Consider the following 72,089-nt stretch of genomic DNA (forward strand, 5'->3'; position numbering starts at 1 on the left):
AATCTAACTGGCCTCCTGAATCCAATTGATCTGATGCTGTTCAGAGGAAATATCTATTGTATTTGACAGTGAGATATGGGAATATGAAGTGTAAATGTTGTATATCGGTTATTTCTGTCGTGGATGATGTTCGTTAATCGGAATGGGTTTTAGCGATAACATGGGATCTTAGTATACAGTATCTTGTGATTAAGTAGCGCAATGGAGAGCTGCCTGTGTACTCCAAGTTTTAAGTAAACTGAAGTTGTACGGAATAAGGTGTAATGTGTTCATCACGTCTAACATCCAAAATGTGACGAACACAGACACTGTGAACGCTTTGAAATTTTATATTCAATATATCAGGTAAATCATTGTACACAGCCGACCCATAGTCAATGATTGGAAATATTGGAGCTTCGATAAATGATTTACGCATATTTGGAGCAATACAGTGAATATTAAGCTTCATGGCATTCATAGACGAATTTGTCTCTTTTACCACAGCTGCTGTGCTCCGACCAAGACAAAGTTCTGTCAAAATCATTCCTATGTTGTTGATTGTATTACTGTAGAGGATATCAATGTCGAGCAATTTCACTGGCGGAATAGAAGTGAAATCCGCATAGTTCATTATTTTATTATAGTCAATAGATATGAACTGAGTCTTTGAAATATTTAACTAAAGATTATAATTTTTGGGTCCACTGAATAGGACTGACGATGTCTTCATTGAAATATTCTATATGCTCATATGCACTACTGCGACGAAAATGAATGAACGCCTGAAGATCATGGTAAGAGTTATTCTTAAAAACTATGGACGTATCATTGATATATGCATATGTATATATATCGAGAAGCAGAGTGGATCCAGCACTGAACCTTGGGGTACGCCGGTATTCACGACTTGCCAGCCTGAGGATATACCATCAATGGAAACAACATTCTATGAACGAGAGGACAATTATAATTCAAACCAAGACAAAGCATTTCGTGACATTTCAATTGACTTCAACTTCACTAGGAGTAATTTATGGTTTACACAGTTGAAAGCTTTGCTGAAATCGAACAGACACAAGAGAGTGAGTTGCCGTCTGTCAAAAAGGTGATTTTTTTAAGAGAGCCGTTCTTGTGGTATGATCTTTCTTGAAACCAGATAAGCTGGGATTTAGGATGTTGAAATCTTTCAAAAATCCACAAAGTTGTTCGTGCTAACTCTTTTCATGGCAGTACCTAAAGCACAGACTATTCTGAGTGGCCTAAAGTCACTGCAGGATGTGGGTACATGCTTCTTAGGCACTGAACGTATATTAACGCATTTCCAAAGGGTAGGAAGGAATCCATTTTGCAAGAAAAAAATAGACCAGTGTAAAATAGCTGGCATGAATATATTGATGCAATTCGAAATGAGTGAAAGTGAAATATTATCGGGGCCCTTGTCACTTGTGCGGATAAATGGTTTGCTTTGACTACTGGTGATGTATATACACACTTTGGAGGTGGAAGATATTTATAGTGTTTATCAGTCTCAGTACTTTGTCAGGAATCGTGTTATCTGCCATATTTGCGTAATAATTGTTCAACTCATCGGGGAAAACCGGCATCTGAATATCTATGGATTCCAAGAGATCTTGCAACTCGCCACGGTGCTGCTTTATTACAGGTATTGAACATATAATGTGTGTACTTGACTTGAGCGTCCTGATTACTTGTTTTACTGTATTAAGTTACATGAAATTCGAATATTATCATAATTACCGGGAAATTTTTTCTTCAGAAATACGTTCCGAATTTTGACGCGTTTCTTCATCAAATTCTGAATTGTTCTCCTAAGCCACGGGTTGATTGATACATAACGTACACTCCCTTCTGTGGAGGATGCTTATCGTATAGAGAATAGATATACCTACTGAACAAGCAGGCCTTTTCATCTATTTTGTTGGACTGAAAGAAATCTTCCCAGGTAAGACAATTTGCATCAGCTCTCTATTCACTTATATTAAATATACAGAAATCTCGACGCAAAACGGTTTTAAATCACGATGTTGGGGCAGATATATTAAATTTACTGAAATCCCGGAACAAAAGGATTTTATATCACGATGTTGGAGTAGATATGAAGAAAAAACATCGTACAATAGATCGTACCCTGTAAAGTCTGCAGCGGGTTCCTGTCCATATTCGACGACTAAGTCGTTGCAGTTGGAGGATATTATATCAAGGGTACTACTTCTAGTACCTATTTATAACTCAACAGATCTGTATGTACTTGTATGCCAATCAAGAAAGAATCTAAATGACCGGATGAGCGGCCTTTGGAGGACGATATATTCATGCAATTTATAATTTATATCTGGCAGGGGAATTAAATATTCCAGGTTTTTATTATATTGACCTAGTGATTGGCTAACAGCGTTACATTTTAGAGACTCCTTTACGTAAACTGCAACGCCTCCACCTCCTTTGTTAAATCTGTCGTTGCGAGAAACATTGTGCCCATTGAGATTAATTGCAACATCATTCACCGAAGGTTTCAGAAATGTTTCACTAACTGATATTGTATCAAATAAATATTTTCAAGAGTGTGAAACCTCGAAATATGAGCGAATTATACTTTCGACTGAGCATTTATATGGGATACCTTAAGATGTTTTATTGCAATACAAGTTATAACAAGTACGATATAACAGAATATACAGTTTCTGGACTCTTTATATTGAGAAATAAATTCAAAATATTTCCGAAAGTTAAATATAATATTATTAATAAATGCTTAATAATAAAATATTTAAAATATATCTACAAAGAAGTTAAATGAAAGAAGATTATGTGAGAAAAACTACAGAAGTACAATTATGTTTTTAACTTTATTACCGAGCTCGATAGCTGCAGTCGCTTAATTGCGGCCAGTATCCAGTATTCGGGAGATCGTGGGTTCGAACCCCACTGTCGGCAGCCCTGAAGATAGTTTTCCGTGGTTTCCCATTTTCACACCAGGAAAATGCTGGGGTTGTACATTAGGCCACGGCCGCTCCCTTCCCACTCCTAGCCCTTCCCTGTCGCATCGTCGCCATAAGACCTATCTGTGTCGGTGCGACGTAAAGCAAATAACAAAAAAAAACTTTATTTTATTATCATTGTAATGTTAAGCTATTAGTAAGCTCAACTATAGTATTGTAAACCGTAGTATTAAGCACTGGAAATAATTAAGTCGTGTATGAAATTTTATGTCATGTTGCTGGATTTAGAAAGTTAAAATAGTAGTATTTCTTTTCATATCTTCTTCCATGGAATTGCATGTTGTACTCTTTTTGTTTGTTTGTTTGTTTGTTTGTTTGTTGGGTAATTTTGTTAACTTTATTATTACACTATTGTAAATAAAAATTGCCTCCGGGATATTTCCCATTTGCTATGTATTTTTTAATAACTTTAATACTAATAATAATTATAACACCATCGATAGGCCAGCACCAATGTAGGCCAAACCGCAAACAACTTGTTTCAAAAGGTCCACACGAGCTATTGTCAGATCTTCCTGCACTGTAATGCCAGTATTTTTCAGAAATTTCTTCGATCTGAAGAAGGAATTTCGGTCGGCGTACGAAATGAATTTCAAAATTATCTTTTTTTGTCGCTATCACGGATATCAACACATTCGGACCTACCTATTTTATCCAGATCAAGGGCAACATTAATATTCCTGGCTACATCCAAAACTCATTTATCAGTGTCCTCGCAAACGATTTCTGGTATTCTCAATGTCATCAAACTGTTGTGACACTGATATTGCTCAATATCATCTGTCCGTTCATTAAATCATTCTTCCTTGAGGGCAGCTATTACTCTGTCTCGCTGGGTAAGATTGGCTCTTAGCTGCTGAATGATTTCAGTATTGAAATCAATGCTGTCCTTAAGGTTCTGAGTAACTTCGTTAGCTATTCTTTCGACTAGGTACGCCATTATAACTTAACACATTACAGTATCTAGAGATAGCGTCGCTTTGAACGGACCCCGGTTATGTCAAGCTTAGATGAAGAGAAAGTAACTCTACTGTCCCTTGGGGTGCGCTGCCCATCACAGGCACTACATTGCGATTTGCCGCTGCGGTCCCGCATCCTCATTTAACCTTCCTCTGCATGGTCTACATGGTTGCTGTTAGCACACGGTCGAGAAAAGCTCTCCCCAATGGTACATTCCCTCAACTAATTCTGGCTAAAATGGTACGTGCTGCTCACCTCGGGATGCGGACACGCACCTGCCTTTACTTGTAGTCAATGCCATAACGAAAACATTTGACAATTACAATCATGATATCAATAACATGAATAGGATAGTATCCTGATACTCAATGAGGTTAAATTGAAAGAGGAAATAAGATTCAATGGCACTTCTTTGAAAATTGATGGATATGTAGATTTTGACAGTATTACACCTGAAGAATGCCAAGGGAAATTTTCCAACCATGCCCGAATGCTCACTTTGTTTCAACTCCTGCAGTACTGGGTTCAACCTATCACAGTGTATGCAAGCAGATATTATACCCCTGGCGATATACACTCTAAAATAATTATACAAGTAATTATTCAGTTGGAAAGCGCTGGGCTTAAAACAGTTGCATTTGTGTGCAATGGATGTCAGTATAATAAAAATGCTTGGTTAAATCTTTTTATTAGTGATGAAACAAATAACATTGAAACTAGGAAGCTAGTAATTGTTACGTAACACTCTTGGTAGTAGCAAAGTTAAATAATCGGCAAGGCAAAATACAAAGGTAATCTTACAAGACATATCGTCATATTTTTTAATCCTGTACATTCTTCAAGAATACTATGGGCATTTTGTGATGTTGTACATTTACTCAACTGTATCAGAAATTATTTTCATGCCAAAGAAAAATGGCACATATGCACCATGTGCTTCAAGTGTTAAAGGCTTGTGGATGAAAATGATACACTTTTGGATTTTGCAAATTTGAGAATATGCCCAATTCTCACTTCCTTCCACGCCAACCAGGCCATTTTTCAGAACATCAGTGCAAGCTTAGTATTTCAGCTGCTAAGCAGAAGCATGACAAATGCCATAAATACATCTAACCATCTGACCCACCCTTCGGAAGAAATGTTCACACCACCTATTCATGTTGAGAAAACAGTAGTAATGAGTCTCATTGGACCAGAATATTTATGGGGAACGTGCGTAGTTAATCTTCCTAACATCACAGTTACCAGTGGACTAGATGTTCGTAAATAAGCTGGTAAAAACTGGTGCAACGTCGAAGTTATTCACCACTCAACACTCCTTAGTTTGTACCATACAACTAATTACATAATTTTGAAGTACATCTGCGTGCACATACGTCTTCTATATTATTATTCTTATTACGAAGGAGCTGCATGACCGGTGAAGCCGTGCTTGGTTCATCCGGAATGTCCTGGGTTCGATTTCTCCACAGGAAGGCGAAAATTTAAGAAACGAAATATCCACTTCTGGAGCTTCATTCAGCTTACACAGAAAATGAGTACCAGGTTAATTCCTAGGAGCAAAGACGGGTGGGTGTAAAACTAACGACCCAATCCTACCGAGGGCTGAGGTTGCGGTCAGTGGAAGTATTTAACTTCCATCCCTCCAAGAGCCTACATAGCCTATGCGGAGATGACGTTGCTTTTCTTTGCTTTATCATTACTATCAGAGGCGACTGTGCCTTTCGAAATCCGATCTACATGTCTCTGTAAATTAGATTGAAGACTCGATAAACTTTACTTTTAACCGTTATTAACCACTTAACCATCGTCACTGGTGTTCTTCCTGGTCGTCCTGTTTAAGACAAAGCCGCGTAACTTGATGTGAATATTTTCGACGTTATCCATATTAATAATTTAATGAGAACTCGTATACTGTATATGTGTGTCCAGTGTCATGCTATACATCGAATGTCACAGATAAACTTGATGAAATATGAAACTCTAAATCCGAAAAATATGAGCACCATTGGAGAGTGAAAGTAATTACAGGTGAAAATAAATTAATCAATTTCATCGGATTTACATCCCATTGAGTACTTTTACGGATTCCGGGGAACCCTACGTGCAGGAATTTTGTCCCGCATGAGTTCATTCACGTGGTGGGAAATCTTACTGACACAGCGCTGACGTACTTGATAACCTCCAAATACCACTGGACTGAGTCGGGATCGAAGCCATCAACTTGAGCTTAGAAGGAAGGCTCTCTACCAACTGAACTACACATCCCGCTGTTAAAAGTAAGTAGTGCCCGTTGTATTACACTGTAGAATGCAACCTTACTTTCACAGCGTCCGTATGAAACGATCCAATTACCATGTCACCTTAATACTAACACAACATTCAGTGACCTTTGCCAGTTATGTAATTCATTACACATGCAGTAGAATTATAGCCCAAAAAATTTATATAATCTAGTGATTACGCTCGCTACGTTTTTCAAGGCCATTCTGCGAGAAATTAGAGAACAGTAATTTGTAAAAATTCAATTTATCCCAGTTAAATTCCTCTGCTCTGATAGAATGAGTCAGAGATATGTGGCACGACTGAACAATATTCCTGTGATACTGACTACACCGAACTCTAGCTACAGTCTGTTACAACAATAATAGTTAAAACACAGACAAGAATGACGTAGTCATTTCTCTAATGTTCTGTTATAAGGCTGACATAATTCATAATGGATTAGTAGTGAAAATAGAATTTGTCTTTCGATACTGAACCCTTGAACTTACCATTCCATCGTTGGTCGGCCACGGCTGCTACAGTAGAACAATATAGAACTCTTAAATCATGGGTCGTTGCGGGAATAAATTCGGTCACGATCTTAACCAAACGATGGGGTTCAGAAGAGAGCCTAACTACTTGAAATGAGGAGCAAATATGTGCTTACTTACTTTTATTAAAATCGAAATGACACGACAACATTGTTATTTGAATAAAAATCCTTGAGAGAAAAGAAATTATAAATTATTTATTATTGAATGTTTCAAACGCAGTCACATTGCATAGTGTTGATTTATTTCTCACAATATCGAAGAGTTGCTTCGGTGAAGTTAGTACATTAGTGGACAGTGAAACTGAAAAACTGAAAAAGGAAAGACCTGAAAACCGGGCACCTATTACTCCAAACGAGAACTGAGAATTAATCCACACGATCCGTGGAAAATTTGACTTTCAACAAGCAGAACGCCTGATTTCCTCTCAATTAAGGTTATCCACCAGTCGAATACCCTTTACGGATACGGAACACCCGCCGAATGGACCCTTAATCGAACCAAATTGACTATCAGTTGCTTTGGATAGGTTGCGAAATATTATGGGAAAGCATGGTGTTCACTACAAGTTAACAGCATCATTCACAATTGAAATAAAATTCCACCATGTATTTGTCATTCATGACACCCTTAGGTGATAAGGTAATCCCGATGCTAAATGTGCATCACCCAAACAGCTATTCGGAAGGAACCAACAACAACATGATCCGCGAGGATCTTACGTTACGTCGTTCTAAAGGAACAAAACTGCGAAATGCAGGAAACACTTATTCATCACGCATTTAGAAGAAATGCCAAACACTGAAGTTAATTAAAAAGTGGTAAATCACTTGAAAAGTAATATTACCAAACCGATTTTCAGCTTAGAAATGGTTATGTTACGCTTAATGAAATTACCAGTCCACATTGAAAAAATATTACAACTTTAAGGAATTCTTTCCTTTAAAAAAAACAATGACTACCTGTACAGATCCGTCTACTTATTGTCTGTCCCAACACACTACCTATAAAATGATTACTTAATCGAATTCAAATACGAATAAAATGAAAGTACGACAAAGATTGAAAAATAAAATAATATTACTGGCTGACGAATCGAAACCGCATTCGCAACTCAAGTCTCACGCTAATACACTGAGTGTCAATATGCACACTATCAAAACGAAACGGACGTCAGAACGACAAAACAATTAAGTCCGTAAAAGAAAATAACATATCGAAGTCATTAAAACTCAACACGCATGGAGAATTACAGTAAAAATATTTAATCTCCATGAGGTCGATATCCAATATTTGGGCCACCCTCATTCACCGATAGCGGCCCCATTGTCTCAAGGAACACCCTTCAGCTGTTGGAGCTACGCACTAGTTGGCCTCATTATTGTCGTTCTAACCCTCTTCATATTTCATATTTTACTGTAGAGGCTACCTTCGCCCAAGTCACTTCGCGAAAACAAAAGAAACATCTAATCTGAGACTTGAGTATGTACAGCTGACATCCCAGACCTATCGTCGGGCTCACTTAAAATCTGTACATCCTAACACTAATCTCTATGTACACGATACCTTCCAAATTCTATCGTCGGGCGTGAACTAGGACATCTCATCATCAGTAACTCCAAGGATAACATGTGACGTCCTAAATCTATGGTCGAGCGTCAAAATGGATCGTACTACGTATCCCCTAGCATATCAGGCGAACTAACAATTTCAAACCAACTCTGACATTTCAATACACATGGGACCACGTCTCTTACTATTAAACGAATGCAAGTCGAAAAATGCAGTAAGTCTCCATCTCGTTACAATACGTGAACTCGAAAATAAATATACGTGACGAACAATTCTCCAACTCAAACACAATCTCAGCCTGTGCAATGAAGTTTTTAGGGAAGCAATGATAACTCCCAACACACGTCTACCATTTAGTGGATGTATTCAAAATAATAATCATCACTTCCGCATTAGAAACTCTCAAATCGCCTACCGTCAATTCCAAATATTTATATCAATGACATATCCAGTGAAACGAAATTCAATACAGCACTAACCATGTATTCGAAATGCTCTTTTATCCTTGAGGTCGCATTATCTTAATATTCATACGGGCTTTATGTAACTAGTCACTTGACTTTTACTACCAAGATTTTTAACCTTTTACTAGAGTCGTTTTCACTTGGGATCTTACTAGAAATCTACGATGCCTCACACAGTAGTCGTCTCAAATTTCGGATTGGTAGCGGAATACTCTACAGCCTGTCACAATACAGTCTGTTTCACAAATACTTCCTCGGCAAACATAGCCTGTCTCAAACTCATTCTCCTCGCCTTATCCCAGCGGTATCACTTAAAATCCAGGCATCATTTCATCTTCAATATTCCTATACCTCTCATCTCCACATATATAAATTCTTCGCTCTCAACCCATTTTTCTTATATTTCCAAGACCCCTTTCATTTTTCAGTCCTCTAGTGAAAACAACAACCATTATGAAATACACCTCTTTATTTTACTATTACTACGACTTTCGGACCTCGAGAATCCAAGAACACACCGCGACTTTCCGTATCACTGATATACACGATGTCCCAAAATTTTTACCTCCCATGAATAAATATAACTCTATCGAATTTCACTGAAATATTCTAAGTGCCTGTGATCCTTGTAAAATATACAGGTTAAATGCACTTTTAACATAGACAAATTTTTTTATCCCGCGGTAGACATTATTATTATTATTATTATTATTATTATTATTATTATTATTATTATTATTATTATTATTATTATTATTATTATTATTATTATCGACAAACATTTCTGAATTAAACTGATATTTGAAATTAAGATATTCGCTACGACTATTTTACAATTATAGCTTTCCTAAATTTTCTCGCTTTGGACAATATCTCATAGAACATTAACACCAGATTTAAACGTCGCATTTTTACAGTTTCTTGACGTGAAATTTACAAACTAAAATTTTCACACGCTGGCCAAAATTATAACACTTTTCGCCTGATAATTACAAATATCAACCCGACAATCATCTTGAAAAGTATGTTGGGTCAGAACAAAAAATCTAACTACAACATAATACAAATATAGACAGACCTGCACATGGCGCCATTCCTAGTATTCTGGCTACATCGTCGCCAGCTGACCTCGTGCCTTTAGCCGTACATTTGCACAAATAACATCATCATTTCCAACATATCACTCTTACAAACACTGCCTTTTTCACACGATATTAAATTACAACACAAATCACGCACTTTCCTCGTTATAATGTGTACCACGAACCTCCCTCGTTCTGCAGTCAACTGATACTGTCTGCTTTCGTCCCAGAGTTGTCTCTCTCTGTCACCCACAAACACACCAGGTGTTCAACAGATAACGAAATCAAAACTACTCTGACTAGCTTCCCAATTCTATTACCACTTTCAAACGCACATAAGGTGATACAGTAACATTTGCTGGGTACTTTAACAGACGCCTATACTTTCACAATTTGTCGGCAATAGTTCAGAAATTTTCTGTCACCTTCCGTTTCTAACCGACTGGGTGGACCTCAGCCACGAACATGTACTAAGTCGTTTGTAGATCAATCTGGTACAATTTTCTGCTGACGACGGGCGTAAGCTACCGCCGCTTCAAAAACCAGATCGACACTGAAAAATATGCAACGGGGGGTTCCTCTTATAGTCTACAGGAGGGACGCTACACGCACCACTAAGCTTGATTGCGTAATCTGCTAATTTCGCGTCCAATAGACCGATTTTATGAGACTTGTCCCAGACTTCCGGACAGACTTGTAATTATTTTAGATGTTAATCTCATAATTTTACCACACTCACAACAGGTGAAATAAATTATTTCTGCCCAGACGTTTCGCGCGTTTTCTTCATCCCTTGACCTTGGCACGTGGAGCTAGTTCACTGATCTGACGCTGACTTGTACTTAGGCTTAACTGCATTTATAATTTACCCTGGGGGCTCTGTCTTCACGTAGGGTTTAAGAATAATTTAGATTATTTATTTCTTTATTTACTGTATTGCCAAAATCCCCCGTTACGCAGAATTCCGTGAATTTAAAGAATTATCGGGCACTCGAAGTCCACCGAGGTGTCACGGTATTTCACGAGCCTACCGCGGGTGAGATCCTTCCCACGCGACATCGAGGCTCTTAGGAGCGCAACATGGCTGCCCTCAAAAATAAAAGTAGCTTGTTGATTTGAAATAAATATTGAGAAAAAAAATTCTCATCGTGGAATTATGGGTTCAATACTTTACTGTAAAAGTTTGATTGCTAGTGAACATTTGATATGATCTGTTTAGAAATATTACTCCAGAGCTAAACGTACCATGAGCAGAGGTTAGATATCTGCATATGGAATATTCATGAAACGTTTTATGAAATTTATTTTTATAAGTACATTAATTTACGCAGATATTATGACAAAATTCATTCGTTAAAAATCACCGTCTGTGTTTACGTATAACACTGCAATGCAGCCCACACACTTCACAGTTCTGAAAAATTCACTGTCAGTATTGCTGTGCCAAACCTCTAAGAATAGCATGCAATGTATTTTAAACCAACCCAAAAATTTTGCATTAAACTTTATTTAAAAACAGGAAAAGTACTGTGAACTTAGCAACCGTGAGGGAACTGGAGTTCTCAAACTACAAAATGTGGCTAAAATGGAATACTTGCAGACAGTAACTGAGAGACTCATAGCCGATAGAATGGCTGATTATGTTTTTGACAAATGTCATTTAATTTTACTTCTTATTTCTTATGTGCGTGTTGGATTGATACAACAATAAATGAAACACTCTAAAATAATAATTTGCCACATGTCATTTAAATACATTCTGAATATCAAGGTCGGTAAACATGGTGCACTCTGCATATTGCCAAATGTACTCGAACACGATACGTTCTCAACAAGGTATCAAACAATGAGAAGAAATACGTGATCAACGCTTATCCCTACACATCAGAAACAGTTGATAATGATCGTCCTTCTCTTGTAGTAAATCCTTGGATCAGCATCGCTCTAGTAAAATACCGAATTATGCTTCCATAGACGTGGCTGTGAATTTATGATATGCCTGCGATCGTCCGCACAAAATAAAGCCTTGACACTTCAAGTTCGTATATTACTTTATTTCAAATTTATTCCTCTGAATAGAATCGCAGCTTGATGACTCAAATGACTCGTACGCCATTCTTTACATATTTTGAAAACTTGTTCTCAGTAGGCACCATATATTTGGCCTTATACCATAGAGTCATTTGATTGTACATAAAATTGAATACATAAAGAAGATGAGACAAATATTTATGATCAAAAACTCAGTTGAGTTACAGTAAAAGGCGTACTAAAATGTAAACATGGTTTTGATATTTTTACCGAGGTTGGTGTGCAACTGGAACGGTATACAATAGTAGGAATAGGGGTACAAGATGAAATGAATGAATAAATATAAACGAAATTTCCATTCAGTATACAATACATTTATACATTCAATTAATTCATGAAATGAAGAAGATTACAGTGAAAACAAAAACATATATTTCGGGATATAGTAGATGGGTAAATTAATTCTTATGGGATTTACATTGAATTTTCCACTCGGATTATAATAACGCCTGATGTGGATTATTTCAATAATATGCAGGAATCACAGTTTAGTAACCACCTGTAATCATATTCTGAAAAAAGATCATATCTTCTAAACAATAAACCGTATTATTCTTATTCCTTTTCTGATTATTATTACTGTATTATTATTGTTATTAAATAGCGCACCGGGCGAGTTGGCCGTGCGCGTTGAGGCGCGCGGCTGTGAGCTTGCATCCGGGAGATAGTAGGTTCGAATCCCACTATCGGCAGCCCTGAAGATGGTTTTCCGTGGTTTCCCATTTTCACACCAGGCAAATGCTGGGGCTGTACCTTAATTAAGGCCACGGCCGCTTCCTTCCAACTCCTAGGCCTTTCCTATCCCATCGTCGCCATAAGACCTATCTGTGTCGGAGCGACGTAAAGCCCCTAGCAAAAAAAAAATTAAATAGCGCAGTGTTTTAAATGTCCCTTTAATCGCGAGGAATTGTATGGGATGCTTCTGAGCGGTAATTTATCTTGAAGAAGGGTCATTTTAAAGTGGAAGTAATACAGTAATAAAATAAACGCCCATTCTGCCACATTTTAAAGGTCCTAAGTATATTTTAAAATGTTTAGAGTAATTTGGGCTATGGTCTATAACTCACCGGTGAGTATTCACGTACTTCGTTATGAATTAAACTAATCCTGAATAGCTTAAGACGCGTACTACCAAACAGTATTTCCTTTTCAACCTTCTGTCTTCCCAACATGTATTAATAGCATGCAATACGTTACCGGATTTACCCAATTAATTTTCACCCGTAACAACAGGTTTAATACGCTTCTAGTCCCATCTCTGCCGCTATATCCACGGTCCCCGTTTCCATGCATGCAAACACTCCAATGCAAGGCAGTCTCTAGCTAATACCGGAATTTATTGTTGACCGTAGCAGATTTCCATTCCGTAGAACGGCTCTCAACAGTGCTGTGTTGCTTCTCACACTTTCCATGCCTTCAATAAAGTATAAATTTTTCATTAAGCAGGTAGAAACGTGTTTCATTACAGATTACTTCCAATTACCTTCATCACTTCGTTTACTTAATAATTTTCCATCAATGTTAGAAAGGCAATTCATGAAATAACAGGAATGCAGACAGTGTTTTTGCCGTACTTTTCGACATAGTCACCCTGCTCTGCAACGCCCTTGGTCCACCTGTCCACTGCTCGTGTATGCCCACGGGAAAAATTGTGATAGTGATTGTAACCAACTTCGCATAGCCTCCGCTACCTCGTCATCACATGCAAATTTCTTACACTGCACGTGTTCCTTCAAAGGTCAAAAGAAATTAAAATACGATGGCACTAATTATACACTCTATGGTTGCTTTATTGTGCATACATGTGCATGTAATTTAGAAAATACTAATTTATTTTATGATTTCCTCTCGTATTTGATACCTGTTAACCATGTAGTATAGAAATATTAAAAAGATTGTATTTGAATCAGCCTTGTCAATACATTTGTTAATGGAAGAAAATTATTTATTCAACCAAACATGTTTCAGGAATTCAACCATTCCCTTCATCAGTCCTTCATCAGGAATTCAACCATTCCCTTCGTCAGTGGGAATGGTTGAATTCCTGAAACATGTTTAGTTGAATAAATAATTTTCTTCCATTAAGAAGTGTATTGACAAGGCTGATTCAAATATAACTATTTTAAATATTTCTATACTAAATTCAAACTAGTCAATACGGATCATACAATCATTTAACCTATCATGGTTAAGATTTTCAACACCTGTTAACAATTTCTTATTAATTTATAAATATTCTGTATTAATCTCATATTAGTTGTTCCGGTGCCTCTTTCGCACCAGGCTGCCCCTCAGTACGCCAACACTACATTGTGGACTAATCACTACTGCTTGTCTTATTTTCTCTGTTGGTCGGTTGGTAGAATGCATCTATGGCATCCCCTGACAAAGTGGGGGAAACAACATCCTTCAACTTGTGAGCAAGGGTTCACGAGCATGAGTCCCATACCTGAGTCTGACGTTGCATGTGTATTACATCATTGCTGCCCGATCTCACTTAGTCAGCTTTTAATCTTGTCCTATTCTGACAGTAATAAGTTTGTGAAGCTTAAGGAGCCTTTCATTTTCAAACCCTTACTGATTCTACTCTTTCTTCAGCCAATACGTTCAGTCTTGGAAGTTTTGGACTTTCTTTCCGATTAGTGCTAACAGAGAATGGTTACGCCAAGTTGCATTCCTTCTGAAAGCAATAAACACTACTGTCACATCATTCTGGTACATCACGTTGAACATCGCATAGGACAGATATCATGTCGACCATCACGTTCGATGCGTTAGGGACGTTCAACCTGCTGTTCAACAGACGTTCCAATCTTGTTCAACGACCGCTCAAAGCACAATCAACGAGCATTCAGCCAGCATTCAATGAGTGTTCAATAGGTGTTCAACGGTGTCTAACAGGGGATTAACCGGTATTATTCGTGTTGATCCTATGTAACCTCTAAGTTTTAGTCACTCTCATGAGATTGAATTCATTTACGAGGCCCTTGTATTAATATATTATTGGGGAACAAACACATACCATCGTAGTAAGGAGATACGACTTATACCTCTCACTTCAGTAGAAGCCTTCCATGTCTGCTAGTTTACACTACATGAAATAAGTTGCCTATCACAAATGTATAATAAGTGTGAGGTTCATTGCTTTTTGGTTTTTCTACTAGAAGATAGCAAAGTACATTTTACGTGAACTAATTCTACTCCTTAGTGTGCTTGTTGAAAATCTTTGACTGTTGTAACCTGGTTCTCGGTGTGAGGTGCTACCAGTGATGGCAGTAGACGGATATGTAATAACGTTCAATATAATATTAATTTGCAAATGTGTTAATTAATATGAATCTTGGACCCCGTTGATAACAGCTAATATCCAATCACATTATGCGGAAATATCGTAATATTTGTACGATAGTAAATTATGGAAATACAAAGCGAGATGGCCGTTCGGTTAGGGTCGCACAGCTGTGAGCTTGCAATCGAAAGGCAGTTCGTTCGAACCCCACTGTCGGCAGCCCCGAAGATGGTTTTCCATGGTTTTCTATTTTACACTAGGCAAATGCTGTGGCTGTACCTTAATTAAGGCTATGACCGCTTCTTTCCACTCGTATTTCATCGTCGCCATAAGAATTTTCTGTCTGTGCGACGTAAAACAAATTGTAAAAAAAATGTTGGACTTGGTATGTAATTAACTGGGTTCTTTCTTTTTTCATATTATTTCTTACAAATACATAAGAATCAGTGTAAATCTCATTATACACCATATTCGTATTTACTACATCTATTCCCTTTATATCATAGATAACGCACTATTTACAACAATATGTTGCCAAGCACGTCATCTAAAAACACATTACATAAATTAAATGCAAACCTGTATGAAGTAATAATAATGACCAATGCAGCTATGCCCTAGGTCAGAGTTCCTGTTGAATTAGCCATAAGAAATCGCTTGTTATCTCCATTACTCAAAGCAACGCTGTTTCTTATCTGAGTGTAAAGCCGATGGTTTATGCTTTTAAACACATGCAATTTCTTCATTAATACTGGTGAACTAGTGGTAATATAGTTATTATAATCATCTACGCTTCGATCGTTCTCAACAACATCCGTATTTCCGTTTCTTAATTACTTTAACATTCTCAGGCATAATGCTAAATGATTTAGCTTTAATGCCTACAAAACGTTTAGTGACGTTTCCTTTGAATTCATCTTTAATTTTCCCAAGAAATTCCACTTTAACCCTTGTGAGATTATAGAGTTTATCTTTTGGGTAGTTACTTGCATCAAACCTGACTACGTCCGGTTTAATATCATTAATAAAGTAATCGGATTCAATCTGTTAAGTAAATAAAAATAAAGAAAAAGTTGTCTGTGTGGATTAATTTCATATCTTCAGCTTACTTCTTCTTCATATAACCATAGTGAAACCATAGAAAAGCGTTTTTGATCATTCGAGAAAGACAAAGCCTACGTAGGCTGGTTTCTTGACAGATTACTTTTAATGGATTAATTTGTATTACTACTAAATATTAATGAATAAGTATGCAGCTATGGGAGGTTTAGTTATTAAGTTGTTAGCACCAGATCATTTACCAACATTCTACCATATTGTAATTCATTACACGTGCATTCTTTTATCAAAATTGCCTATAGTATTTCCGAAAAACGTAATTAATCCCTAGTTTCTAGAAATCTGGTCAGTGTAACAGCGTATTTACATTTTATCATACGACGATCCACCGGCCACCAAGGCCTAATTACGTAAATAATACGTGGATCTTGTCTCTGACACTTTCTACCGGTACAAAGAATAACTTCTAGACATAATTTCAATTGCGTATTGACTATATACAAGAACACTTCATTATTACACCAACATCCTCTTTTGGAAACGAAAAGATTTTGGTGGATAGAGCCAAAAATTTTGATACAATTTTAATGTAATTTCTCCATATTTTACCTGTACTGCCTAATATACACATTTTACATCAAGTTATCTCACATGATATATAATAGACGTACACGTTAAGTCTACCAAATCATATTGCCAGAAGATATATTTTTCAATATATAATACGCACTTTATGACTTTCCAGTGTTGATGCTCAATTGAGCCGCAAGATGTGCACCTTAAAATACAATATTAAATAAATAATCTGTAAGATTATAATCTGTACTGTTAAACAGGTGGAAATCTCGTACTTCAATTTAGATACTACAGAAAATACGGAACTTGGAAATATGAATATCATTTCTTACAAAAATTTTCTAATGAAGTTACCGGTATTGTATTACATACCTAAATTTTTATTTTATGTTTGCAACTAAAATGTTCGTTTCTGATATACGGGGATTTCATATTCTCAGGGCAAAATGGATAATCGTTCTGAAGTTCTCGCAGCTTTTTCGGGTAACGTAAATGGACTTCTAGGAAACATTATTCGTTAACAACATCATCTGTGGTTTGAAATTAAACATTCCCAATCTCACTGTGCGATAGCCAGTGGACACTTTTTAGTTGTAGATATTGATCCATAGCCCATCCGTAAACGAGATAAACGAGATATTTTGAGTGTTTACCTAAATTATAATCTTATAAATAAATTCTAGTGGTTCCGTTGTCTGTAATGTCATTTATTTCGTCAAATTTCTATGTATTTTTCCGTTTTACTTCAATCCAAGACCGTATCAGTACTTTTTAGCTTTTGTGTCTGTCTGTCTATTTGTTCCACTATCACGAGTAAACTACTGGATAGATCTCGACCAAACTTTAGAGATAGAGTCTACTCATCCAGGAGCAGGTTTTGATTTGCATATCATTTTAAAATCACTGAATAGACTGGGTGTTTGTACGAAGACTGAAGAGGTTTTCATCATTTTCTCTTGCACTATCGATTACATCTCGGCAAAATTTTATATCTATTGTCTACTCATCCAAGGGCAGGTTTCGATATGCGTATTTAAAATCACTGAATATACAGGGAGTTTATTGCTATAACAGATGAGATTTTATCTATTTTCTCTTACACTATTATTTATATGTAAAATCTCTAGACTATATTTGAAACGCCCGTTCGTTTTAAATAATTTGTGTTGTGTACATAATCCTCCCCTGCGAACCATGTGACCTTGCCGCAGTGGGGAGGCTTGCGTGTACCAATGAAGCAGATAGCCGAGCCGCAGGTGCAACCATATCGGATGGGTATCTGTTGACAGACCAGACTAAGGAATGGTTCATCGAAAAGGGGGTAGCAGCCTTTCGGAAGTTGCAAGGGCGGCAGTCTGAATGATTGACTGATATGGCCTTGTAATAATACTCAACATTGCTTAACTGTGTTGATACTGCTACACGGCTGAAAAAAAGGGAAAATACAGCAGTAACTAACTCCCGAAAACATGCTGCTCTCTCTGTATGGATGATGTACTGATGATGGCTTCCTCCCGGGTAAAATATTCCGGAGGTAAACTAGTCCCCGATTCGGACCTCCGGGTGGGGACAACACGAGAGGGGGCGATCATCAGGAAGATGGATACTGACATTCTGCGAGTTGGACGGTGGAATGTTAGAAGTTTGAATCGTAGTGGTAGGTTAGAGAATCTGTAAAGGGGGATGGATAGACAGAAGTTAGATGTAGTTGGTATAAGTGAAGTATGTTCGGAGGTAGAACAGGATTATTGGTCAGGCGACTACCGAATTATCAACACAGAATCAAACAGAGGAAATGCAGGAGTTCGTTTAGTAATGAATAAGAAAATAGGGCAGCAGGTAAGCTACTACGACCAGCATAGTGAAAGAATTATTGTCGTCAAGGTAGACACCAAACCAATGCCCACCACAATAGTGCAGGTCTATATGCCTACTAGCTCAGCGGATGATGAGGAAATCGAAAGAACATATGAAGGGAGAGAATATTTAATACAATATGTAAAAGGTGACGAGAATCTAATTGTGATGGGAGACTGGAATGCAGTGGTAGGCCAAGGAAGAGAAAGTAATTTATTAGGAGAATTCAGATTGGGACAAAGGAACGAAAGAGGAAGTCGGCTCGTTGAATTCTGCACTGATCATAATTTAGTCCTTGCCAAAACTTGGTTCAGACATCACAAACGACGGCTGTATACGTGGACGAGACCTGGAGACACTGGAAGGTATCAAATAGACTTAATTATGATTAGGCAGAGATTCAGAAACCAGGTGTTGGATTACAAAAATTTTCCAGGAACAGACGTGGACTCTGACCGAACTTATTGGTCATGAAATGCCATCTGAAGCTGAAGAAATTGAAGAGAGTAAAGAATGAAAATAGACGGAATCTAGACAAGTTGAAAGAAAGGAGTGTTTCAAAAGGACTACATGAAAACGCGGAAGGAATCACAATAGAGGAAGAGTGGATAGTCATGAAAAATAAAGTCAGCAGGGCTGCTGAAGGAATGTTAGGAAAGAAGAAAAGATCAACTAAGAATCAGGGGACTCAGGAGATACTAGACCTGATTGATGAATGACGAAAATACAAGAATGCTAGAAATAGAAAAGAATACAGGCGATTAAAGAATGAAGTGGATAGAAAATGCAAGGTAGCTAAGGAGACTGGCTGAAGGAGAAGTGCAAGGATGTCGAAGGTTGTATGGTCCTAGGAAAGGTAGATGCTGAATACAGGAAAATCAAGTAAACCTTTGGAGAAAGGAAATCGAGGTGTATGAATATTAAGACCTCAGATGGAAAGCCACTTCTACGGAAAGAAGACAAAGCAGAAAGATGGCAGGATCATATCCAACAGTTGTTTCAAGGTGAAGATGTAGATATTTTTTTCTGGAACAAGAAGAGGATGTTGATGCTGATGTAATTGGCGACCCAGTTTTGAGGTCAGAGTTTGACAGAGCTGTGAGCGACGTAAATAGGAACACGGCACATGGAACTGATGGCATTCCCTCTGATTTACGGACTGCCTTAAGAGAAACCAGCATGACAAGGTTATTCCATTTAGTGTGTAAGATGTATGAGACAGGAGAATTCCCATCCGATTTTCGGCAGAGTGTTGTTATACCTATTCCCAAGAAAGCCGGTGCTGACAGGTGTGAAAACTATCTCATTTAGTATCTCATGCCTGCAGAAATTTAACACGTGTTGTTTACAGAAGAATGGAAAAACAAGTTGAAGCTGAGTTGGGAGAAGATCAGTTTGGCTTCAGAAGAAATGTGGGAACACGTGAAGCAATCCTGACCTTTCGTCTGATCTTAGAGGATCGAATCAAGAAGGACAAGCTCACGTACATGGAATTCGTAGATCTAAAAAAGGCATTCGATAATGTTGATTGGACCAAGCTATTTAAGATTCTGAAGGTGATTGGGATCAGATACTGAGAACGAAAAATTATCTAAAATCTGTATAAAAATCAGTCTGCAGTGATAGGAATCGAGGGCTTTGACAAAGAAGCAGCAATCCAGAAAGGAGTGAGGCAAGGCTGCAGTTTGTCCCCCCTCCTTTTCAATGTTTACATAGAGCAGGCAGTAAAGGAAACACTGGGCAACAAAATTTAAATTTTTGTTTGTTAAATGGAAGTGAAAGGGTGTTTCTGGTACACTTTTTTCTGCTGATTTCATGTCTGTTTTTAGAATTTTTCTATCACGCACAGTTTTTGAGTAATTTTCAAAAAATTAAAAAAATGTTGTTCCTACTAAAATTTATTATCTAAACTTAAATTTCATTTACATACCTAAAAAGTATCAGAGGTAGACTTTCGGCTGAACTTAGCTTGAGGAACATCCCTTTTGAGTGACCAGCAGTAGTCAGCCAGCATATTTGGACCCCATTTTCCCTGGTAACGCTTTCAAATTCGACGATGTCTTGGTGGAAACGTTCCCCGTGTTCGTCTGAGACAGCGCCGAGATTTTCAGGGAAAAAGTCAAGATGCGAGTCCAAGAAGTGTATTTTAAGAGACATATTACATCCCATGTGTTTATAGTTTTGTAGAAGTTCACTAATATGTTCCCTGTAATTCTCTGACCTGTAGTTTCCTAGACAGTTTGTGACCACCTTCTTAAATGATGACCATGCAGCTAGTTCGTATGTTTGTAACTTGCTTTCAAACACTGTATCTTTCATCAGTTCTTTGATCTGAGGACCAACAAATATGCCTTCCTTTAGTTTAGCTACAGATATTTTTGGAAATTTGGTTTGGAGAAATTGAAATGCACCCGTACTATGATCAAGTGCTTTTACAAAATTCTTAATGAAACCTAGTTTTATGTGTAATGGGGGCAGTATGATTTTGTCAGATGCAACAAGAGGCTGATGAACGACATTTTCCTGTCCTGGAGTAAATGACTGCCTTTTTGGCCAGTTCTTTTTTATATAGTGATTATTTCTATCTCGACTATCCCACTCGCATAAAAAGCAGCAAAATTTCGTATATCCTAACTGCAAACTCAGTAAGAGAGCTACAACTTTCAAATCTGAACATATCTGCCAGGAATACTTTTCATACTGGATAGCGGATAGTACCATTTTCATGTTCTCTTATGATTCCTGTAAGTTAGCTGCATGGGCTACAGGAACTGATGGAAATGTATTTCCATTGTTAAGCAGTACCGCTTTCAAACTTCCTTTTGAAGAATCAATGAATAAACGCCATACTTCTGGATTATGCTGCTGCCCTAGTAACTCGAAGAGACCTGTAAAATCATTGCAGAAAACTAGTTCTTCCTTTTTAGAAAAGAGATGCTCAAATTCCCTTTGACGTTGGCGGAAGAAGCAGACTTTGGTATCTTTCTCTATAAGGTTCCAGCCTTTTAGTCTTGAAGCGAGTAATTCTCATTTGGCTTTAGGCAAATTAAGATCACGAACCAAATCATTTAGATCTGATTGTGTAAGTAAATGAGGCTCAGAAGAAGCAGCAGAACTTTCTACAAAGATTTGGTCATCATCCATTTTATCATCACATAACTCTTCACCAACATCAACTTCTTCATCTCCATGCATCAACGATCTGTCCGGTGGAGAAGGTATAGGAAGCCCTGGACCATGTAGAACCGGTCTGGTTGCTGATTTCAGAGACGGATATACAACTGCTTGTTTTGACTTTGAAGATATACCAGAGATATTAGTCACACAAGAATAGCAATCGGTCAAATGATCCGTAGGTTCCCTCCACTGCATCGGAATTCCAAAAGGCATATGGCGAGTCCCCTTCATCCATCCAGTCAGTAGAGTTACACATGAAGCACAACATATGTTAGGGGCCCAATTCTGATTCAGATCCATCTTGCAATCAAAATACAACTCATAAGCTTCCTTAATTAAAGTAGTAACACTTCGCCTCTGCGCTTTACGGGTTAACTCGCCACATATATTACAGAAACTATCTGGTTTATTTTTACAGTTGCGAGGCATTTTTCACACAATAAAATAAAACACTACTGTATATTGAACACAAACTATCTCCTTTCAATAGACTTTGGAAGCAAAACTCTATGCAGACAGTCGCATGAAAGAAATCTCTAATTCAACTGACAACTGCAATGTTTTAAAGTTTCTAATTGTTGTGGCAACAATGAATAATATGGAATTCTGTACATTCATAAGAGAATAAAAAGTAAAAATATATAGTAAGAGTATGATAAACCAACAATTATAATAGTTTATTAATCTTTGTTAATGGTAGCATGCTAACCCGTAAATATGAAAACAAAGATTTGAATTTACAAAAAACTGTGGGTGATGGGAAGTTTCTGGTTTTATATTCGTAATCAGCACTCAAAAGTACATATGAATCACCATAAATTATACATTTAACAAAATCATTATTGACCAGTGAAATCAAAGAGGAATTTGGAAAGGGAATCAAAATCCAAGAAGAGGAAATCAAAACCTTGAGATTTGCCGATGATATTGTTATTTTATCTGAGACTGCAGAAGATGTGGAGAAGCTGCTGAATGGTATGGACGAAGTCTTGGGTAAGGAGTACAAGATGAAATTAAATAAGTCCAAAGGAAAAGTAATGGAGTGCAGTCGAACGAAGGCAGGTGATGCAGGATATATTAAATTAGGAAATGAAGTTTTAAATCAAGGAGATGAATATTGTTACTTGGGTAGTAAACTAACTAACAATGGCAGAAGTAAAGGGGACATAAAATGCAGATTAGCACAAGAACGGAAAAGCATTGTTAAGAAAAGAAATTTGCTCACTTCAAACATTGATATAGGAATTAGAAAGATGTTTTGAAGACTTTCGTGTGGAGCGTGGCATTGTATGGAAGTGAATCATGGACGATAACAAGCTCAGAAAGAAAGAGAATATAAGTTTTTAAAATGTGGTGTTACAGAAGAATGCTGAAGGTGAGATGGATTGATCGAATCACAAATGAAGAGATACTGAATCGAATTGGCGAGAGGAGATCGATTTGTCTAAATGTGACGAGAAGAAGAGATAGAAAGATAGGACACATCTTAAGACACCAAGGACTTGTTCAGTTGGCTTTTGAAGGAAGTGTAGGTGGTAAGAGCGGTAGGGGTAGACCAAGGTATGAATATGACAGGAAGGTTAAAACAGATGTAGGGTGCAGTAGTTACGTAGAAATGGAAATGTTAGCACATGATAGGGTGGCGTTGAGGGCTGCATCAAACCAGTCTATGGACTGATGACTCAAACAACAACGACATGTACATAATTCCGCTTACTCTTCAAATGACGGAGAATTTTACTATTTTCTACGGGCTTCGTGCTCTGCAGCCTGTGACGGATACGCTTGCAGACCTACAGTTATTTGAAGGATCCCTGACATGAGAAAATCAGAAGATGTATGATATTTCGCTCAGCTTGAAAATCAACCCCACCTAATGTACCTGAACCCCGCAGTAACATGAGGTAGGGCAACAGGATCTAGGAAGGGTCAACACGATAAACAACCTGAACTCCTTTTGAGGCCATTAATGGCCCGTTGAACGAACGCCCGTTAATATTGAACACTCGTTGATCGCCCGTTGAGCGGTCGTTCAACACGCGTCGAACGCCTGTTGAACGTATGTTAAACGCCTCTATTGCATCAAACTTGATGGTCGATATGATGTTCGTCGGGTGCCCGACATGATGTCGGACGTAATGTCTCACGTAATGTAGCGTTAGACACCCAGGTTATCATGATTTTTGTCATCATAGAGCTCAGCTTTTAGAGGGTGATGTGATAGTAGTGATCATTGCTTTAAGAAGAAATAAAACACAGTTCAAATGGAAAGTTCGGAACTTCAAGATTTATGGTGTCGGATAAGAAATGGTAGGGCCAGGGAGGGTTTGGAAAAAAATTCTCTACACCTCGCAAACCTATTACGATCAGATTAGTAAAAGGTTCAGAATTGACTAAGATATTTCGAATAGGGAATGTGTAATTTAAGGGCTTAACACAGGCAAAGCTAGACTCAGCGAAGAGGCTCTTGTTCGCAAAAACATGCTTAAAAATTGAAAGCACCTTGTCCACACTTTTAGTCGCCATTTAGAAGGTAATGTAGGTGCATTCTGCCACCATACCCACATAGGGAATAAGACAAGCAATAAAGATTACATCCCACCACATAGGGATGATGAAGTGAAATGAAACCCAGTGAGTAGGAAGAGGAGGAGGAGGCGCCAGAACCGTCACGAAACAGCTAATTCTCACTAATATGATGTATTTCTCCCTCCACGAAAAACATGCCGAAACACATTGCCATAGATAGGTAAGAAAAATTTAATTGTTCACCGGGCCACAGAAATCTCCCAAAGTCATATTAAATCCGGTTCCTTCTCAAGTTTGCCTAGTAGAGCACAAAAATATATACAAATGAATAGCGAATGTTTAAATACTGTTTGTTATGTTCCGAGATTAGAGAACTGAAAAGGAAGTAAAAACTACTTTATCATTCAGGCATGACTCGACACACAACAAAGTTCCGATCTTCGCGACATGAAAGACTGGTGATAGAGTAGAGTTACGCAACACTAAATATGCTTTCCTTTCTGGGGAGAATGAGACGCTTGTTATAGTAAGCGCTTTATGTGCAGCAAATGCCCTTTTTTGTATACCTGTGGTCTCCTGCATAGTTTATATCTCAAAATGTAGATAATTTAAATTTTATAGGGCCTAGTACTGTAAATAACAGCGACTGTTGTATGTACAAATTTAAGAAACACTGAGTCTACGAACAGCAAGTTCACTTTCATGATGGCTGAAAGCTTGTCTTCTTTTCTTACGAAAGAAGAGAAGTGTGTTACGTAATTTGTGATGCCCCGGAAGCAATAACCTAGAAAGGAATTTAGAAACGGCATTTCTGCACTCTCTTCAGCTACCACGAGATACACATCTCTCCCAGTATTAAAATATGGAACTTCAACGTGAGATAAGTCACCACAGACGTTGATCCTAAGCCGGGTTTCAGTCGAAATCAGTCATTATCACTCATTTATTAAAAGTATGCTCTTTTCCTATAAATTGTAACGATTCAGTATTTGCTTTAGAAATAGTTAAAGTAACAGACGTCATGATTAACTGGCAAAAGGTATTTGGGCAGAATGATTAATTCATTGCCTTGATAGGCTCTGTGATATGTCCTACGGCCTCATGGGAAAAATTTCCTCACAATTTCTACGATAGTTGCGAATGAACTTACATAATTCTTGCTATACCAACATGTTCGTCAGACTTACATCTTTTGGCTTTCTTCTTTTATGCTTTACGCTGCGTTAGAGGGTACATGAGTTGTTAAATAATGTAAAAGCTGGTGATTTCTAGGAAGTAGCTCATGAACTACTAGAGATATGGTATCATTCCGAGAGTTCGAGCTAAAGGAAGAGAATTGGCAAAATGTGATGTAAGGTCTCAGTTTACAAGAAAGAGATTAGCACATGATATTTCAAAATAATGTAAAGAAAGGATGCCAAACGAGTGAGGTGAATTCTGATGTTGGAATAATGTGAAGTAATGGAGTAATGTGGGATCGGATGCGTTATTCAGTTTGCGTGTATTTATTCTTCTGTTTTGTGACTTAGTGGCCAGTTTATGAAAATTCTCTTTTCTAGTGTATCGCCTTACACAATTTCTCGTTTAATCTTTCCGAACACTATGCCTAAAATATTGAGAAGTACATGCACTTCCATAGTTCTTAAAGAAAGTCATAAGGCATTTCCTCAACGCACCAGTACGCGTGGCTAGTGACAACTGCAACAATAGCAACGAAAGTTATTTACCTGACATATAGCGGAAAACCCGCCTTACTTACGACACGTTCGGCATTTGTTTAAGTGTATACAATCATACGTTGGAAATGAGTAGGGCCCGGATGTTTATGCAGTAATACTGTAGGTTAGAATTCCCTACTAACAAAATTATTTAGTTACAAAATTACATATAAGGAAATGTCGACTAGCCCGCTCTAACTAATGTAGTAGGAGTAACATAAATTCTAGGGTCTCTAATGGGCCGAACACCTACTGTTTATGCAAACCTCATAGCATTACCGTCGTGCGGGTAGACTCTACTTATTACTCGCTTCAGTAAGTTTGCATTATAACCTATTACTGCATAAACATCCGGGCCCTAGAAATAAGGCTGCTTTGTGTAAATCTCATATGATATTCCCATGTAACCTACTATATGTGGTAGTTGAATATAAGATAAATTTATATGAATTACGCTATAGACTGTTATTCTCGCCTAAGATTGACATATACTACATTAGAAAATGTCCAGAGATTGAAGTAAGGAATATTACTCCCATCTATTAGTAATGATCTATCTACTGGCAGAGCTGAGGTCATATGTGATTACCTCTTATTCAAGTGCCTCATTCTGCGAGAGAATAGCTGCTGCCACCGCACAAGTCTAAAGACGTAGAGAACGCTCTTTGTCTGAACTCTCATTGTTAGTAGGATGTGGGTCGTATATGACAAGTGTGCTACCGCTCAACTGCAATTCAACTGAGTTCGGGTTCGATCGGCTCGAATCGGGGAAAGCACACTTAAGTCGTACCACCCTATGTTTGCCTTCCGCGCTCAAAGGTAGAGCCAGCGTAACAAGTAGGTCATTGAATGCCTACCAAGCGAGTGGAATTTCAAAGAGGTTCAGCTCATCCAGTGTAAAGGAGAGAGGACAGAAATACCTGCATAGAATCAGTAGTTGCACTGAACGACCACTTTCCTTCAGTTAAGCTCTTGAACTGGAATAAGTTTTGTTTTATATAAACTGAATCCGAATCACACATCCTTAAAAGACGATCAGTCTTCGCAGAAAAAGTTGTATAATATGGCATTTTAGACAATACGAACTTCCAAATATAGTATCACTGTACAACTTCAAACGATGGAATCCTTGTTAAGGTCAATATCATAGTTGGTTAGACGTTGTACTCTTATTCTCAAGATAGTCGGTTTGATTCTGACTGAAGTCAGTGGCATTTGAGAAGGTTTAAATGCGAATGCCACCCTTTCTTGGTTTCCTATAGGTTAAATAACTCGCATGGGATAAAATTCCGACTCCGTACATCTCTCAACTGAAGTCGAACGTTAGCAAAAATAACGTTACCCCAAATTTGACTGCTAGTGTGTGCCAACTTCCGCATGGAGGAGCTGAAAAAAGCGGTCCTAAGAATAGGTCTGCTTGTGTCCGACACACCATTAACGTAGCAACGCAGATAGTTTTGTGATTCAGCTAGTAGACAATGACGAAGATGATGAGTAGAGGTAAGATAAAAACTGCATTTTATTTATAAAAATAGTTAAGTTTGTTGGCTCTTTTATTCTGAAGTACATATTCTTAGGTTTATTATTATTATTATTATTATTATTATTATTATTATTATTATTATTATTATTATTATTATTATTATCATTATTATTATTATTATTATTATTATTATTATTATTATTATTATTATTTATGATTATTACGGAGATTTACGCGGAGTAGAGCGGGAAAGAAGCATGACGAGAGAATGACTGAAAAAAGCATGAACCAAAGTTCAATTGTGATAACAAAATCTACTGAAAAATGTATTTCTTTGTTTCCTTACCGGATAAGATTTTTGAAACCACAACAACAAAAATGTAATGTTAACAAGAAATACAGGGAAGCTTAAAACATTAGTTAATTTATAATGAGGGAAGAAAGGACTCCTATTTCAATGAAAGTCAGTGAAGTCAATGAAACTCAGACTAATAGGTGTTATAAATTTACAATGTTTCGGAGAAAAGCTAGCCTTTAAAATCAAATACCCGTAGTAGAGGGAAAATAGAAATTTACAAAGTTCAAAAGACAGCCGAATCTTCCAAAAGAAGGTTACCTTGGAAGAGTTTGAACCCTAAAGCACAATTTACCACTTACACATTAAAACCGCCCTTTATGAGCCAGGAAACTACATTAATATTTAGTGTCAAACACCTCTAAATATTTGACGCAGACTATACTGTACCTTCTGCTTTATAAGTTTAAACAGCTATTACTCTGGCTACCCTTATATAGTAGGGGAACCACATTAGAAGGAAGGATCGAAAGGTCCATAAAAGTCACAGGGGCCGAAGTCATGGCTAGAAAATAATCAGAGGTGAAAAGAAAAGGCCGAGAATCAAAAAATGATAATGGAGGCTGAAGAAACTGAAGCATTCCCAGCACAATACAAAAGGGTACACCTAACATGACATAAGGCCCGATGAGGCAGTGGATCATCCCTACTGCTAGGTGACTGAGAGATAACACTTTAAGACCTAAAGGAGGGTAGAAAAATTACGGCCCATGTAAACGTAGGTCGACCTTAGCGTTACGTGCTGTAGGGGAACGCTTGAATCTTCCCTTTATTACACGAATCTCAACTTCACATGGTTAGATTATAGTTTCTGCCTTTACCTTATGCCACATCTTTCAACAGGCCCCAGACTCAGCATTTCCCGAGGGAGAAATCCTCAATTACGAAGCACTGTCTTACGGTATCGATGATTGAATAAAATTAGGTCAAAAATACACATTGAGGATGGCAGAGAGTCTAGAACAATGACGTAATGTGTATTCCCATTTTTGGAATCCAATATCATAAGGCAAAAATCTCATTGGTAGATAAATATTAAGACAGCGGTGACAACTCCAAAATAAAAAATAAGCAGCAGAAGAGTGATCAAGTTAACAAACCTCTAAATATAAATGTTCTCCATAACATAGTTACAGTGCATAACACAAGGCAGCGCTAGAAAAGTCTCCACTATACACATCTAATCAAAGAACGGAGAACTTCTTGGATATGGCATAGTTCAAAGAGTTCTTGGAAGATAGTACAATAATCGGATGTACGGAGAGGCCTAACTAATGGCACAATTATTGATAATGATGATGATGATGCTCGTTGTTTTAAGGGGCCTAATATCGCAGGTCATTGGCCCCGGCACAATTATTATTATTATTGTTATTATTATTATTATTATTATTATTATTATTATTATTATTATTATTATTATTATTATTATTATTATTATTATTATTATTATTATTATTATTATTAATTCTGGCACGATTACTGAATAGTTAGAGTGCTGGCCTTTGTTCCAAGATGCATTGAAATGGCGTATGGCTTTTAATGCCGGGAGTGTCCGAGGACAAGTTCCGCTCGCCAGTAGCAGATTTTTTTATTTGAAGCACTGTTTTACGGTATCGATGATTGAATAAAATTAGGTCAAAAATACGCATTGAGGATGGCAGAGAGTCTAGGCGACCTGTGCGTCGTTATGAGGATGAAATGATGATGATGACGACACATACATTCAGCCCCCGTGCCAGCGAAATTAACCAATTAAGGTTAAAATTCCCGACCCTGCCGGGAATCGAACCTGGGACCCCTGTGACCAAAGGCTAGCACGCTAATCATTTAGCCATGGAGCCGGACCCGAGATGCATTAGTTAAAAGGGACGTGAGACCCATAACATAACAATAATCATGGATTGTGGTCTCCGGGGAGGCCTGGTGTTGTGCTGACGCCTGATAGGTGACTTGAGCGTCTGTGATGAATTCTAATGCTGATGACGGCACATACACCCAGCCCCCGAGCCATCGGAATTAACCAACGAATCCTAAAGTAGCAGACCCGGCCGGGAAACGAGCCCGGGACCCCCTGTTCAGAAAGTTAACCATTTAGCCAAACATCCATTTTCCGTTCGACAATGCGAAGCCAGGGAAAAATTACGTCCTTCAATTTCTTCACAAAGTACAACTTCCTCATAACACTAACCTGGAATACTGCTAAACTCTTCAGGACAATAACCTGGAATATAAATACCTTCTTCTGCACAATAACCTGGAATAAAATCCTACCACCGAGCTCGATAGCTTCAGTAGCTTAAGTGCTGTCAGTGTCCAGTATTCGGAAGATAGTGGGTTCGAACCCCGCTCTCGGCAGCCCTGAAAATGTTTTTCCGTGGTTTCCCATTTTCACACCAGGGAAATGCTGGAACTTTACCTTAATTAAGGCCATGGACGCTTCCTTCCCATTCCTAGCCCTTTCCTGTCCCATCGTCGCCGTAAAACCTGTCTGTGTCAGTGCGACGTAAAGCAAGTTGTAAAACAGCTTGTGTAAAATCCCACCGCAAAATAACGTCGATATTTCACTACATCTCGCCACTACCACAAATCTAACACTATCACAACGTCGTGATGACAACAAAAAAGCACAATGCTACTGACTTCCCCCGATGATGGCTCCTCACACTTCACCCTTGTGATATCCCATGTGGCTAGTACCGTCACCCTCATATCACTGATTTCCGATATAAATATTATTTCTAATTTGAAGTTATCTGAGCACGCAATCTTCCATTCTCCAACTAAAATCATTATTCTATTCCCCGAGAAATACAAAATATACGAAAAATTCCCAATTTCCGAGCTAGAAATTACAGGCATATGACGACCATAATTTGCATAAGAGGATCAAATTTTCTCCCTTTGACATGACTCGTTTCACCTATCTAACATAGGAATACATTGACCTAATAAAGAAAACATTTTCCAACATAGAAATGTCACTCATTATTTACCCTACGCACAAACTTAAATTATACACCAAAAAGTGCTCCGCCCGTATCAGGAAAGAATCAAGAAATCAATATCAATGAATACTGATCTGCATTTAGGGCAGTCGCCCAGGTGACAGATTACCTATCTGTTTTTTTCGTAGCCTTTCGTTAAATGATTTCAAAGAAATTGGAAATTTATTGAACATCTCCCTTGGTAAGTTATTCCGATCCCTAACTCCCCTTCCTATAAATGAGTATTTCCCCCAATTTGTCCTCTTGAATTCCAACTTTACCTTCATATTGAACCCTTGGAAAATACAAAGGTCATGGGTTCAACATTGTGATCTTTCCTCCTTTGTAAAGACGCCACTCAAATTAATACGTCTACTAATGTCATTCCACGCCATCTCTCCGCTGACAGCTCGGAACATACCACTTAGTCGAGCAGCTCGTCTTTTTTCTCCCAGTTCTTCCCAGCCTAAACTTTGCAATATTTTTGTAACGCTACTCTTTTGTCGGAAATCACCCAGAACAAATCGAGCTGCTTTTCTTTAGATTTTTTCCAGTTCTTGAATCAGGTAATCCTGGTGCTTGTCCCGTACACTGGAACCGTACTCTAGTTATGGCAACAGCACATGTCTACATAATAAAGTACAAACATTTGCAGACCTTCATCCGAACTGTGGCCATGGCTCACTGGCCGGCGATATTTGTGTTGGGCCTCTCATCATCGTGTTAACAGATATCATCGTTTCATTATTCACCATTCTTCCTTATATCGTCCTTAAAAATAATGTTTATACAGTATCTCAAAAACAAACACCCGGAAGATGTTTCGACACCTTGTGATATTTACACGTCCACGATAAGTCTGTGGTAATCGGGCCCTTCACTTCGCGTGAAATTCTCGTTGAACACAGCGTTAAACTGCCTATATTCATCTAATAAAAGCTACTAAGTATTATCTCGTCAGCAATGTGGATATTGACATAAACAACCTGCTAACGTATGCTCGTTAGCTTCACTGAGTGTAGTTGTTACAATTGTGAAAATGTTTAAGTTTTAGCTAGTTGCTTCATGGTGTGAAAATGGGAAACCACGGAAAACCATCTTCAGGGCTGACGACAGTGGTATTCAAACCCACTCTATCCCGGATGCACGCTCACAGCGTGCCCCTGACCGCACTGACAAATTGCCCTGTAAAATGTTTAAGTTATTTGTGATGAAATTGGTCAGATATTTATAGCTAAGTGAGATACTATCCACACGCGAAGGTAATATGATATTTGACGCATATCACTTCACTTAAATCCTCTCATTGTCTAACCAATCAGTTTTTCAGTTAATTCCAAAACGATACTGGGAACTACTATGTTCCGGAGCGACTGGACACATCTTCACTGCCCCGAGTCTACTAAATGGATACCGGCATGCCTGGTGAGCGAGGCCTGGATGTCTCTCCAAAACTCGTGATGCAAATTCACAAAAATGTAGACATTTCCAAAATTCCAGTAGATGACTCGAACAAGGTATCAGATGGTAGATAAAATTATGGCAATTTCAAGTATGGTGTTCATTTCGTGACTTCAGCCTGATTTGTCCCTAGAACTCGATATCCTCCGTTCCTTTACGTAACCGTGCGCCCTATCACGGCAACACGTGAACGTCCGTGTTACGTAATTCCTACTGTACATTTGCAAACTTCATTAAACATAATAATGCAAAAATTCCATTTAACATAATTGTCAAACATGAGACTTAAGTATGCCGCAAAGGTGTAACAGTAATTGAAGGCAATTTTGGGTCGTTTCACGCCAAGCACGTGTAGAGGTCACACATGTCAACGATGACTAAATTCAGCTAAATTTTACACGTGGCAGATCATTTCGAATGACCTCAAGATGACGGGGTCAGTACGAAACAAAATATTCTGGGATATTGATTTATGCTTTGGTTCATGATCAGGTTTATATTTATATTTTTTCATAAGAATAAATTACATTCCAACATGTTTAAAAAAGACCTTATTTCAATAGTGGTACAACTCCACTAAAAAAAAAACGGAATTAGCCACACTTTCGTGTTCACACAAGTCATCCGTATCGCTCGGCTCCATTGTTAAATTGTTATCTTGCTGGCCTTTAGTCACAGGGTTCCCGGGTTCGATTCCCGGTAGGGTGGGGAAATTTAACCATAATTGGTTAATTCCGCTGGCACGAGGACTGGGTGTATGTGTCATCTTCATCATTTCATCTTCATTATAACGTGCGTCAAATCAAAAAGACCTACATCTGGCGAGCAGAACTTGTCCTCGGAGACTCCCAGCATTGAAAGCCATCGCCATTTCATTTCATTTCATTTCATTTCATTTCATTTCATTTCATTTCATCTCTATCTCATTGTGAATGTTGTACACCTTCAACTTCATTCGTCTGTCAACAGAGTGCACCACAATGCAGACAAATCAGATAAACTACGCAAAAAAATATTTCAGTAGTGGTACAGCTCCATGTGCCTTGTAATCTTGTGATGTGGTTTAATTCGTTTCAAGGACGACTGATTCTAAAGTGGCATGATATGATCGTCTAGATATTCAAGTTTTTGACGGTGCAGGCAATAAACATAATTATTTACTACGTTTCATAGGTACCGGTATATTATTTCTACAAAAACGTGCTCACAACATTAGGTTATATTGACAATAACAGTTGAAACTGTAAGTTTCTTTCTTCATTTATTTACATTGGATACATAATTACAATCAACTAGTGCTATATTATAAAAATCGTAACAAGCATTTTTTAAATTTCAGGTACCCGTACTGATGAAGGTGACGTTTCGAATAAAAGTGCTAGAAATGGCGAACCAGTAGACAGGTCTATAGTTACTGCTAGTTGTGAGTATTGCGCAGCTGCAGATATTCAAGGCAAAAGAAAGCGTTGTCGAAGCAGAAACGTTGTTAGGAAAACAGACTTGTATGAATGAAGTATGCGATAAATAAAAAGGCACACTGGACAGTTATACACCACAAAAATTGGTAAAATCGTTGCTGCCAAGATTTTTCGAATTGTTAACTTCAATTGTTCCCCATAAATGTTCCAATACAATTCCAAATGACGCCAGAAAGAAATGATTTGACAATTTCTGGGCAAAGGGTGATGTTGATTGCCAAAATATTTATCTGAATGGTTTATGTACATGTCGATCAGTTAAATGCCGACGTTCAGAAGATGACTCTGGTTCTCTGAAAAGTTCCATTTACAAATATCGACTAGAGGTAAATGGAGCCAGTGTTATAGTTTGCGAGATTTGTTAATGCATTTGCAATTCCTAATGGAAGACTTTCTGGGCTTCTAACAAATAGCAAGGAAGAAGGCATTCCTCACCTGGATGGAAGGGGCAAACGTGAGAACAGGAACTCTATACCAGAGGACCTTATCAATTATGTAAAAGAATACATTGAGAGTTATCCGGTTTCCGAGGGCCATTATGCAAAGGAGGATAATCCAGACAAAAGATTTTTAAATCCCGAGCTTAGTGTGACAAAAATCTACGATTTATAGAAAGAAAATAAAAGTGGTTCGCCTCTGTGGTGTAGTGGTTAGCGTGATTAGCTGCCACCCCCGGAGGCCCGGGTTCGATTCCCGGCTCTGCCACGAAATTTGAAAAGTGGTACGAGGGCTGGAACGGGGTCCACTCAGCCTCGGGAGGTCAACTGAGTAGAGGTGGGTTCGATTCCCACCTCAGCCATCCTGGAAGTGGTTTTCCGTGGTTTCCCACTTCTCCTCCAGGCGAATGCCGGGATGGTACCTAACTTAAGGCCACGGCCGCTTCCTTCCCTCTTCCTTGCCTATCCCATCCAGTCTTCCCATCCCTCCCCAAGGCCCCTGTTCAGCACAGCAGGTGAGGCCGCCTGGGCGAGGTACTGGTCATACTCCCCACTTGTATCCCCGACCAAGAGTCTGAAGCTCCAGGACACTGCCCTTGAGGCGGTAGAGGTGGGATCCCTCGCTACGTCCGAGGGAAAAACCGAACCTGGAGGGTAAACAGATGATGATGATGATGAAAAAAAGTGTCTTAAAGAAAGGAATGTGTGGGAGAACACACCTATAGCAAAATGTTTAAACTGACTATAACCCTCCGTTTCGGGACACTTGCATTTTTTGTGATAAAATGCAATTTAAATTATAGCTGCTTCACATGGAGAAGAAAAACTTAACTTAAAATTGAAAAGGATTTTTATCTTCAGACAGAGGATGCTGCAAGAAAGGCAATGTTCAACGACACTACACGCAGCAAAGAACCAGATTCCAATATGTTATTGCTTACCTTCGACCTATAAAAGGCACTAGCTTTTCCAAAACTGACAACATCCTTATCTTATTATAAGCGTAACATGTATGTGTATAATTTTGGATACCACAACTTAAAATGATAATCGTATTCATTGTGTTTTTGGGATGAAACAGCTTGATCAAGAGGTTCACAAGAAATTGGTACATGTTTGCTAAAACATATTCATGAATGAATGAATGACATCTCAGAAAGACGTAGTTGCTTACAGTGACACATGTGGTTTCCAAAGAGGAACATAAACATTTATTTAGCCCCATTAAAAGTGACACAAGATCCTGATTCAAATGTGGACACCCTTGATTTAAATTTGCTACTGTCGGGCCACTCATACCTGCCTAATGACAGACACCTTGATCTCATTGAAAATCATTTTAAAAAGAAAGAATTTATTTACCCACCACAAGATATTTTTCAACTAATAAGGAACACTGGAGGGTGAAACAAATTTATATGCAGAGAAACGGAGCTTTCTGACTTCCTAGCATTGAAGGAGTTGAAAAATGCAATAGTAAGCGGGAAGAAAGGCCCCGTGGTGTAGGGGTAGCGTGCCTGCTTATTACTCGGAGGCACTGGGTTCGATTCCCGGCCAGGTCAGGTATTTTTACCTGGACCTGAGAACTGGTACGAGGTTCACTCAGCCTAAGTGATTAAATTTGAGGAGCTAGCTGACGGTGAGACACCGGCCCCGGTCTAGAAAGCTAAGAATAACGGCCGAGGGGATTCGTCGTGCTGACCACACGACACCTCGTAATCTGGAAACTTTCGGGCTGTGCAGCGGTCGCTTGGTAGGCCAAGGCCCTTCAAGGGCTGTAGTGCTATGAGGTTTGGTTTTGTTTGATTTAAGCCGGAAGAAAAATGAAGACCATAGTGAGTGTAACTGACTCAAAATCAAATGGGTGAGATATGAGACACAGAAGCCATACACAATGATGCACAAAGAAATAATGAATGAGGTTATTGATTTCTATGTGCTGAGCGTCGTCCCAAAATGTGGAAAAGGATGATCACAACTATGCGGTACGATACCTATTCCTCTCTTGTATCCACAGATAAGAAAATGTCAAGTAAAGAACGAACAGGATATGTTGAATTTGCTCGCTTTCATTCCTGCTGTGAATCATGGGTATTTGTGTGGCCTACGAACAGTCGACGATGTTGAAGAAGATGAATAACAAAAGTGACTACAATGACTAATGAAGGTTGGTTGATTCCAAAGGCTGATACCATTAAATATATATGAGAGTGTAATTGAATTATATGTCTTGTAAATACACCATTCTGCCAATAACGCTGGATTCCATTAATTTTCAGTACAAGAATATTCCGGTTTATCTCCGATGTTGGATTTATTTTATTTGAATAATGGTACAACTCTATTGCCCCTACTTTGTGGACGTAAGGCCCGTGAAATTTAATGAACCAAACACATAGAAAGAAACGGTAATCCCGTGCGACAGGCGACGGACTGCAAAATTTCAGGTATCTCAATCACAGAATTATTATCACTCAATTACGTTTAAGCCTCAGTACCTCAAAATGAACTAAATTGGAGGCGTATACCCTTGAAATAAGGCCTTCAAATGATCGACGGGAAATATGACAACCATTCTCTTGACAGTGTTCACTTGCCTTTAAATGTACCCACACCCCTTCTGTCCAGAGGAAAGGAACCGACTGACAGCCCTCATTATCACTAGGGTAGGTCAAGTTTTGGGATCAGAAGTTGCCCACTGGTAATACGTTCTCCGTTTCAACTTTACATACGTGCATACATACATACACTGTTGAATTTAGACCAGTGTGACTCACAGTTTGTAGGTGAATTCGTCTTCAGATAAATGTAGAATAGTGTGAAACGAACGTAAACAGAATTTTCATTGGTTTTAGCACTTAAACGATCAAGAAATTTATTTACATTACTGTACATTATATTCCATTCAGTTTATAACCTTGTGTGTTTGAAAAGCAGTTACGAGGATGCACTGCCGTGTGGAATGATTACGCAGAAAACATCCTAATTAAGTAGCATTGTTTGTATTTGATTAATAGTTACACAATATATTGAAAATGAAAAGTTTATTGTAATTCAAAATACTATTCCGTTACTTATATTTTTCTTATACCTTCTCATGCAGCACCTAGTGTTTACAGCGCACTATGTCTTCTGGTATAGGCTAGAGCAATTTTGTTACCTGCATTAATCTGTCTCACTCTTTTCTTTCCTTGCAATTTGCTTTACGTCGCACCGACACAGATAGGTCTTATGGCAACGATGGGATAGGAAAGACCTAGAAGTGGCAAGGAAGCGGCCGTGGCATTAATTAATGTGACGACCCAGCATTTACTTGGTGTGAAAATGGGAAACCACGGAAAAACATCTTCAGGGCTGCCAACAGTGGAGCACGAAACAACTATTTCCCGAATATAAGCTCACAGCTGCGCGCTCCTAACCTCACGGCCAACTCGCCCGGTGCCTCAGTTTTATCCTTGGTTTTGACAATATGAAAGTGACTGAGGTATGAGCGATGCTAGTAATGCCATTCCTTCTGCAGCCAGTCTCTGCTATGAATGGTGTAGAAATCTTGCTCATAGGGTCAGTTGGTGCATGCATTTCAGTGGGCTTGGCAGACTGATATGTAATCGCAGCTCCTGGCTCGGCGAAGAAAGGAACGGGAAATTACCGCACTCCTCATTTCCCTAGTACGTACCTTCGGTGATGGCTAGGCCATCTATGACCGCTGATGGTGGAGTTGTTGAGGATACAACCAGCCTTAGGGCTGAGGACTGAACATGCGTGCATATTTTTCTTTCCGCCCATTACTTAAAGTACATTTTAAGGAGGTGCTGAATAGCACCTCATGATGATCCTTCACCTACAATCAACGAGATAAAATGGAATGAAGATCAAATATTCCTTAAAACTAATCTAGATTGTATCATATTTAACAACATAATTCACTGTCTTAACGAACCGCTCGTAACCTTCCCCAAATTAGAATGAGATTTGTTGGAGGAAGATTACTTGAGAAAATATTAAAAGTGTCCTTATTGAAGTCACAGTCAAAAATATAATTTAAAATTAGGGACCTTATCACCATAAAGCAACTTGCATGACCTTTCACATCAAGGGTTTTTTAGTTAGTATTTAGTTCTTACACTTGTTCCCACTTTTATTTGTATTTCAGTTTAACAGAAAAATCGTAAATAAGCCTGATAGTAATTTAAACACTTTTACAACTGTTGTTTCCATTATTCTTAATTTGTTTCTGCTTTTACTCCTCCGAAAATGGTTGCAGTTCACCCAGAAATAACGAAGCGGTTGTCGTAACGGTCTGAAAATTTACAGTAATGTTACTGCTAGGTGATAGGACAGGAATATTATCAAGAAATTAATATAGTTTCAACCGATCATGACAACTAAGCTACAGCATTCGGTGTCTGTGCAATGCATTTTCGAAGATAAATCCTTGTGTTTCACTCATGATAAACGTATCTTCGCTGTTTCATTGGCACCTAAAGCAAGGTACCACAAGATAACTATAACCACATGTTTTGGTGGATATTTTTGCCGGCGGAAGGCCAGTTTTGATGTGGGTACCAGCCATTCCTTGCTATTAAATGTGAAACATGAATTGATGAAGTTATGTACACCACTAAATATTTCCAAATTAATCCTCCCAAAACTTTCAGAAATAAACCGATTTATTTACTGAAATAAGGAAGTGGCTCATATTAACTAGCTTTTGTCGAATCGTATTCGTGTTGTGGGTACGATAGTCACGACCTTATTCTTGAACCATGGGCAATGTCTGACTGGCTTATAAAGTGATCCTGGGAGTCAGGACATCAGATGCTATGAAATGGGGATGGGCACCTCTCACATATTGTGAACCACGCGTCCTTGTGCTACGGAGGCAAGGACTATAAAATCCACCGATGGGACCAAACTCGTCAGAAGAGATTCTCAATGGGACAATATGTACGAAGGGTATCATCGTGCTTCACAGAATTTACCGAGCTTAGAACATTTTGAGCAAGCCTCAAACCTATGTGAGTAACGGAGCTTCATTTTTACTTGACAGTCGAGGACACTAAGGAATCAACACGGCGAACGAAATGGAATGCTGCGGGGATCTGTCAATATTAAAAAGAGTTATGACAGAATTAAGGTAGATATGGTTGAATCTGCAAATAGGACGCGTCTGGATATGTTAGGAGTTAATGATGATCAGGTAACAAGAAATAACCCGGAAGGGGCAGGAGATGATAATTATTTGCTGGTGTTAAGAAGGGAAGAGTAGAGTCTGGTGATTGACAGTTCATCAGAAACACTAGAATACTATACCACACTATATCACTAAAATACTACACTAATACTCTATTACAATCGACTTTGAATTCAGGAAATTTGTCAGGAATGTGCGAACTCTACCAACTTCATGCAAGTCCTCTGTTATTATTTTGAACTATTGTTATACTTTACGTGTATTTGTGATGGGATATTCCTTTTTAATATGATTAGATCCCTTACATGGATATCAGATCAAGGGCTGATTGGCTGTTGCCGGTCACATGACTGCGACGTCACAAAACGCCGGAAATTTAAAAGTGGGCGCAGGCGATTTGAATATTGGGCGTGGCTGGCAAGCTGTTTTATTAGGTAAGATGACTGCTATACATTAGTTGTATTGGACAAATGGTGACAATTCAGTAGCTTCTTCATATGTTTTTGCTTCTTAACCGCCTGCTGTTCGCTACACTAGCGCGTAGGCTTCTGGCGCAAGGGCTACTAGGTAAGGTGGCTGCAATGCACTGCAATATATGGAAGGCTTCATGCTCTCTCATTAATGAACCGCTTTTGAAGTTGTTGTTGTTGTTTTTGTTGTTGTTGTTGCTGATTCATGGGAGTTTGTAACATCGCGGTCGTCATAATTAGTTTGAAAACCTGTTTTAGTGAAATGACTTCAGTAGTGTGTTAAAATGTAAGTTACTCGTTTCAAGGATGGGTTGAAAACATCCCTCAAATTAAAAAAAATCATATCCTCAACCGAACCTCATAGAAAGCTGTACGTGAGCTTGCTTTACCTACCTTACATCTTCACGTAATGTTTCTCCTCTTTATCCGTATATTTGCAAACATAGAAAATAATCAATTTGATATTTATTCTTCGTCTATAGGTTAACCTTTGCATGCTCTTATAGGACTAACACTATCGCAAGGCCGATGTTTGTACGCTTTAGCTAACTCGGTTAAGATGCTAAAGTTGACATGGATATTGAGTTAGAAGTTGATTTAGAAGTTGAGGTTGATATGGATGTAGAATTGGGAATCACAAGCACACAAAACCTTAATCTAGGTCAACTACTCATTGACCACGTGGACATGGTTACTGTATGAATGTTAAGACTTGTAGGCTAAGAGGTAGCCTCAAGTCTTTATATATGCTATGAGTAGGAATATTTACTTAGTCGAAAATATACTGAGCTAGAGAGTTGTTAGCTTTTTAGTTCATCATGACAATTACATTGATAGTTGATGTGCAAGGTTTTAAACATAATGGAAACAAATTTGTGTTTAAAGAGGTAGCCCATGTTGGATTGCACTGCTTTGTGGGCACCAAAATCGTCGGTTTTAGTATTTTGCCCACCTTTCCACTACTGTTTGCAAACACATAAAGATAAAAAGCAGACGCGATGTATTATAAATATTTTGCGACTGCAGTAGAAAATAAAAGGTGTTCCTTATCTCTCTCTAGACATGTTCATGAACGCTTATTTATCGAAAGAAGATCTAGTGATTTAAGAAGTATTTTGAAAAGAAGGTATGGTTGCGTGAATATCTAGCATCAACGTGTAAAGTTATCGATATGCATAAATCAGGATATACATCATTACATACTCTTCTTGAGGAGCATAGTGCGGAAACGATCAAACCATCCTTACGCCAAGTGTGTACGCTCTGTGATTTGTTGTGTCCAAATGCGTTCCAGAAAGTGAACGACCTACGTAAATTGTAGTGTTCAAAACCCACCAGTGAGAAGTAAACATTTGTAGAATAAATACATCATGACTTTCATGTCTGATACTAAGTGTAATGCTGTTGAAAAGGCGATCGTAAAGTCTTATGCTTGCAATAAGAAATAAAAAAAATTGCTGAAGAATATTTGAAGGCATTACCAAAGGCATTTCTATTGAATGTAACTCCGTATGCTGTAAATAATGTCTGAGAGAAAGTGCCCAGCGAGTGGAAGCAAGATCCTGTTCTGTCAGAGCTTCAGACGTGTAGCCTACATCATTAACAAGTTTGTTCATCTAAGAGAGCCCCAGTGAGACAGTGTCCTACGCGTCAACTGATTAAACTGTATCACGGTCCTAAAACTAACTAGTTGACTTCGCTTATGAACACTTATCATGGCTTTGAAGAGAGTAAACAACCAGACGCAGACAAAATATTAAGAAATTTGTGTTGTGGCTGCATCCTGGGCATAAGCCTGTCATTCTATCAATTGATCATCTTACTTTTGAACTTCATCTTCCTAGCTAGCAATTATGAGGCCCTGGTCATTGACTCGATGATCGCTTGGCGCCTGGTGATCATGGTTTAAATATGTTAGATGCTGCTTGCAAAGAGCATGATCTTGCTTGCAGTGCTCCAGTTAGGGTGTATACTTTTGGGAAGACACACTTGCGTTTGTTGACAAGAACAAAACCACGTTTTTGAAATCGATGGCGTCGTGGATCAACTGTTTTGATTACGAGATGAATATCATTTAAGCGTGGTGTATTCATGGTAACAAGACGTGGCTTTGTGCCCAAGGTGCGATGAGGCGTACAGCTGTAGGTAGACACAAGGCTAGGTAGGAGAACAATCCAGCGATAAGAAACTTGAGCTGTTAATTCTCGCTACATGATTATTTTGAGCGTACGGTTAATTCGTTGTACAGCACTTGGCCTGAGATCACTGTACGTAGAATAGTGATGAATGTCGAGTGACTTAAGGTAAGAAGAAACACCTTGTTGTATTACTCATTAACTTGATCAGTTTGAAGGACACGTCGGCAGCGTTTGGTTGTTGAACACTACGTTTGGAGGCGTTTTTGACTTGAGCGGCTATATTAGGACGCAGGGCTTCTGCAAAAGCAAACTTAGAGTACACATCGATTACATTACGTAGATACTTACACCCTTTATTATTAGATTCATCGCGAGTCATTTATACTGAGTCAGTTTGCCACAGTTCATCGTCTCCACTTATAATGAGAGTCTGAGACGGTAGGTGTGGCGAGCTGATTTATGTACCTCGTGTGCAATGCTTACCTTTAAAGGCAGGGTTTTGCCTTGTGGAGCCGTTACTGAGCAATACCTGCATGATATAATTCCCCCTCTGTTCCTATAATTTCTGATTCGTGGTCAGTGTGGCTGGCATCATAAGAGGCTCGTAGCAGTTGCAAACGTTCTGCTACTAGGTTGAAGTCATTCCGGTATCTTACGTGTACATAGGGCAACAGAGATTTGTAGATAATTTTGAGGCCCCATGCAGATAGTTGATGTGAAGGACACACCGTATAAATAAACTCTCGATACTTTCGACTGCTATTTGCATTTACAGCTTCTGTCCTCTTGTAATTAAGTAGAGTAGCGTTAGTAGGAAACAGAATCGAACTATACTGCTTACGATCACCGGGTGAAATTATACTTTTGTCGGGTATCTGAGAGAAGAGGAGTTCATAGAGTCCTTCAGTAGGTTCATAAGTGACACCTTTTACGATGACACTGTCACCGATAATCTTAACATCAGCATTACCTGTACGAAAACAGTGATCTTCATAGCGAGTACCGTAAGTTGTGTCGGTGCGTCCTATAAATAATTTTTATGTAAGGAGAAAAGAGTGAAACATCAAGTGTTTTGAATAAATGTTTTTAACTTATCATGCTACCCTGGTGTGATCATAACCTCACACAAGGAAGGTAGACCATGTTTTGATGTAGTAGGTGTTTCTGCAATAACATATGCATTGAATAGCTTCACTTGCTTGGACGATAAAATACTGCAAGATCTTCTACCTCCTCCTCTCTCTACTTCTTCTTCTTCCTCTTCATTATCTTCCTCATTCTGTATCTACTCGCCCTGTTTACCTTATACTGAGGTGTTACATAACTTGTAGTAAGCTGAGACGATGTGCTGGAATAAAAACTCTCCTTTAGAGGTGTACCGAGTTACGTTTTTAAAAATGAATCGTTATCGGCTAGCATAAGTTTAAGCTCTTCAAGTTTACGTGGAATATTGTTTGGCGCACGGGTAATGCATTGTGTGATCCCTTTCAATGGTGTCGACATGACCTCGGTGTCAGATCTATTGTTGTCTGTAACCACTGTGTTTATGCTTATAAAATGATCAAAACCGAAGAGATAGCGGCCATTATGATCATCACTTTCTTCATCAACAACTAATAATCCGACACGTTGTGATGACCAACATGGAGCACATGGAGGTTTCAAATCATTGAATATCATACAAGTGTAAATATAATCGACACATACATATCGCATGCTGTGCTCACCTTGTGGAAAAAGCTCAATTATATTAGCGTTGTCAGGCATCAACTACTAAGGTTCGTGGGAGTAGTTTTCACATAAATAAAAACAATCTACATATTTATGATGTCCCATACTGAAATATGCACAACTAACGTCTTTTTATTTTGTCGCAGCATCGTCAAAGAACATGATAGAATTTGGAAACACATCATCCAGTGGCAGTACTTGCTCACACGCATTAAATTGAAAATATTTCAAATCAGCTTGAACCAGATCCTGCATGATAAGTTGCAGATTTAGTTTCTAAGCACCAGTACGGCATATACTTGAAAATATACGGATAAGGAGCAGAAACATTGCATGGAGGTATAAGGTAGGTAAAACTAAACATTTTAAGCTCACAAACAGCTTTCTACGACGACCGGTTAAAGAGACAATGAACTTTAAAATTAAGGCATATTTACACCCCTACGTATTTTTTACTCTGAACGTCATTTAGAGTATCCCTCAAGGATGTTTTAACGTTTGAAGTCAGTTTTATGCCGAAACTTCTAAAAGAAAAAGTGGGGTGGGGGTGGGGGAGTTGATATATTTGTCACCGGTTAGGTGATAATTTGATTATATATGAAGGTACAAATCTCTTTTCTACGACGATCGATTCAGAAGATATTGAATTTGTGAATTACGGGATAGTTTCACCCCGGCTCTTGCACGAATACGGTACATTTTAACACACTACTTCATTTACTACAGTAAAACAGGTTATCAAACAATTTATACATAAAGGATGGGCGAGAAGTCCCCGTAACCCTGTAACTGTTAAGTAGTAAATGTTATTTATAATATGTTATTTATGCAGGTTGATAGCTATATCCGGTATGTTATTTATGCACGTTGGTATCTCTATTACTTCTTATTAATTGTTGGAATCAATTGTTGGAATACATATTGTCGCAGGCGAGTGTTAATGTTAAGCCATGGCAGATGTTAGGGGAAAGAGTTACACTATTGTGGAGCGGTTATTGGCAGCTGTGTTGATGCACGTACAACAACACACAGGGCAGAAAATGAGACAGATTATGGGAGCATTCAAGGAAAGATTTAATAAGGCTCCACCGCGAAAAGCAATGCATCAATTGGGACAGACGTGCTTTTTCCTCGGGCATTGTTACAGACAGGCCGTAGAGTGAAAGGAAGAAGATAAAAAAAAGAAACATGTTCTGGAATCTGTGCTTGGATTGAACAATCTCCTATGAAATCGACGCGTAAACGTGCTTCAGAACTCTGTATACCGAGTAAAACAATGCGAGATTACATTAAAAACGAACTTAAGTTCAGACCTGTTCGACCTATGTTCGTAAACGATTTCTTTAATAGAGACCGTAATGAGCACGCTTTGTTAACTTAATTCCCATATGCAGTGAGCCGTGCCAAGGTTATCATTTCAGACGAAGGTGTTATTTATGGCAGCTCACGTGTTACAAATGTAGTCGTGTGGGCCACAGATAATCCTCATTACAGAGTTGATTTGGAAAGGAACCCACCTTACGTAATGATATGATCAGCGATGACATTACAAGTGCTCGGACCGTACATATTTGAATGGAATGTAAATGGCGTTACTTACATACATATTTTACAAACATGGTTAATACCCCGGCTTCAGGAAAGGGGCCTCACTACTCCCTTGCAGTGCGTGGGTTCCTAAACGAACATTTCCAAGAAACGGCGGATAGGTTCACTAGCACCACCAGCTCCCTTGAATTGGCCACCAAGAAGCCATGACCTCACCACTCCTGACAACTCGTTATGGGGAGTCATTAAGGCGCATGTATCTGCATGTCGTTATGCTACATACGAAGAACTGTGCAGTGCTCTCGAGGATACATTTCGCACTATAGCAGCGCACATGCTCAGAAATATATCAAGAAGAACATGGAGGAGTATAGAACTGTGTTTACAGCATGATGGGGAACGTACAGATATATTGTACACTTAATACGTAAGTAATATAACCTAAATGACATTTGATACTAAACAGTTACAGGGGTGCGGAACTTCTCGCCCATCCTGTACATATACGTATACTGGGAAGATGACCACGATATTACAACGCTCCTAATGAATTCAACAACAATGACTTAAATGACCGTTTCGTAAATTAAAGGCCATATGACCTATAATGTATAGCAGCTATTTTGCCTAGTAGCCATTGCTCCAGAAGCCTACGAGCTAGTGTAGGGAAGGGCAGCCGGATAAGAAGAAGAATAAGGATCTTCCGAGCTGTCACAATGTATTGCAATGTATATGAGAATATATAGGCTAGAATTGACTTATCGTTGTCGAAGGATTGAGACATTCTCCATCTTTATAAACAAGGCCTTCGATGTCGATGCATGATGATCATAATTCCCCCACAGCCCTTTGTTACTGCTTAACTTCATTTGAAATAATCAATTTGGAAGACGCAAATTTGGAAGCGTTTTATTTGTGTACTCATTGCCGTGTACATTAATCCTTTCTTTTTTGCCAGTTGCTTTCCCCAACATGATTAGAATGAATATATATAAGACGCAATATTGTTATTTTTAGTATATATTTTAGGCCTTAGTCTTTCATACATATGGGAGCGGTAAGTTGGTCAAGCTCACGTTTTTATGTAGAATAGAATTATACCACGTGATCTACTTGAGATATGGAAAATATCTATCATCCAGCCATGATGCCCGAACATCTGAGATGACCTGTTGTACCCTGTCGACGGTTCTTGGCCACGTGCGCGACTTTAAACGGATATGAAACGGGAACAGTATAAAGTGGTCTACGATATCAAGTATGTGTGGTTGCATTGGACGTAAAATTTCAGTTTCAAGGATTACTATGAGAAGCTTTCCAGTTACATGTAATGGAGATCCATCAATGAATTTACGCTACCAAATTATGAAAAACATCACAGAGGCCACTTGATACCGTACGAAATATTTGTAAATTTCTCAACCTGTTCCCGTGCTACGTATCAGATTAGGAGGTTATGAAAAAAAATCATTATTCCAATCCAAGCTAAACCAATAGCTTTACAGGCCGATGGGCCTTGGCTTAACAAGCGACAACTGCTCTGCACAAAAGCCAGCAGATTAGGATGTGGCGCATGGTAAGTGTGCTGAATCCTCTCAGCCGTTATTCTTGTTTCCCTTCATTGAAAATAAGTGTCCACGGGATAAATGTATATGCTTCGATGAACTGTAAATCAGTTCATTCATACTGGCATGGAGGATGAGTAAATGGAAAATAAGTTCAGATGAATAATATCAGTACTGAATATTGCTGAACAAGGCAGGAACGGTAGTTTAACAAGAAGACCTTGATCATTCCTACTCTGCGCAGTAGATTTCACGAATTCTGAAAGTATAGTAAATTTGTAACGATGTGGGTATGGGTATTTACCGTTGACGCTGCCAAGGGTACACAGAACACACCTATACAGTATTCAGCAAACATCATACCACTTCCAGGGAAACCTACAGAATTGGAAAGGAATTGAATTCGATCATCTCATTGATATTTGATTTAAAATAGAATTCACCGTCGCCAGAATCAATTACTGAGCTGACGAATTACACGTATAATAATAATAATAATAATAATAATAATAATAATAATAATAATAATAATAATAATAATAATAATAATAATAATAATGTATTCATTATTATTAATAGTAATATAATTATATTAATAACACAATATCATATATTTATTGCGTCTTGGCCACGTCCGCGACTTTAAACGGATATGAAACGGGTACACGCTTCACGCGATGTAACAGTCACTTACTTAGATTTATTCCGCCATACCTTTTAGTTTAGGAGCTCCTTCAGGCAGTCACCACCGCCTCCTCAGCTCCTACGGGAGCCGCTCTCGATCCTCCTACAATATGCAATCAGTACCGGACTAGCTAGAGAAGACGTGGAGCCCAAAATTCTCGCCATATATAAAGGGAGAAATGAATAAACATCTTGTTCTTTACAATCCAATATTAATAATACAGTATAATACATTATAATGAAACACATTATTGTTACAATATTATTACAGGTATTTCCGTGGTCAGCAGAGGTGAGGAAAGGTGTGGGGTGAATGGCTGGACAGTGAAAAATTTAGAGTACAGGTTACCATAATAAGATTCGAAAAATGTTATTTCTTTCCTATCAGATTGATTCTAAAATACCTTTTAACCAATCAAAAACAGTAAACAAGGAACATAGGTGCTCAAAAGTGGTAGTTAACAAACTGGAGCTTGTAAGCTCTGAACAGGTATAATAATGATGGTATACTTTCAAGCAGGTACTGTGTTGAGCCTATACCTTCAAACTGGTTTAGTATAACAATCAGGGAAATAATTCCAATTTTTCTCCAATCTACTAGTGGGGAATATTAGCTCTTTACGTGTATAATCAGCAGAGAACAAATTAATATTACAAAAGATTATCCGCAATTGAAGGAGAAACTTATTGGAAAAGAGAGAATGTCTGTCAGTACACCTTGAGTTGAATAGCATCTCCCACTGACACATACCACCAAGTATGCCCATATTGGGTAACATGAATTCACCTCAGAAACGGTCAGTGACACAGCTTATTTAACATCAAGTTTACCCTCAACTGATAAGTACATGCAGAGGCATATGGCCACTACTACGCGGCCACTAAAACTTGAAAGGGAATATTAAATCAAGGCCGGTCTCAAAAAATGGATGGAGGCGAAAAGCAAGCACTCCTACTAATATCCTAGAAGAAAAGACCTATGTGGTTTTAAGGTACAAAGAAACAGGGAATAATCCCTTGCTACAAGGTGACTAAAAGGAAAAATTTTGAAGGCCGAGAACGGATTTAAAACTTTAGGATGTAATAAATTTTGTCACCCGATTCGAATAGAAGGGGACGATACCAAGGGTAACCACTCGTGCTCCCTTACATCTGATTAATTTCCCAGAGGAGAATATGATTGTAAGTCCGAAGACTGTGCAGAACGTCCTACATTACCAGGAGATGAAAAGCCTATCTATAACATTCTAAATGAAAAATCGCTGAAGTCTTCCCGGCTCTTCACGCGATGGAACAGTCACATAATTAGATTTATTCTGCCATACCATTTAGTTTTAGACCTCCTTCAGGCCGTCACACCCCGCCTCCTCAGCTCTTACGGGAGCCACTCTCAATCCTCATTCAATATGCACTCAGTGCCGCACTAGCTAGAGAAGACGCGGAGCCCAAAATTCGCTCCCGTTATAAAAGGAGGAAGAAAGAAACATCTAGATCTTTACAATCCAAGGATATGACTGGGTGACCACAAGTTACAAAACAAGCTCGTGTTTGGTGAATAATTTAACTTTCTAGCTTTTGATAGAATAGGAGGGGGCGTCAGGGGTATAGTAGTCAACTTTGCAAACACAAAATATAACAGCATAACGATAGGATTACCACCTTCATTATTGAAACTATCTCAAAATTTAGTTTAGTTTTGTCCTCCAGAGTTCATTCCAAACAGTACGCTACAGCCATAGAACGGTCGACGGAAAACTTTTGATAACAGTTCAAAAGTTCTGAGGTGATATTAGGGAAGGCTATAGTAGAAAAAGCGCACAAAGCAAACCGAAGTGGAGGGTGTACTCCTGGTACAATTATTATTACTGTTATTATTGAAATTAATATTTATTTTTATTACTATTATATCTTGGATTTAAAGAACTTATCATTTATCATACACGTAAATGCATAGGCCCTAATATCATTAATTTCCTCTTCATTAAAAGTGTGATTCATATTATAATATAATTTAATAACTAACTTCACAATGTACAGCGTAAAGGGAAAATGTTCATTTTACGATCATTCTTCTGAGGTGGCTAACAATTTCTGGAAAGTCATGTCCTGGGAACTCAGTTTATGGAGTTCACCACACTGGTCTAGTAATTTGTACAGGACATTCTCTCCAACATAATACTAATTAATCAAATACACACACTAGTATGAGATACCAAATGTCCGTTACACACTTCAAGTACACGGAGTTGTTTACCACGATCTCAAATACGAACCAAGAAGTGAAAAATGAGCATTATTCCGAACTGAAACGCGTTCATTTCAAATCATTTTAAATAATGAGTACTAACAAGATCAATTTGTTGTTTAGTTATCGGATCTCTCTACACTCTGGCTCCTTGGCCGAATGGTCAGCGTAGTGGCCTTCGATTCAGACAAACGTGGGTTCAATTTCCGGTCAAGTCGGGGGTTTTAAGCTTAAATGTTCAATTCCATTGTTTCTGGAACATGGTGTCTGTGCTGTCGTCAACATCACTGCAACTCACACATCACACAAAATACTACCTTCCACTGCAATAACACGTAGTTTCCACACACGGCAGATGCCGCCCACCCTCGTCCGAGGTTCTGTCTTACAAGGGCTGCACCTGGCTAGCAGTAATAATATTGTTATTGTAATCATATTATTATTATTATTATTATTATTATTATTATTATTATTATTATTATTATTAGTATTATTATTATTATTATTATTATTTTATTATTATTATTATTATTATTATTATTATTATTATTATTATTATTATTATTATTATTATTATTCTACTAGCCTTATCAGTTTCAATATTATTTCAAAAATTATTTAAAATCGTGATACTGAATATCCAGAATAATTTTCAATAACCTTATCTAATTTAATATTTTAACAGCACGGTGTCAAAATCACTGTCTGTCTGTTAGGTCATCAGCCCAGAGGCTGGTTGGATCCTCAAATAGCACCACCAAAGGTTATGCGGTTATAAGGAAACCGCAAAAACCAATGGCAGCACCAAAATGAGGCGTACTAGGCAAGCCGAGGAGTGAGGTAGTTTGCCATTGCTTTCCTCACTGGGTCAGAAAGTGCTATTGCAGCACGACTGACCCTATGAGCAACACCTTTCATAACACTCAGATGCACTAGCCGTGCTCTGAATGTCATTACTTAGCACCACCCATACCCCAGCAGCTTCCATATTGTCACAGCCATGGATGAGACTGGGACTTTGGTGAAAGCTACACTTTATTCTGGCCTGTACCAAGAGATGGATACAAAAGTACGGTATCCATCAAGAAATGGCAGCAGGCAACAAAATCACTGTAGTGAAACCATATTATTTGATGCACGGCTGTTTTAAGGAATACAGTTGATTTGGATCTTTCTTCTACCATAGAACATTTGCTCTCGACTCATTCAACAAAACTTTAAATAGTGGTATTTGATTCACTCAAAATAAAATCAATACAACTGTTTATTTACTCACATTATTTTCTAACGTTCTCCGGTGTTAACGTGCTGAGGAGGACAGGGTTTGGACTTACCTGAAATGGAAGAAACCGAACTTCAAATCCATACCAGCATAAAGTACAATATATCAAGGTAATAGAGTGCAAAACATAGCATTAAATGTAGACAAAAACAGCACAATATTGCGCAGGATAAGGATTGAAAATAAATTTATGTACTCTTTATATTTTGAAAAAAAAATTTAAGTCTATAAAACTTTTATACTTGAGAAAGTTTGATCTCGGGGATAAAAGAAAATGCAGAAATCTTTCTTGAAATGGCATACAAGTGCAAGAAAATATATGTCAATAGCTAGAGTAATGACCAATTAGATCACCATTCGCTTTGAGATTCAAATTCATAGTCGACTGTGGCAATTATTCCAAGCGAAATTTAACACATAAATTTTACATGCTCACTCGAGGTAATTGCTAGGATCTTGCACATTTTTTTTTCGTTTCGCTCCTCTTCCCGCATCAGCCCTGAACCATGAAGCGTTACACACATATTATATATATGTTTGCGACAGCTGAAGCCTTTTCTTTTCAGTTTGAATTTATCAAGTGTATAGCTGTTACGCACACGTATACAGACGCCACTACAACACGTAGATCACAAACTGGATACAAACTTATCATATAAACCAACGTTGTATAATGATATATTTACCCTGTTCTGTATCAGTCCATTAGCTGTCCATTAGTAGTCATTACTGGTCATTATTTAGCCAGTCCAGTTCCAAGGCTAAATGGTCAGCATGGTAGCCTATAGTCCCAGCGGTCTCGGGTTTGATTACTGGTTTGGTCGGAGATTTTAAGATTAATTGGGTAATTCGTCCGTTTTGCGTGCTGGGTGTTTCTGATTTCTCGAACATTAGAAAAAAAATTAGGAATGGCCCCATCCTTACAGATATGCACGTCACCTATGCCGTCTACTAGGAAAATATCTGCACCTGGTCTCTCCGGAAACCATACACCATTATTCATAATATTTTGTCTGCTTGGCAGAATGGACAGCGTGAGACCTTGGCTCAGACGGTCCCGTGTTCGATTTCCGGCTGGATTTTAATTGCGTCTGGTTAATACTATGCCTCGGGAGTGGGTGTTTGTGTACGTTCTAACATAGTCCTCTTCAAACGCATACAACACACTACACTTCCACCCACCAAGTAAACACGCAACAGTGAATACATCACTGTATTTGGGGTTTGCGTCCGCAGCAAGGGAACCCGGCCATAAAACAGGGCAAAATCCACATGTGCGACACATTTCGACCTACGATCACACCTGGGTGTGGGAAAAGTGGCGGATGAAAAAGAACAAGGTGAAGGCTATTAATCTTTTAAGCGATGTTTCCATTTTGCGCCGTAACGCGTAAGTAGCGTAACTAGCTTTCCTGCAAGAAAGTGAACTGGCCAGATTTGACTTTTTCGCCACAGCCTAAGTATAAGCTACTACTGAAACCAGAGTGAACAAATTGGACTAGATACATCTTTGCTGTTACTTGGTCACTGTTACGTACAGTTTAAAGCATTGGGTAATAACATATGTGTCTGAGCACAGTAATAATATATTCTAGTAGAGAGCCTCTAATGGCATTTGTTAAGAAGCATGTATAAAACTGTATGAGTATCTTCTTACGAACGCCTTAATTACTATTTAAAGTAAACTGCGTACAACTATTTTTCTTTGATCTGTATTAAATAACTAAGTTCCTGAGATATAACAATACATCATAACTCGTTACTTAATTGAAAGTAGTGTGTATGCCCTTTCTTAAGTTACATATCTGAGGTGTGGTGACGGGTGATAGTAGATAGGCTGTGACCTGTAATAGGAACAGTCCCGGCAGTCACCTGAAAGTGAGAATGGAAAACCACAGAAAACCATTCTCAGGACAACCGACAGTGAGGTTTGAACCCATTGATCCCATTGGAAACTTCGCTTAAATGGGTTTTACCATACTTTTACCATAGCGATCTGCTCAGTGCAATTTTTCTTTTTTTCAACTTACATCGGTACGCTGAAGGAGTCCGGCTGTCCTCTCTCAGGCCAGGAGCATTGTAGCAGTAGTTTAAGTTGAGGTGAAGGTGACAAGGAGCGACCGTGGCCTAAAAAAGGAAAAGCGTTCCAAAGTCAGAAGACACTGAGACGAGCCACCACCCCTCAAATGCAAAGTTCTGTACGTTGGTTATATGAGACTAAGGAGTCATCCCTCTAAACAGCTGCCCATCCCTACACTAGGTTTTGGTGCACGGGCAACTAGGCAAAATGGCTGCTATATGTTGGTTATATGAGATTAATTTTAAGAAACCGAGCTAGGGGCTAATGATTTTTAGGCTAATTTGGCGACTTAATCTCCGAACTGGCTGCCCTTCCCAACCTAAGTCCTCGGTGGAGTGATGTAGTGACAGTAGTATATTTTTCTCTGTAGGTGGGAGAGTGGGGGAATACTGCGGTAACAGGGGAATAAAATTGGTGTTAGGGGCTCTTAAATTTCGAGCGCGGGTTAGTGGCTATAGGACTTCTAACTTAGCCTGCCATTATTTATACTTGCATATAGAACTAAGCTCTGCATTCGGGAAACAAACTGGTTTAATTAATAATTATAATAATAATAGTCATAATAATAATATTCATAATTTTGTAAATACAACTTACTTTCATACCGAATACTCAATTTACCTCATGAGAAAAATAACGAAGCGGGTTGGCTATGACAGCCTTCGGTGTGTTAATGGGACTTTAGTGCCGAGGTTAAAGAACATTTTACAATCCACGAGCATTTGTAGCTTATATAGAGAAGAATGGTAATAACCCTGAGCTAAGAGATAATAATTCTACAGGGTGAGTTGGCCGTGTGGTTAGGAGCGCACAGCTTTGAGCTCGCATCCGGGAGATAGTGGGTTCAAACCCCACTGTCGGCAGCCCTGAAGATGGTTTTCCGTGGTTTCCCATTTTCACACCAGGCAAATGCTGGGGCTGTACGTTAATTAAGGCCACGGCCGCTTCGTTCCCATTCCAAGACCTTTCCTATCACATCGTCGCCATAAGACCTATCTGTGTCGGTGCGACGTAAAGCAACTAGCCAAAAAAGAAAGGTATTCTCAGTAGTTTACCGCCCTGGGTGCACTACGTTCAATACAGCAGATAATTTCCTGATATTTCTAGGAAGACAAATATGCGAGTACATCTCCACGAAGACATATTCATAGGATAAAGCGAAGTGTTTCCAATATAAGGCAAAAAATTAATTTTTTTATTTCATATTATCCATACTTATTTTAATACTTTCTTAACAAATTCTAGACATTCGTTTTATGTGTTCTTGAAAGTATTCTCTTCCTATAACCTTTCATACGTCCCAGATAGCTTACCTCAGGCTGTTCAGTAGCTATCATTTATGAACGCCTCAATTTGGTTCACTCCAACGTCAGCAATCCCGAAGTTAACCATTAACTTGCCAAGTGCTGGTGAGGTGAACTTCAGGTAAGCAAGATAGAGTGGTTTCCTTTTCCCCGTTTCCGTATTTTCTGCCGTGGGTTGATGCTGCAATTGGACAGGACTAGTCCTGGGAAGGAAGTGAATGAGCCCTTGAAATTAATATTCTGTGCCGCCAACAATGGGGTTCCAATCCACTATGTCCCGAATGGTAATTCACAGCTACATGATAAACCACATAGGTGATTCACTCGGTGAAAAGGTGTTAAAAATACAATCAGATCAAACTGTTCACAGATGTAAATTAACGTGTTTCCGTTATCGTTTCTTCTTTAGCTATAATAACAAGAAGGAGAAGAAGAAGACGCTCATTCTGCTCACAGTAATTTGGTTTGAGAACATTAAATTATCTACAGTATTAATAAGGTGGATTATACAATTTTGAAATGAAATCAGACCTCTATTGTATTTTTCATCTTTATTCCGGAGCCACAACGTACGGTTTTATTATTCTAGAAGTAAGTGGTTGACGGCCACGTTACTCTCCATTCCCTGTTCCTCACCGTGAAAATGCTCCAGCCTACAGTAGTAAAGTACGAAGTGCATGGCATCGCCAGATTCATTTAGTAAAATAATATTTATTATGGGGTATATCGTACTATTTCTCTATCCACCATCGTCTGTAACTTATTTACGAACATTGTGTGCTCAATTACAACATTCGCTAGAGGTGAAATATAGCATAATTTTACACGCTGAGTATCAACTGAGAAGTGCGCGGGAATGGTACAATAAAAGGTAGACCTATTAACAGGAATGGAGTAAAACCTTTCTGCTGAACAGCACAGCATGTCCTTATACGAAGGGATCAAAAGCATCTTACTTATCGTAATCGGACCGATTAACAATATCATAAGGTATTAGCCGGGCATTAAATGCAATAATCAAACATTTTACTATCAGTTATGACATTAATACCTTAAAGCTTGTAAGCAGGCTGATACGCACCGTATGTGATAAAGGTGGAAAACTGACATCTGAGTTTACTGTTATATTCAAATGGCCATTGCATTGCATTTTTACCTCTGTAATAAATCAGATACATTTTATTGATTAAAAACTTTAAAGTTTATCACTCTGTCGAAAATACTACTTACAGCAGATGTAACACTATAACATACCTGTAGAAAAGTATTTTGCAGGTGCAGTATGTATCTGTACAGGTTTTTATAGAGTTATATATGTATTAACTAGTGTTTTCGATAGACCGAAAAGCTTTACAGGTACGTTAACGAAGACAACATTGTAAAGTATGGCCTTCTTGTTAAAAGTTCGGTAGCAGTGTTTAGGGATTATACAGCAGGCTTGAAATCGCCAGCTGTACACAAACATGTACGTGGAGAAAGATAATTTATTGGGAGATTATGTAAGAGGATTACATGTGGAAATCTAAAATGGTCAGGAGGACTCAATAAACACGGATAATTCATTAACATTTGAAATTATCGACGCATTAGTGGATGGACGTTGCTATTATTCCTATACTCATTTATGAACAGAGACAGCGTAGATAGCATTGAGGAACATTACAAACTACCTAATAATAATCTAGATAACCATTTTATGCAACCAGTTAAATTCGTTATTGGTTGCCACTGAACTCAAAACTGGATAATAAAAAATCCACATAGGTATAGTTGGAAAGTGTAAAGAGAACGTAATGCCATCAATTATTCTCAAATGTTTTCGGGAATGAAACGTTAGGAGATGATTTCGTATAAAGCTTTATGAGGCTTAATTGGAAATGTTTTAGTAGCTTGAAACACTTACGAGGGAAGCTCCATTGTACCAGTTAATATTGATGAAATTTATGAAATTCGTGATATACCAGAAATAGCAGATATATTGGAAAGTATCTATCCATCCTTAATTAGATTGAAATGAGATTTCCTCAATTTATGCGATTGATTACCCCTTCGAGGCTTTCGATATTATTTTTCATGAAAGGATAGTGAAAGCAAATAACAAAAAACATGTACTTACATTACATTTACGATCCTCATGTCAACTTATAGAAATGGTCCAAATAAACACACAAGTCCATAAGTTTTTCTGCTCTAATGCGTGAAAGATTTAAAAATACAGTATAGCTCCGATGCTGCTCGTTTAACGGGTAGATGGAATGATTTAACGTAATCTTCAGACCGAGGAAAAATATGATATGGTCACCGAACAACTTTCAAATTTAGTCAAATAACGTATTAACTTACAGTTATAGTAGGCCCTATATATACCCTAGTTTTCACTACTAGGTATCGTGATCAAATCCTTGGTTTTGATAGAGTTTTCAAACACAAGTACTGAATAATAGAGCATTATTCTGCCTCCGAAAGGCAATCCGTGATCTGGCTGATGCTGCAAAATATATAGAGTGGAAGACAACCGTTCATTATTATGTAGGTAAACTTCGGCTAATTTCAGCCGCAAACAGTTCAAGAGAAGCCATTAACGGTCTATCATTTCGTTTCCACACAGTCCTCACACAGCCCATTCAAGTACACAAGCCCTTGTCCAAAATAATCCAGCCCATTGTAATGGGACAAGTAGAAAATCTCTAGTACCTGGACACAACAAGAGCCTATAGAATAGCGTAAGGTGAACATTTCTATTGTACCTAATGTAATTCGGCTACTGCTACTCATGTCTCTAGAAAAATGGATGAGGCTTAAATCCATATGACTCTCGAAAATACTAATATCGTTACTAAATTCACCGTCTGGCATGACTCATTTCATTGGAACTTATCGGTGACGAACTCATTCGTCATTACCTAGTATAAAGAACGTCAGTGAAGTCAACTGCAAGGATTTCCACGAGATTACGGACATTGCACTCAAAGAATTCGCTAACGACGAACATTGATCTAGAAATGACAGATGAATCAAAAAGTGATGGAACCAACTAGAGAAAATAAAATCCTGGATATGGTCCTGGTAATATCAGATGACCGAAATAATAGTGGGTATAAGTGGTCACGAAAGTGTTTCTGTCGTAGTTCAAAATAAATGCGATAAAAAGCAATGTTGCATAAATAAGACTACTAGGTAGTACTATAGGCCTATGGTTGTTATAAAATGATTGAGGGCGTTTTTTTAAAAAGGTAATTATGATCGGCGATAAATAGTAAATAAAAATTTAAACAGCCTGTGAGATGGGTTTAAAGCAATTATTAAGGAATGTGAAAACATGCTATAATAGCTCATGTGTATAAAGGAAAGGGTGATAGACATAAAGCTGGTAATAAGAGGTCAAGTGTTGTATATAAGCACGGGGAAAGCACTATTTCCGATTATATTAGACATGTTTGCGAAATTACTAACTGGTTGGATACAACTCTGATTTGGGCTTTAGGAAAAGTGATTCCACTAGAGTTCAGTATGTAGGACTCCAGCTAGATATAGCAGATATTTTAGATTCAAGATATCAAAAGACTGTGTCACTGTTGACCTATCAAATGCTGTCGGTAGGGCAGATAATGGGAGACTACTGACAAAACTGAATTCTATTGGACAAGACATAATAGTACTTAAATGGGTAGCTACATTTATAGAAAACAGAAATCATAGAATTAGAGCAGCTGAAGCATTATACTTTTTTTTACAATTGGGTTTGCGTCACACCGACATAGATAGGTGTTATGGCAACGATGGAGTAGGAAAGGGCTAGGAGTGGGAAGGAAGCGGCTTTGGCTTTAATTAACGTACAGCCCCAGCATTTTCACGGTGTTAAAAAGGGAAACCAAGGAAAACCATCGTCAGGGCTGCCGGCAGTGGGTTTCGAACCCACTATCTCCCGAATGCAAGCTCGCAGCTGCGCGCCCGTAACAGGATGGCCAACTCGCTCGGTAGGGAGTTCTTCAAGGTAGTATTATTGGACCGTTATATGTCCTTATATATGTATAAATTATTTTTTTTTTGCTAGGGGCTTTACGTCGCACCGACACAGATAGGTCTTATGGCGACGATGGGATGGGAAAGGCCTAGGAGTTGGAAGGAAGCGGCCGTGGCCTTAATTAAGGTACAGCCCGAGCATTTGCCTGGTGTGAAAATGGGAAACCACGGGAAACCATTTTCAGGGCTGCCGATAGTGGGATTCGAACCTACTATCTCCCGGATGCAAGCTCACAGCCGCACGCCTCTACGCGCAAGGCCAACTCGCCCGGTTGTATAAATTATACGAAAAAATAACTACAATCAGAGATAAGGTAACTTAGGGAGATCCCGACATGAGGGAGAACTCGACACTTTTAAGCTTAACGCCTCTGGTAACCACAGTACTGCACAGGTCAAACTTGCAACTACATTTACTGGAGCCGTATGTTTTTGTGCTCATGGTCACCCTGTTAGCTGAAGATTATCACTGTAAGTACAAGACATATGAACAATTGAAAGTGAGTGAGTAAGTGATATAGAATTTAAAAGTAACTTGCTATAATATGATGAGTAGGTTGTGTAACGAAATAGGTAGATATGCGATACTTTTAAGATAATGTTTTAGGTTAGGCGCACTAAGCAAATTTCGGAGAAGCGGTGATGTCATTTCCAAATCGCCAAACCTTTAGCTTGGTAAGTGTTGCGACCTCTTGCCTGCCAACAAATCTTGGGGAGATCTAGACACGACAAGCTGGGAGATCTCGACACTGTCGACACTGTCGAGATCTCCCTGAATCTCTAAACCGGGATACATTTTTGGGGACCTGGTTTAATGGTGCGTTAATTCTACAGTTTAGTAGGAGTAATAAATGATGACAATGTAGTGTATTAGGATATGTATAATATTTTTGTAATGCGATATTTTAATAATAATATTTGTAGTGTTAAATTAAACTCAAATTACGAAGCTTGGAGACTGATGATAAAGTAGAAGTTTCGCATTAATTGTTTTGCATCCAAATGGTTATAGGTGGAGGATGCCATGGAAATATGTGTACAAAGGTCTGCTTGGACGATGGAATGCAGAAGATATGGCTGCTGCTATTAAGGGCGTGAAAGAAAATGGAATTACTTTAGCAACAGCTGCGAAGTATTTCAGTATTCCAAGGAATACACTCACATCCAGAATAATATCTGGTACACCTACCAATAGAAAACTGGAAAAAGGAGCAACAATTGACAAAGCTATGGAGGACCAGTTCGTCAACCATCTTTTTCATCTCGATTCTAAAGGGTTTGGGCGAACAGTGACTGGCTTTTAGATTCACTCAGAGAAATGGTGTTAAGAAGCATATTTAAAAACCAAAAGGCAATGGTTGGATATGACTGGGTTTTTCAAGAGCCTGGTAATATTTTGAATCTCAATGAAACTGGTGTTCAGCTCATGTTTAAGGCAGGGAAGATTATCGGTGAAAAAGGAAAGAAAAACGTGTTTCACAGCACCACGGCAGAAAAGGGATCTACGGTAACAGTAATGGTGTGTGGTAATGCTATTGAATATGCTATCCCACCCTTTGTTATAATGAAAGGGGTAATGCAAAGATACACTAAAAAGAAATGCCCAGTGGATCAGTTGTTAAAATGTCCGAATCATTATTCCTTGATCACCTAAACCGTTACAAACCTCAGGGCAGGATTCGGTTCATAATCGACGAGCACTCAACGCACTGCAAAGATCTGGATGTGCTTGATAAGTCATAAGCTGTATGAGTAGGGATGTGTTGCTCCCCCCCCCCCCATCCACCACGGTGACTTCGCAGGATTATCGGGAAAATTTAAAGAATAGGAAACGCGAAAATAAAAAGAATCCTTCAAATCGAAGGACAACAACGAGAACTCGGCGTGAGCAACGGGGAAGCTAGTTTCTCAAGCAGTCTTTTTTGCTCTGAGAATTACTGCGCAGTATGTGATGACAACCGTAATGAGGCATGGGTCCAATGTAGTGGGGAATGCAGGAAATGGTTCCACGAGATGTCTGTGGAAAATGGAAACGATGAGCAGTTTATATGTACCCATTATGTACAATAGTTGCGTAATTACTCGGAGGTCCTACCTAGTGTCAGGTTCTCCCGAAGTGCGGGAGACGTGGACATTATTGCATCCTTTATTTATACGATAATTTAACATGTTATGAAATGTTATTTTTTGCCGTAAATAATAGAAAACATAAACTAACTGTGTACAAAATCACCTGAGAAATAATTGAAATGTTTTACAAATAAAGCATGATCAAAATTACAGGTTTTTGCTTAGCGTGTCGAGACATCCCTAAATTACTATAAGTATTTTTGTGGTGGATGATGTTATACTGTTAGAGTAAAGTCACAGGATTGTGAGAGACTGCAAACTGTGTGTGTGGGAGGGGGACTACATCGGGTTGTGAGTTTTAATTACTGGCTTGATGGGGTGAAATTTCTTACTGTAGTTGGAATGATCTCCACTGTGTTATTAGCATAAACGGGATTGTAAATAAAGGTTACGAGGGTATTTGTAAGTTTTAGTATGGACATAAATAAATAAGAGGGCTTTTTCTCTGGTAAGACCAATGTGTGGGAACCTCACCAGGATTATTTGATTTGAGAAGTGGAAAAATCCAAAGGTAAAAAGCATGATTTGTTCTGGGGGACGCCGACAAATCGTTAGTGTTACGAAAATGTTGGAAACTTTGGGCTGAAAAGTCATGGGAGAAGGAGACGAGCTGCTCTTCTAAGCGGTATGTTCTGGGCTGTCACTAGAGGGATGGCGTGGAATGAAATTAGTGGACGAATAACGTTGAGTAGTTTATATGAAAGTAGGAAATATGAGCATTTGAATACAAATTTGAAATTCAGGAGGACAAACTGGGGCATATAATCGTTTGTAGGAAAAAGCGCTAGGGATTGGAATAATTAACCGCGGGCGATGTTTGATGTAAAGAAGAGGGTATATGTCTCTGGTAGGACCAGTTTATGGGACCCAGATAAGGATTACTTGATTCGAGAATTAGATAAATGAGGATTGTCGTAGTTAATAATAAATGCGATAGATTAATAATAACGTTATCTGTTTCATGTCCCACTAGCTACTTTTGCGGTTTTTTGTTATGCCGATATGCCTGAATTTAGTCCCGTAGAAGTTCTTTTACGTGTCAGTAAATCTACCGACACGAGGCTGACGTATTTGAGCACCTTCAGATACCACCGGACTGAGCCAGAATGCCATAGGAGGGAAGGTTTTTAAAAGTAGAACTACTCCCTAGTACCATATGGTTGATAAGAGAGGAATTAGGGAGATTTAAAAAGATACTTATGATCACTTCCCTTATATTCTCATAGTGATCTTTCCTACTTGGATAAACAGTACCCAACCTAATTCGTCTACTAATATAATTCCACGTGATCTCTCCAGGGATCTCTTTTGTTGGACGTCACCCAGAAATAATCGTGCTGCTTTTCTTTGAATTTTTCTATTTCTCTAATTACATTTTTGAAATCAGTTATGTAAGACTAGGGTCCTATTTGACGATACCACGAAAATAGTATCATATCTGAAAAAGATTCAATCTTGTCACACATCTTCCCTATATCATAAAACTTGATGTTGGATCGTGATGATTTTGCATACCCAGCTACGAGTATTTCATTGTGTACTAGGAAGCAAAGTGAGGAACATCGTCTCAATGGGCTGGATGAAACACTTTTTGGTTATTTCATAATATTCCTGGACATTTCTTACTAAGCCACAAAGGATTTCTAATTGAAGAGCATTGTCTCCGTTCATCTAATTTTGCCGTGGATACATGTTATTGTCGAATACTGCAATGTAAGTTCGGATGTCTCACCCGCAAACTGCCACATGGAGGAGAGTACCAGATTCTTGAAAACTTCCAAGTTTAAATGAAAGAAAAACTACTACACTTTTCTGTCCTGTCTAACCTAGACTGCCAAGCTGAGCGACAGTGACAGAGACGACACGTATAGAGAGGTGCGTGATATACTATAAAATTTTCAGAAACATTGCCAATATTAGAGAAATACGAATGTACCTTCTAAGAGGAGCGAACTTCGAGACTGTGTGGACTCCGACAATGAAGACGTAACGTATCAAGTTGATGGGACATAAAGTCTCACGTTTCTGGCAGTAAATGTGCAGTTTCATAAATGATGAAATGTAAATATTAAACTCTGTCAATTATAGGATATGTAGCTGGACAGCGCTTAGTCATTCGTCCAGCGCGTCACGTGAACGTGTACCACAACTGATTATTTTATAAAAATCGCATAAATGCACATAAAACGAATGTACTAGACTATATTTCTGTTATCCGGGAAACATTGTTGAATGATAAGGAAAGTAGCCTAGGTCAGGCGTTCCACACAGGTGATACTGACTAATTTGTTCCTTTATTATTGCAACCAAATACATTATTTCATTTTGGAACGATATATGTAAACGTCAACTAGAAGTGGTGACATTGTGCTTGAACAGCGATGTCTCTAGTGTCACTCACGCATGTCTGTTTTAAAGCCGATCGAGTATACAAAACGTTAAATCGCTTTCAATATTGCTTTTTATGCTACATATCATTGGAAACTACTTCTGCATTCCTTTGTTGCATTAACGTTAAATGCGACGCCGCGGGATGGGAACGAATGTCAGTAGTACCGATAAGCTCGGTTTTAGATCAATCGTGATGATCTGAATTTTGCAGAATAAGCAGTTATAATTTTTGCAGACGCCACCAGGGTCAATGACCTTTATTTACTCACGAAGCGTAAGATACAGCTACACAGAGCGCATTTCACGTGTACTGTAAAGAGACTAATTAATAAATGTAAACTTGCACTATAAAATATAACTAGCATAACAAAAGATAACGAGATCAGGTACACAGCCTACTAATAACAAATGTCCAAATCGAAAACCATGAGAATTTCCATGTTAAAAGCGAAGTCGTCGTCGGTCAAGATGGCGGTATTACCACTTCACATCATCTTATCCTTCAGAAATTACTACCTCCCCCCCCCCGTCGCCCCTGGAATATACTTCCTTTACTTGATGCTATATCAGGCTCTTGTTTCCAATTAATATTGTTGGAGAGAGTTGGGATGCGGATTAGAAAACATCGTTGAGGTATTGAATGCTGAGTGTGGGTAATGTAGAGAAGTTCGTTGATTCTGGTGGAGTGGAAAGAAACGCGGAGAGGAAATAGTGAGACAAGATGTTCCGAGCGGTAATGCCCGATGAATATTCCTTGGAGGAAAGTCAGGTCAGCTACCTTCGCCTGATGTGCAGCGGTGAAACATTTATTGCCCTTAGTACTTGCTGTGTTAGACAAATTTCCGAGCGTGAGTTTTTTGTTCCATACAGTTGCAGCAAAGAAGTGCACGGCTCTGTCTAACTGGTTAATATTGGAAATTATAGAGGCTGTCGCCAAATCGGAGAGCAGTAGTTCAAGAAAGGTTGAATGATTATGAGGAAGAAATAGCGAAGAGCAGTGGGATCAGAAATTTCTGTGAAGTGGTAGAGAATGCCTAGATATTTCACAGCCTTGGTTGTATATGTTTCTACGTGGTTTATAATCTGTAATTTCGTATCGAACATTACATCTACAGTAAATCACGCTGTTGTGTAACTACGGCGATGGGCTTGTCGAGTAGGTAATATGATGTCGGTAGAGGAGATTTACGTAGGTTTATGGTCATGTGGCTGAAGTTTTCTGGATTGGATGATAAGTTTCCAAGTACCGATACGTTAACAGTTCGCGAGGACGTTAAGTGAGGTCTGTAGAAGAGCTGCATCGTCTGGATTCTTCATCTCCCTAAATATCTTGCAGTCGTCAGCAAATAGTACGGTATTTGCTGTTTCGTTGAATTTAGACGGCAGATAGTCCATAAAGAAGGAAAACAGCAATGGGCCAAGAGTACTGCCTTGTGGGACACCGGAGGTGACTGGTAGCCATGAAGATGATGTGCCTGAAATTACCATTCCCTGCCAACGGTTATGTACGAAGCCAGCAAAAAGGGTCAGAAGACTTACATGTATATTCAATCGTTCGGAGGGTTTGTGGAGCAGCAGAGTTTGGTCTACAGAGTCGAAAGCTTTCCGAATGTTTACGTAGCAGATATTCAGCTGTGATTTAACTGCAATGGTATGTGATGAAAAACTGTGCAGAGTAGCCAGGTTTGTTAGACAAGAGCCACCAGGTCGGAAACCATGCTCATTGTTTGAGATATAAGATGAGGTGAATGTCCTGCTGTGAGGCTATGGAGATGGGTGGGATAGGTAGAATGTAGCATCGAGGGACTGGTGGTCGCAGAGGAAAAGGTTTCTGCCTGGGATTATTATTTTAAATTCTAATGAGGAGAGTATGAGGTACAATGTGTTGCGTACACCGGTTTGGTATATATTGAACTGTTTCTATCCAAGGCCATTAATGAAGTTGTCTATGAAGTATGTGTTACAGTTGTTTGGAGACTATCCTGTAGATGGAGGAGACCACTTCATAGAGATGTTAAAGTCGCCCATTAAAATTACTTCACCGTGTGGGGGATCTGCAATGACTTGGTCCATGCATTGTTCAAAGTCATAGAATGGACTGTTTGGTGTCCTATAGTACCATCCCAAAATATAGGACGTCAAGAAAAGAGAGCTTCACCCACACTAACTCACACTTCCGTTCGAGATCCATCATTCGCTTACACAGTAACGCACCGTTCACTGCTATCATCACTCCACCACACAGATCTGCGCGATCTCGGTAAAATATGCTGTAATTAGCGCTGAGTGGTAGTTTTTTAAAGCTGTTGAAGTTTTCGCCATCATCCAGGCGAAAAGTTTCGGCGGGTTAAGGAAGGAGCAATAGTGTAAGGAAGTGGGTAATTTGAAGTCGCCCATTACAATTACTTCACCGTGAGGGAGAGCTGCCATGACTGAGTTCAGGCATTCTTCAAAATCATTGGTTGTGTTTTCCAAGTGCAGAATCTTGTAAGACTATAATGTGATTTATAATACTGAGTATATATAACTGCTTATTAATAAATTCACACAAGTTAACTATTTTTTGCCTTTCTTGTCCTTCAATATACAGCATCTTAAAATAGTATATATAATACAGTACAATGGTAATGCTAATATAATAGTTCAAAAGGTTAATGTGAGTACAAATATAATACACTTAATTAATATTGTACAATATATACTGGAATAACATATCGTGTTATAAGGCTTATACATTTGAATCGTATAACTATAGGTCGTATGTTGTGGAAGAAACAAGGGATAGAGATATAATAGACATAGAATAATCATACATTATATTTGGTACAGTAAATACATATAATTGAACTGAACGGTTTATGTGCATAATGATATGGATGGTGAACGGGGAGGACACCATCATGGTCCCCTACACTTGAGGAAACATCCTGCTAGGTTCTGTAGTGTGTGTAAGTGTTATGTGTAGGGGTGGGTAGGAAATGGTATTAGGGGTCCCGTCACAGTCTCAAGTTAGTCATCAATCATCATAGGGTGGGGGAGGGAACGAAACAGGTGATGGGGGGTTCGGACGAAGTGCGGGGAGGGAGGAGGTGGACCAGGGAGGAGATGGTTCGGGAAGGGATGATCTCGGGCGAGTACTCGTTGGATTGCACGTTGGAAATTGGTGAGGACGTAGGTATCGGATTTTGGGAACGGGAAGATGTCGTAGAGATCGGAAGTGTGGTAGGTGACGAAAGGTGGAAGGCATGGCGGACAGTACGACGTTCGATGGAAAGGAGCGGCCGGAAGAGGTTCGGATGTGAATGGGCGAAGGCTGTCCAGGCGGTGATGCCGTAAATAATAGCGGGTCGAACAAAGCTCTTGTAGGTGAGGATGGGAACCGAAACGACCAGGCGAGCAAAGGGTGGCAGTCTTGCTTTTGAGGTGAAGGACATGTTGGGGTAATGGGTACTGGGATAAAAGCCGGTTCTGAGGATGAGGGTAACGGTTTTTGTCAGGGCTTGGGACGGTGTTCCGGGCTTTAGATAGAACAGATTGAATTTCAGACGGTGTGATGGGCGTATCTAGGGGGTTATTGGAAATTAAGGGAGTGAGTGGCGGGGATGAGGCTAATATAAGGTAGAGTTGTGAATCGGTGAGGTCGAAAGCGGAATCAACACGGGTGTTGAAGTGGTTGTGAAAATTTTCTGCAAAGATCTCAGTGGTGTTAGTTGGAGCTATGCCATGATGGAGAATCGGGTATCGGGGTGTGGACTTGGAACCAATGAGGCTATTATGTTTACGCCAGTATTTAGAGGGATGGATGTGAAGGGAGTTTACTGGATTAATCTTCATTCTTTATTATTTTTCTCCAGATCTACAGTAAAAATAATACCCATTTGATCTGATAAATGAGAAAAATAACAATGTCCAGCCTATAGCCAGAATAAACTAAAATGAAATGAACAACATATGCTGATATGTGGCCCATGCACAACTCCTTATCGGAGTTCCAATGGCTATGGCACTACGGCAGTAAACGGCACATGTAGTTTACAAACCTACATCTCTACAATGACAAACAGGCAAAATTAAAATGGCAAAATTAAATACAATAAGGCGAACTAAAATGAAACGTGCCGCTGATAAAGGCAAAATTGAAATGGCAATGAGCGACTGATGCTGATAACCAGTTGAATTAATAAAGTTGCGCACCCGCTGCGGTTACGTAACATTAACCATGCCCCAGATTTGCTTGCCTGAGAAAGCCAGTTTGGCAACACAATTCCACTCCTGGCGAACCCCGGCAAGATCACGTTTTCTGCTGAGTTTTCTGACTTTTCTGTTTACACAGGGCAGTCCTCTACCATTTAAATTACTTAATGTCCCTACAACAGTTACTCAGTCTGCTGAGCTGTCCTATCTCTATTAGCACATACGCACTGCACTATTTGGAGTTCCAACTTCATACTGAATTGCGCGATAAGAAAGCAGTCCAACGTTTCGAACTCTTCAACTAAACACTCTGCGAAACAAACTTACTCAATATCAACCCCCACACTGAAGATTGAATTTTCTATACTGTGCTATTTCACTGTTACGTAAAGTTCCGTTCGTAACAAGAGCAAATATGGAGTCCAAACCTCCGAGAACAGCGAATATTAAAACGTCTGGCGATACCACGAGCTATGATGACAGTATTTTCATCAGGCGCTTATAAAAGGACTAAGGTATAGAAGGCAGTGAAAAGGAACGAAGTGTGAAGATTGTTACGAACAATGATTGAAAAAAAAAACAAGTTGGAAGCGAACTACGTTTTCATCTTAATTACACACGAAAAGCGACATCGTCTACTACGTAAAAGAAGGTATCGACATTAGATTCATCCAGCGGAAACAAGAAGAGGACTTTATTGACAACTACACTGTAGATCATTAGCAGAAGATTTTTTATTTCGCTCCGCGAAATTGAAATACGCTAAAACCCAAGTACAAAGACTACAACAGGCACACGTCACGACAGTCTCTGCTAACGTATTATCTGATACCAACAGACTTAAAGAATCAAAGGAGTGGAATTCCAACAGTAATCTTTAGAAAGAATATATAAACATAATCCATTCATTTCGAACGTTATAATCAATTATGTTATCCCAGGTTACCAGTTGTTGATAACATTGACTCTTCCAGGAAGAACAACCATTCGCTATAAGCAGATAGTAACTCAACCTTTTCCTAAGATGACGATGCTAATTAAAACTGCATGTTATTCTGTTCCAACTAGCTAAGATATGTACGAGATGTTCTAAGAAGATGGAAGGCGAAACTGCCCAAATGAGCGCTGTAGGATGACATTGCCAGCCGTAAGATGACCGAGCCCAGAGGAGACGTACTCGAGCCTTCCCAAAATACATAGGGAAACGAGAGGAGGCGTATCCATATATCATGTCACCCGGACATAAACCAACTACAGGAGTTGCTGAATGAGATAAGTCTATTTTCAAAGTAATGTTTAGATTAATAATATTTATTTCTTTGCTTATTAGAAACGTACTGAGTTGTTCTGTGCGAAAATAATGAAACTATGCAAATAGTGGACTATGGATTAGGTTAAAGGTGGCCAGGTAATCTTCACATCCTAAATGTCAGATCCATATGTAGGTAGTCAGTCAGTGATTAAAGCCTACGCTCGAAATATTGTCAATGTAATGTAAGAAAAGTTGGTTGCTCTAAGGTGTTGGTATATGGTATACGATGTCAAAGGTGAACTCAAGTATGTGTATATGATGGTTGTGCTCAAAAATGGTAAATTAGAGACCATCCGTAGGAAGTGCTTGCCAGATGAATACATGTGTTTATATTAATTTAGGGTTATGACAGAACCGAACCTATAATGCAGTGAATAAGTCCATAAGCCATGGTAGAAGTGATAGATATTGTATATGAGAGGAGAATGAAATACGTAAGGTAAATGCAATGTGTTATATGTTTAATGTGTGAAATAATGGTTGTTTAAAGAATTGATGATATGAGGTTGGTGGATAGGAATAATAGTAATTATCGTTTCTTCATGTATACGATCATGGTTATGTAGTGGTGGACATAATTGCTTCCAAGTTGAGCTTTGCGGAATGTTAGTGAGTTCGTTGTGTCTCTTTTAATTATGCACTTGCGAGCAAGCATAGGTAGGTTGGTATATGATTGGAATGACACCTGTTGGTTGACATGTATACCCGAAAGTACCAATGATTTCCCGACTAGGAGGGTAAATTTGAGTATGTTCATACCTTCACAGATATTTTCCGTTTCTGAAATTATTCTCAGGTGGAAGGAACGGTAGAGTTACTTCTTACGCTATATCCAATATCACTGATGGCTGACTGTAGGTATATGAGTTATGACCCTACGATAGGATCTTCACAGAGTAGACCACACAAGCCAATATGTCTTATATGGAATTAGGATAGTATCCACTTGGAAACATAGTGCAATTGCACGAGTACTCACTTAGAGTAATAAATATGCTCAAGTTAAGAGTAGTGTACTTATCATTACAGATACACTGTTGAATCATTTATTGCAAGTATACATTAATTTAAAAACAAAGAAGCATAAACATTCGCACCACATAATGTCGACTACTTGTTTTAATACCATGAAAATATTCTCCCAGGTTAATCTGGTTGTGTATCCCTAACACTGTGAACTAGAAGGATAGAGAATTATCATATTTCAGTAGGTCAACATAAGCTTGAACTGAAAGAGAACAATTAAGTCGAAGGTTTCACAATGTAAAGTAGGAAGATTTTGATTCCAATTCATAAGATTTGATTCCAGACATAGAAATTGCGTCCTGCATATTTGAAACCAAACTCAATCTACAACTTTGTGTATAGTGTATTATACTGTAAATATTGTTTTCTTGTTAGATTCATCTAATACTTTTAATCTAATATATTTTAATCAAATATTTTTAACTTAATATCTTTAATCTAATATTTTTAATTTAATATGTTTGATCTAATATTTCTAATAACGCTAATCTAACGATGATAATCATGTAATTCTGATTTATGAATCCTAACTTAGTAATATACGATTTGACGATTTATCTTACTTGCCTTAATGATCTTTTGTTTAATTTAATTCTTTATCCAATCAATTTTTCGACCATTCAAGACTTAATCATTGATGTATTACTGATTGAATATTCTTATTGAGGAATATTTTAATTTGAACGGCAACTTTTTCAGTAGGCACTATTAAGGTCGGACATATTAATCACTTAAGCATTTGTGGTGAACTTCACCCAACTTTTTTGTCCGATACTGACATTTCTTAAATTCCTTTCATACCAGAAGTAAAGGTGTTCTAAGCCAATTACTTGTAATAGAGGAGATTAAATGGATATTTAGGTATTTCATCAGATATTCTGATAGGTGATGTGAAATATTATTAAGAATTTAAAACTAACCCCGTCGAGAATGAGTAAAATACCTCGATGAAGCCTACAAATTTTTCAATTATAATTCAATGGAGAATGATATAATGTCCAATTCATGGAATGAGATGAAAGTGTAATAAATGTGGTACGTGAAAGTATAAATTCTTCTTTTAATGTGCATTTTAGAATAGCGACCTAGATTTAAGTATTTATGTCATAACAACTTAATTATGTGTAAGGAATTCTAGTCAGTAGAGTGAGGGAGACGACTTTCGACGCGGTTTAGAGGTTCCTTAGATATAATCTGACGTACCCTTCTCATCATTCGGAACTCATAGCCCATATAAATGTATATGATAGCCGTTATAATTGCGAATTAAGCTAGCCTGGATCTTTATGCGTCCTTAACATGGACGTGGGACGGCGCAATACATACATAGCACTCCACTTCGTACTCATTTGCGCAATAAGAAAGCCATCCAATGTTTCCAACCGTTTAACTAAATACTCTGTGAAACAACATTGCTCTAAATCACCCACAAAAATAAAATTTACTATGCAAAATTACATCACCATATACCAACTTAACTATAAACATATCTCCACGTCACACTTCACCAATACATTCACTCTACAACAACCACCACCGTGTGCCATCACACCACCTCATTCACCTCTTCTCTTTAATCACAAGCATTGCTCCAATAACTTCACCCTCCAAACACTAAACACAGTGACATAATACCACATTTACATTAACAATCCAAATACATCACTCCCATCTCTACATTAAATTACCATTAAATGACTTCTTCACTCTCAGTTTACTAACAATTAATACACATTCAAGACACTAGGCCTTTCGTATACAATAATTATCTCTTAACAACTCAAGGCAACACAAATATACACATACCACCTTTTACTATAATTGCTCTCACTTATAACTCCAAATCACATTTCACCAATAATTCCTTCATCCAAACAACAACCGCCATATAACACCATCTCCTAAATATGACCAAATACTAATCGCTAATTTCATCTTGAGTCACGGCCACACGGACTTATTCACTTGAATACCATAATACTTTCACAATTTTCTCCACCCAACCACCACATATACCTAATAACACCCTTACTGAAGCAAAAGCGATTACACCAATTTTAATCTCCACCTGAAAAAACAATTCAATGACTTCCTCACTCTTAGCTCACTTACAGTTAATACACACATTGAATTACTTGCTTGTATCATTTCTCATTATACTATCTACATAGAACACTAGGCATTTCACATACACTAACCTCTACACTTTTCTCCACCCAAATTTTCCCTAACAGTCCAATTTCATCACTCCCAACTCTACATTAATTTACCATTAAATGACTTCTTCACTCTTAACATAATATCAATTAACGCAACAAGACACTAGGCATTTCATATACAGGCACAACTCCAAATCCAATTTCACCAGTAATTTCACAA

The sequence above is a fragment of the Anabrus simplex genome, chromosome 2, assembly GCF_040414725.1.
Source record: "Anabrus simplex isolate iqAnaSimp1 chromosome 2, ASM4041472v1, whole genome shotgun sequence".
In the NCBI taxonomy this organism is placed as follows: domain Eukaryota; kingdom Metazoa; phylum Arthropoda; class Insecta; order Orthoptera; family Tettigoniidae; genus Anabrus; species Anabrus simplex.